The sequence below is a fragment of the Ipomoea nil genome, unplaced genomic scaffold (genome assembly GCF_001879475.1).
Source record: "Ipomoea nil cultivar Tokyo-kokei standard unplaced genomic scaffold, Asagao_1.1 scaffold0276, whole genome shotgun sequence".
NCBI lineage: Eukaryota > Viridiplantae > Streptophyta > Magnoliopsida > Solanales > Convolvulaceae > Ipomoea > Ipomoea nil.
Window position 1 is genome coordinate 2,493,171 of NW_017616704.1, and position 72,089 is coordinate 2,565,259.

Sequence of the window (72,089 nt, forward strand, 5' to 3'; positions counted from 1 at the left end):
CTACTTGGAAAATTCTATGGATTGGATGCACAGTCGCCAGAGATATTAGATTGGAAGACACAGTCGCCGGAGGCATTAGATTGGAATACACAGTCGCCGGAGGTATTATTGGATGGTTTGACGTTGAAAGAGGTTTTAGAATTACATTTATGTCCTCATTTTTTACGGTAAGCAAACTAGCAAACTAACGGAGGACTAAATTAGGTAAAAATTGCATAGTTAAGGACTTAATTAGGTAAGAATGATAGTTGAGGATCAAATTGGTAATTAAGACATAGTCAAGGGACCATTTTGGTTATTAACTCTTGATTTAATTAGTCCAATTAAATTTAGTTTGGGCTATTGAATTAATTAATTAATTGGTTCAAGCTCATTTCATATTTGAATTTAAATTATAATTATAATTATAATTTAAATATAATATAATTTTATTATATTTGAATTAGATAATTATAATTTAATTTGAATTTGAATTAGATGATAGAATAGTGAACCTAGACTTGATTTTGGCAAGATTCGTTGTATTAGATAATTAGTTAATTAAATTAAATTAATATTAGGGAGTTTGTTGAGGGATGTTGGTTAGACTTTCACCTATAAATAGAGCCCTCATTTCGCATCCCAAGGGACACACTTGAAGACTTAAAGAACACTTGAAGAATTGAAGAAAAGCTCTGAAGCTAGAGGATTGAATATCAAATCAAGCTAGGTGGATTGAAGATCAAATATTTCAACCATTCAATCAAAGCTAAAGTGGACTGAAGATCAAGCCAATTAAAGACCGGAGGCCCTTCAACGAAGATTAAGCAACAAAGCCCTTCATTGAAGAACAAGTGGCATTCCGGAGGCCCTTCAGCCAAATTTTCAAATCAAGTAAACCAAGTGAAGAATCAGAGGATTTTCTTGATAGAGATCTTGTACCCGCGCAATTTTGAAATTTGAATATATACCTGTACAACTTTTCTTGTTCACAGATTTTGGCACGCCCAGTGGGACATCTCTACCTCTCATCTCTTCACAAGAATCCAAATGGCATCAAGAATTCCCACGTCCAAGATGACTTACGCTCAAGCTACTCGCTCCAGGGCATCGTCCGTGGCCAGTTCTGATGATAGTCGCGAGATGCAAGGTGCATTGACTCGGAGTCGAGCAAGGAACTTGGGAGTGCAAGTGGCTGAAACTTAAAGCATGGTGCGCAATATCATCCGAAGGATCGAAAGCAAGTCTATCGCTTCAAGGAAAGCTACACACGATGATGGTTCATCTTCTACAATGGGGACTGCTGGTGGCAAGATTCCTACTCCCTCAAATAAAGCTACTGGAAGTGGAAATCCCTCGCTTACTTCTTCAAGAGGAACTACTAGCAGTGGAAGCTCATCCTCCATACCCCAGTCATCACCTTTGGGGGAAACAACACCAGAATGGACTCGCGTCTGCACAGTCATGCCTGCAATGACAACCAACGCAGCTTCAGTGGAGGAGCAACTAGCCAACATCACCAAATCTCTCGAGGGTGTGACGACGCTTCTTCATAACCAAGATAGGAGGATAAATGACCTAGCTGAAAAGGTGGAGAGCATGAGGAACGGCGAAACAAGTCGAGCTTCTGGGAAGCAGCCCCAAACTCAAATGGAAGAGATTGATGTGGAGTTACCACCCCATGGCGATAGGCTCGTTACAGGGATGGAAGAAGCAGCATTCCGCCCACCACCTGTTGAGAGGAGCGTTCCAATTTCCGGGGGCTCAATTCCTATGGAGCAACTAAATGACTACATCATGGGAGCTATCAAAGAGAAGCTCGAGGTGGGACAGCGCTCTTATACATATGCCAAGCCTTACACTCAAAGGATCGAGGAGCTAAGGATGCCGCCTGGGTATCAACCACCTAAATTCCAGCAGTTTGATGGGAAGGGGAATCCTCGACAACACGTAGCCCATTTCGTGGAAACTTGCAATGAAGCTGGGACATATGGGGACTACCTAGTGAAGCAATTTGTTCGCTCATTGAAAGGAACGGCTTTTGACTGGTACACTGATCTTGAGCCAAGCTGTATCGATAGTTAGCACGACATGGAGCGTGAATTTCTGGATCGTTTCTACAGCACAACAAGAACTGTCAGTTTTTTGGAGCTCACAACTACCCACCAATGGAAAGGAGAGCCTTCCGTTGAATACATCGAAAGGTGGAGAAATGCGTACTTAAATTGTCAAGAGAGGATATCGCAACGTGCTGCTATTGACATGTGTATTCAAGGAATGCGATTTGAGCTGTCTTACATCCTGCAAGGGATCAAGCCTAAAACGTTCGTGGAACTGTCTAGCCGAGCTCATGACATGGAACTAAATATTGCAGCTGGTGGTGGATTGAGCGCGTTCAACATGCCAAGCTCTTCTAAGGATAATGCAAAGCAAGATTTTAAGAAAGGGGGCAAACCCTTTCCAAAGCAAGAAAAAGAAACGATGAATGTCAAAGCCAGGGCTATTAAGGTTTTCACTAAGGCATCTGAAACCCCAAAGCCAAGACCATTTTATGGCCCACCTAGTGGAAACAGGATAATGACTATAGAGGAGAGGCAAGAAAAGCAATATTCGTTTCTAGAGTCGGATGTCTCCCCTATGTTTGATGAGTTGCTTAAGCTCAAGCTGATTGAGCTTCCAGAAATGAAGCGTCCCGAGGAAGCTTCTAAAGTTGAAGACCCAAATTATTGCAAGTACCATCGCCTCATTAGTCATCCTATTGAAAAGTGCTTTGTTTTCAAGGATAGAGTCATGGCGTTAGCACGCAGTGGAAAGATTGAACTGGCCGATGCTACTGTAAGTACAAATCAAATTACAATATCACTTGGAAGGTTTGCCCCACTTCTTGAGGAGGGCCCTGAGAAAAGGAGAGGAGTAGAACAAAAGCGTCCACTCCCATTCGTCGTTAAAACTGCTGCTCAAGCAAAGTCGCAACAAGTTGTTGATACCTCTAGGAGTGGTTGGGTAACTATTACCCGTAAGAAGCATAAGAATGTGGTGAGATCACCAAGACAAGTAACAAAGGAATGGGTTGAGAAGGGTACGTCCAAAGGTCATATCTACAAGATGGAGATGAAGGAGAAGGTAGACGTGTCTACCTCATGTATGAACACTAATGATACGGTAGTTGAAACGGGAGAATGCTCGTCCCATGTGGAAAATGGAAGCGAGGGAGTCCAAATGTATAAGGCCACCTCTTATTCGGCTGAGATCACATTTAGCGATGAAGATTTGATGCTTGGTGGTACACCTCATAATCGCCCGTTGTTTGTCGAGGGCTATGCATGCGAGAAGAAACTTAAAAGGATTCTAATTGATCAAGGGTCAGCCGTCAATATCTTGTCGTTGCGGGCTTTGAAAGACCTTGGTATTTCTATAGATGATCTTACCCAAAGCCGCCTAATGATCCAAGGATTTAATCAAGGGGGGCAAAAAGCATTGGGTATCATTCGACTTGATTTAACAGTCGGGAAATTAAGTTCAAGCACACTGTGTTATGTTATAGATGCAAGGACATCTTATAGCTTGCTACTAGGATAACCATGGATACATGAGAATGGGGTCGTTCCATCTTCATGGCACCAATGCTTTATGTATGAGAAGAATGGAGTAGTGGAAAAAGTGGTAGCCGATGAGAGCCCGTTCACCGAAGCCGAGTCCTATTTCGCTGATGCGAAATTTTATATGAGAAAGCAAATTGTAGTGGAAGAGATTGACGAAAGCGGAGCCAATGCATCTCTTGAGCCAAAGTGGAAAGGGAAACAAGTTGTTGAGGAACATCAACCAAGCAAGGAACTTGTCTTTCCTCTTACAAGGATTGACACGCTTAAGGCACATAGAGATGAAACAAATCAAGTATTGCCCACGCAACGCATGGAGGGATTTGACCCAAATGCTTATAAACTCCTAGCCAAGTCCGGTTATGATCCTAAGGAGCCGCAAAGGTTAGAAAAGCTCGTCCTGCAAGCAGGTGGCAAAGGGATTTCAAACCAACAAAGTGTTTATTCGCGCAAAGGGTTAGGGTATGTTCCACCAAAACCCGTGAAGATATTCATAAATCGAGCTGCAAGTAATCACATTACAATCGAGGAGCAAAGTCAAGACAAGAAACAATCTGTTTTTGATAGGATCGGACAAGTGAAGTCACGCCAATCAGTCTTTGACAGGCTAGGGTCAAGTCCTAAGGAAGCCAAGAGAAAGTCTGTGCATGAGAGACTCGGACCTGTCCCAATCATTAAGAAGCATACCAAATCCCCTCCAAGGGAAGAATTATCAAAGGAAATCAAGAGTCAATCCCTTCTCGTATGAGACGAGAAGTCGCTGTCAATATTTCACGCGGCGAAGTTTTAAAGGTTCAACCAAAGACTATCGTGCACACTTCTAATCAAGAAGAAGATGAAGAAAGTATGGGATCAAATTATGCAAGATATCAAGACGGTCAAGATGTGAAGGCACCACAACAGTCGGAGGGTGATCACATGGCCTTGGCACTTTGATAAAAGGAAAGTCCACCAAAATGTTGCACGTGGTTAAACTGCTAGACATCTCGCTTGTCTATGAGTGGGCCCAATAATTCATAGTCACTCCTGACCCGCATGAGTTTAAACTGCGCACGGTGAGCTCCTGGCCCGCAAGAGTTTAAACTGCGTACGGCACCAACAATTCAAAAAGTTATTTGAACTACGTTTGACTTGATCTCCTTCATGGGAGTACGTAGGCAGCTTAGAAATTTTATTGTCTGAGTTCAGTCATAACAAAAGAAAAATCTTATTCGTGTCTAAAATAGTGATTCTATCATCATTCAAGTTAAGCATACATTAAGTATTGGCATGGAAAGAAGAAGAAGAAGAAGCGTATCAAGTATTGCAAGTCGTGGAGTTGAAGAGAATTGTTGCGGCATGCATTCCCGCAACAGCTAGCCACTGTTTAGTAGTTTGGCCATATCTCGGCCTATATTGCTCCGATCGAGGCGATATACGCGTCGTTGGAAAGCTAACTTACAAAGCTACAAGTTTTATGAAGACATCAAAGCGTGAATATAAATTTTGAAGGGTTAAATTTTGAGGGGAAGTGAAGGCACGAATCTGTCCAGAATTTCCTGTGTTCAAATTACATTTATATCTTGTTAGGAGGATTCATGGGCGGTTGTTCCCTTTCATGTTCAATGACAATGGAAAATATTCTTGTATTAAATGCAAGAGTAGTATGCTTTGACAATTTAATAAGGGAACAAACTAAAGCGAATCAATAATACAAATTCGAATCTATAATGGAAAAAGCCAACTAAAGCGAAATAATGATAAAAGTTTGAAGCTAGAGAAAATTGAAATTCATGAGGTCTTCCTTGAGTGCTTCCATTTCCTTCCTAGCCGCGTCCAACCTCTTCTCAGCATCGTTTGTAAGTGTGGCGTCGTCTTGGATACGCGAAACTTCTTTTTCAGCATCTGAGACAGCAGCTTGTGCAGTATCAAGTTGTTCTTGGGCCTCAGTAATAAGAGCTTCAAATTGTTGTTGTTGGGCATGGACTTCTTTGAGCTTTTCCTTAGATATTTTTAGCAGTTTCCTAGCTTCCTTTATCGTGATCTCAAGTTCGTCTTGTTGCCCGTTGGAGTCAGCTAAATCCCTTTGATGGTCAAGTAGTAAGTCGTGAGATTTGGAGTATTCATCTTGAGCCTTCGTAAGCGCATCTTGTGCAGAGGATAACATAGTATCCTGGATTTTGTGTGAAGTTGCTTCCAAACGAAACTTGTCATAGTCTTGGGCCTTCTTAAAGAAGTCAGTCACTCTTTGCTCTAAAGCTGATAGATCTATTCCATCCTTCTTTATCAGTTGAATGTTCCTTTCAGTACTTTCTTTAAAGGAGGAAATTTCATCGATCGGGGTCGCGATCAATGTTTCGCGAATTGATCTCCAAAAGCTAGCAACAAATGTCTTATATGATGAAATGAAGTAATCTGTACATTCGAAAATAGAAGCTTGGGGTGTCGCTCTCGGAGGCGTGATAAGAGAACTATTTTCTTGAACTATCTCCAAAGGGTTTGGTGGTTTAGTAGAGTGTGATTCCTCATTGTTTTCTTCGTCGCATGTGAATGGAGGTTGGTTTGAGGAGTGTGCGTCATTGCTCGTATGCTGTTCGACAATAACCTGTTCAAAGGATAAGAAAACATTTAGAAAACGTTTGAAAGAAGGGTGATTTGTGAAAAAATGACTATGACCTCTTTTGACGAATCTTGTTTAGGTCGTTTCCAATGCCGACCCACGTGGCTGGGGGTATTCTCATCCGAATTCTTCTTAGAAAGGTCTCTTGTCGCCATTCTTCTCTTATGGTCCGAAGATAGCTCGCCCTCTTTGTCTTTCTTTGGGGCATTAGATTCTCTGTCTCCTCCTTTAGGTGTGAATGGGTCTCCAAAAGTGATTAACTTTTTAATGTTATCTTCAAGTAAGTTGGCATTCACTTGCCGAAGCCAAGTTTTGTATTTGCTAGAATGATGTTTCTTGGGAGCCACTGGGTTCGCTGGAAAGGTCGCCTTTGATTGGGACCCAGAATGAGCATACTGAAGCCACTGTCTTAATCCATCATCAAGCGAGATGCGACGTTTATTTGGTTCAAGGTAACCAGGGGCATGAGCTTAATAAAACCCAAATTGCCTACTAAATCGGTGGGGCGTGTAAGGTTCAGCTATGCATTGTTGCCCTTGGCGCAATATGAGCTTGCAAGGTCGGAGGCACAAAAAGTACTCTAAGTCTTCGTCATTCCCTTTGCCAGTATCATGAAATATGTAACCCCTGTCATTCTTGCGGGATGTGTAAAGCCAATTGATATAATCTCCTTTGAAAATCTTTTTACGAGCGTCAACTCCGTTATAAAACTTTGCACCACCCTCTCCCGAAAAAGAAACCATCTTTGGGTGTGAAGACATAAGACGGGGAGCCTCAAAGTGGGTGTTGAAATATGCTGAAAGCCACCCATACAAGTAGTGATAGGGGACAGTAGACTTAATAAAACCAGGGTAAATGACCCGTGAGATCAAGTTGAGGCCATGATAAATGCTAGCAAGGACAGGAACCGCAAGACAAATCCGATGTCCTCGAGCCATGACAGAAGCCGTCCTAAAGGTCTCCGGGCGAATCACATTTAATGGCGTGCTTGGGAGCACAAATACGCAAAGCCAACACGCCAGGAATGCTGCCAAGTAAACTTCCCCTTCTTGAATTCTTGGGATGCCGAGTGTCTCAAAGGGCACGTCACTTGCACTTGACCAACCTTTGGAAGTGTCAAGAATCCCATTTGGGTTATACGTAGCCTTTGGACGGGATCTTCTACCCTTCGCTTCTTTACGAGTGGGGGGAGCTTCGTATCTTTGTTGCTTTCGACACCAGAATGCGATCCATTGAGAGGCATAAACATGAGGGGAGTCAGCTTCTTGTTTGCTAAGGTGGTGGAAAGCAGCAAATAAGTATGAACAACACTTATTAGGTAAGGAGTTAGCATTGATGTGAATCTTGTTTAGATCCGAAGCAGGGGGAATGCATTCATCGTATGCCTCTCCAAGTAAGGGTAGTCCTCCAAGCATGTGCAAGTCCCGGAGTGTGATGGTCAGCTCGCCTTGTGATGTAACCAATGTATTGGTTAGTGGGCACCAGGCTTCGCAAAAGGCCTGGATGATGTTGATGTTGCAATCGTATGTGAATAGTGATGCATACACGGCGTCATATATGGACCCCTTCCTAAGCAGCTTGCCAAAGTGGCTGAGTATGTCTTCAGCCCATTCCCAGTAGCCCTTCGTGAAGTAAAATTCACCATCGAAATTCAAGTGGCTACTCCAAAAAACCACTCCGTCAAGTATGCGTTTTCCTAATGTCGGGAATGTGCATGTGAAGGGTTCATGACGTAGACCAGGTTGCAGGGTCCAAACTTTAGATGGAGAGAGGTCATATTCAGGGGTCCAATCGCTTTCGCGGTACGATGTCGTCAATGCTGGCAAGTGTTGTGACACTACAGGTGGATCCACAATCAGTGTAACTTTATGAGTATCCCTGCTATTCGTTAGTATGAGACTTTTCTGACCATTAGGGTGCATATGATCCTGGAAATTCATGGTTTGCTGCAATACAGGAGGACCATGCTTGTTAGTGGAAATGAAATCTACTCGCCATGCACATGGTGCGAAAGGTGACATGCGCGCGACATATATATTAATTATGTACGCTATGAAAACTCATGCGCATGCGTATATATTAAAAGGAAAGAAATAAAAATTACAAGATGATGAACCATACTCATGCATTGGTCATTAGCATACATATATGTCATGCGTATACATATATATTATCCCTAAGTTTTGGAGGAAGCTTGTTTTGAATTAAAGCACTACATTCTTCACTTACTGCTACTGTCTCACGATTCTCAGCTCTCCTCTTGTTGGATAAAATCTCTTTCAAAAACTTAGCATACGAGGGAATCTCGGTCACTGCATCAATAAAAGGAATGGTGATATCCAATTGCTTGATCAAACTGTAGAAGTTTGCTCTTCTTTCATCTTCCCTAGATTTCTGGAATTTTTGTGGGAAGGGTAGAGGTGGTGTATGCTTCTTTACGGGTTCAATTTCTTGTATCTCATCTTCCTTATCTTGAGCAATAACACCCTCATTCACTTTCTCATTTTCACCTTCTAGATTCTTCCTGACAACTTGTTCCCCATTAGGATACGGTGGGTCCAATAATTGCTTCCCACTCCTAGTGGTGACGGCGTTCATGTGTTCTCTTGGTTGTTCGGGCATAGCTGGCAACTTACCTGTGACTTTAGTACTTGATATAGATGGTTGATTTGCTAGCTGATTTTCAACCATATTTTGGCGAGTATCCATCCGATCCAACCTTTCTGTAATCTCTAACTGACCTTTAACCAATTTTTCCAACAATAATTCCATATTCGACGGGACCGGTGTTTCCACATTAGGCTTGGACTGATTTACTGGAATTTGATATCCTTGGTTCTGCCTGAATTGTGGTGGATGATTTCCTCTAAAATTTTGCTGCCCCTGAAATCCTGGTGGTTGACTTCTACTATTTAAGTACTGGGGATTAGCCGCCCCAGCTGGATTACCCCAAGAGAAACCAGGATGATTCCTTGATGTATTCGGATTGTAGGTTCCTCGTTGTTGGAATGCCGGTTGTATACTACCATACCCTACCACATCAACTTGTTCCATTGTAGCTTGAGAATCAACACTGAGACACTCCTCTGAATTGTGCTCTCCTCCACACAACTCACACATCATTACAGGTCTTGGAGGAGTAGAAGCTTTAGAAACATTACCCGAAGCTTGATTCTTGATAGTAATCTGAGCCAACTGTTGAACTAAAGTGGCTACATTGTCAAACTTAGCCGATAGAGCGGATATCTGATCAACTTCAGTCACGCCTCCTATCAACTTCTGGGGAGATCTCTCTGAATACCAAGTCGTCCCATTCATCGCAACCTTTTCCAACAATTCCTCAGCTTGATCTGGCTCTAGGATTGTAAATGATCCTCCCGATGAAGCATCGACTAGGATTTTTGAATTGTCCAGTAGTCCCTCATAGAAAGCCATCATTAAATCCCAATTCTGAATACCGTGATGAGGACATTGTATCCTCATCTCTTTGAATCTCTCCCATGACTCTGCCAAAGACTCACCAGTTAACTGTCTGAAATTCTGAATAGATCTCCTCATTTTCTGAGTCTTAGATATGGGAAAAAATCTCTTAAGGAACTCTCTGTGCAACTGGTCCCAAGTTTCAAAATAGTTCGCCGGATAAGAGGCAAGCCAACTGTTAGCTTTATCCCTTACAGTGAATGGAAAGAGGCGAAGCTTGATAGCATCTCCCGGGACTCCATTAATTTTGAAAGTGCTGCAAATCTTCAGAAATTTTGCAATGTGAGCATTAGGGTCTTCTGTTGGTGACCCACCAAAAGGATCCGAAGCAGCCATCTGAATTATAGCCAGTTTTATTTCAAAATTATTGGCATCAACCCCTGGCACATTGATACTTGCATGTCCTGCTGCATCTGGAGCAACGTAATCTGAAATGGGCCTCCCAATGCGTAGTGGTTGATTGACTCCCTCTCCACCAAGAGCCGGATTGTTCTGATTTCCATTGTTCGCCATCCTAACCTGTTTTCTTAAGAACTTGGCTCGCTTTTCGATCTCTGGGTTAAAAGGTTCTAATCCTTCGTTCCCTGAAGAGCGAGTTCGCATATAACACCAAGTCCGCTGATAACAGAAACACAGCTCAACACAAGAAACTCGTTATCGATTAGCGAAAATAAAAATGAATTAAAATAAAAGAAAAGAAAATTAAAAAAAAAAAAAAAAAAAAAAAACTAGACTCCGAAAATAAAACTTTCACTAATATTAGTACGTAGCGCCACCTCCCCGGCAACGGCGCCAATTTGATGCGTAGTATATTTGCAAACAAATAATACCCGGAGTATTCGGGTTGTCGAACCACAGGGAGATGGGGTACTAATCACTAATTACTCGCTTACTTATAAGAGCTAGTTTGATCGAAACTTGATGGTTGATTGGTTGCATAAAATAACGAGCAAGAAATAAAACAAATATTAAGGTTTCGTAAGCAATAGAGCAAAATGGGATTCTTGGGATCACAATGTTTAATCACCTAGTGCCAATTAACGTTTGTAATATTTGGTTTGGAATTAAGATCTGTGTGGGAATGCAAAGTGGAATCGAATTACTCCCGTAATCTCTATTCCTAGTGAATTTCCACTCCCGTGGCTTAAACACCCGATAAGATCGAAGATCAGCATTCAATTATTCCTAATTACTACCATCTCCCGATGAGCAACAATCTAGAATTAACTTCCCCTAATAAATTCCCCTTTCCCAAGGTCTAACTATTAGGTGCAATCGTGTGTGCCCTAATTTATGCCCCAATTCCCATTGGTGACACAAATATGACTATGAAGCTAGTAATTTAGGCCTTTAATTACCAACAACAACAGGTTAAGACAAGATTGCAACACAAATCATAAAAACCAAACATAAATATATTAAGAAATTAACGAACAAGGCACATAGGTTCATAAACAAATTCACCCAAAAATCCCTAAGGAATTTAGCCGCTCATGGCCATAATAACAGTAAATTCAATGCTTAAAGATAAACAAATAACATGAGAATAAGAGTAAGAGTGAAAGAGTTCTCCCGAATCTTTCTAGCTAGTTCTCTATTCCAAAGCTAGTTGTAAATCTTCAAGTTGGTCCTCTTTGTGCTTTGCTCTTGATTGCCTTCAAAACACTGAAATCGCAGAAGAAGAAGACCCTAGGGTTGATAGAAGATGATCTTTTTATAGTAGAAACCTGATGGCATCAATTTAGGAGTCTTTCAAATTAACGTCTCTCCGTGATCTCGACGCGTCGAGATCATGCTCGACGCGTCGAGCCTCCAAAATGTGCGATGTTTGAAGCTACTGGAATTTTTCGACGCGTCGAGGCATGGGCTCGACGCGTCGAATTGCTGATGCTTCGACTTCTTCCTCTTTTGATCATTTCGTGCTTGAAATTCTTCCCTTGCTCTCACGCTCACCCTGTAATGGTGAAGAAAAACACTACCGAACACCGTAAGGCATTCAAAACAAGTGTAAAAACATAATCTAACGAGAAAGCAAGGAAAACAAGTAATAAATGGACATGATTCAATAACTTTGTTTCTAAAATGAATCAGAAAAGCTATAAAAACATGCACAGATGTGATAACATCATCGACCCGTTAACAGACCCGTATACACGAATTGCCAGGTCTAGCTATTGCGCCCTCTCGAGGGAGGCGGGCGCGCAGTCGGCATCATTTGGGTGGCCTCCGGGCCGACCTGCGTACCTCCTTGGAGCCCCTCCACGAGGCGAGCCAGTGTCACTGAGGCCTGCTAAAGGGCGACCGCCCCCTCCTAGAAAAGAGTGAGATTTGGAGGAGGACGGGGGGCCAACGCACCATTGCGGTGGTTGGTGAGGTGATCTCTAAGGTCACCCGCCGACCTCAAAGAAAGGGTTCGTCGCTGACTGGTGGTCCCGTTGAGGCCACCCTAGGGGACGCACGGGTGTTACGGAAGTCGCGAGAGTTGGACCTCGACCATGTCATAACTAGTAGAAAATGGAGCACGCTCGAGCTTGTACGTCAACTCTCAATAAGAGCACCAATGATGGATTTAATTACCCGGGGTGGACCAGAATTGCTAAACCCGATGAATAATAAATAGGAAAATGCAATGAATATGTGTCGCGGGGACAACTTTCGTATTGATAGTATTTATAAGAGAATTACAAGGAATGTGTAGTATTAAGACCAGATAATAGATGTCCTAAACAAGACAAGGATCCCCCTTTTTATATAGTGGCTAAGTAGGGTAAGGGCGTACTTAATAGATGAGAAGAAGGTGATTTTTGAAAATCAAATCTTGAAATTTGATTCGGAGCTGTGAGATTCAAAACTCTTCTTCTGACGCACCCTTCTGCCTTAACAATCTATCCAACAGATCTCCAGCGCTGACCTGAGAAACTCAAATCGATTTGCATTTAAAGGCTTTGTCAGTATGTCAGCCAGTTGCTTGTCTGTCTCAATATATTCCAACTCTATTTCTTTTGCTTCAACCAAGGATGCTTGTCTGTCTGAATATCTCACTTAATGCTTGCTGATGATTGCCTCCTATTTTTTAAAGCTAGTCCCCACGAATCACAGATAATCAAGGATGCTTTGGACTTATATTGCGCTGCTTCGGGACAAAGAATCAATTTTGATAAGTCCAATTCAATGTGCAGTGTGAGCACATCAAATGAAATGCGTGAGTATATTGCTGGGTTCCTAGGTGTGCGCTTGACAGAAGATTTGGGCAAATATCTAGGCCTTCCATCCTTCCTGGGGAGAAACAAGGTAGCCACCTTCCGGTTTATTGAGCAGAAATTAAAAGATCGCGTGAGTTCTTGGCGAACAAAATTCATTTCGAGAGCGGGGAAGGAAATCCTTTTAAAAAGTGTTGCTCAAGCCCTCCCTATTTTCGCTATGTCTGTGTATCTCCTACCTACTACAATCTGTGACAGTTTGGAGAGATTCATGAATCGGTTTTGGTGGGAGAATGGTTCGGCAAATAGAGGGATCTCTTGGACTAGTTGGTCGAGGCTATGTCGGCCGAAGAACTCTGGCGGGATGGGCTTTAAAAAACTCCATGAGTTTAATCTATCACTCCTTGCTAAACAGGGATGGCGCCTAATATCTTGTCTGAATACCTTGGTGAGTAAAGTGATGAAGGCCAAATATTATCCTACAACTGATTTCCTTGGAGCAAATCTTGGCAGCAACCCAAGTTACATTTGGAAATCCATTTTAGCAAGCAAGCCTATTTTGCAGGGTGGTTTAGCGAAGAGGATTGGCGATGGGAAAAACACAAAAATCTGGGAGGTATCGTGGTTATCTGACAGAGTTAACCCATCCCTAACAACTCCTGTGATAGATGCTTTGAGGGATGCTCCGGTGGCAGGACTTATGAACGAATCAGGGACATGGGATACAGAGATTATTGATGATCTTTTTGCAGCTGCAGATATACCCAAGATCCTGGCAACTCCCATTTCACCGGACTACAGCGATGAATGGTACTAGAGAGGCGACTTGCATGGTAAATACGCTGTACGTCATGGTTATCGTTATCTGATGAGAGGACACCATGATGCTGAACCGACACTTGAGTTTGTGGAATGGAGTAAGTTGTGGAAGCTTCCTACCCCTCCCAGGGTTCGAAATTTCTTATGGAGGTGTGTGAGGGGCGTTTTACCAGTTCGAGAAGCGCTTAGGAGTAAGCATGTATGGGTGGGAGGTGGATGCCTGCTTTGTGAATGTGATTATGAGACCATCAACCACCTTTTTTGCAAATGCGTTTTCTCTAGAGAGTTGTGGGGAGCTCATGCAAATCAAAGTAATGTGAATCTGCTAGGCTTATTAAACATCCTTCTGTGCACTCTCCGACCTGCTGAGATGGTCAAAATTGCGGCAGCTATGTGGTTCGTATGAAATGTAATGGACTCCTCCAACAACTGGACTCCCCCGCAGCCGGGTTTCATTAAATGTAATGTGGATGCAACTTTGTTTGGTTCCGGTGCTGGTTATGGTGTTGTTGTACGCAATTCCGATAGCAAGTTCGTGGCAGCATGCATTGGAAGACTGCACTGCGCTGATGATCCGTATATGGCGGAAACTATGGCGGTTAAGGAGGCGCTCACTTGGATGAAGATACATAGTTTCAATAACATTATTCTTGAATCAGACTGTTTGAATTTTTGTTCAGCTTTTAACTCTTGTCGTTTGGATCTTTCATATGTTGGTTTGGTAGTAAAGCAATGTCATAAGATTGCTAGTGACATTGGGAACGTTTCAGTTCGCCATGTCAACAGGTCAGCGAATCATTTAGCTCATGTTCTAGCGCGGACTTCTGATTCTATGTCTGCCATTGGTTCGTGGTTTTCTACGCCACCCACCTGTATCTCGTCTTTGGTTGTTAATATATCATCTCCCTTCTCTCTCAAAAAAAAAAAAAAAAAAAATAATATGAGACAATCGATCATATATTATTTAATTAATTGAGTTATACTTTTATACTAATCTTATCTATACTGTACTAATAAGAGCCAAAAAGAGTTAGGCCTATAATGGGTAGAAAATGACGGTCAAATTTTTTAATAAAATGAATGGCTCATATTGATCCGATTTTATTTTTTTCTTGAGATTTTCTAATTTATCCTTAATTATACAATTATTCGTTAACTTTCCCGTTAAATATTATCTTCTCCGTTAATTTCTGTTAGTTCACTGTTAACTTACTCATTGATTTCAATAAGAATGATCTTAGGTTCGAACCTCATCTCAATCAAAGTGGCATAATTAGTACTCTATTTTACTCTTATTAAATTAAATAATAATTTAGTAGCTAAAACAAAAAATAATAAATATGCATTTCTTTAATTTAGAATTATGTGTCTACAATACCTTTATTCAAAAAAAAAAATTATTCATTATCAATAAATTAAATAAGATAAATAATTTCATTAGTTATATTGTCTTTATTTTTCTCCAATATAAAAATTCTTTACATTCAAATTCATCAATTGATTATATTCCCTACATTGTCCCTACAATGTCTTTATTCAAAAAAAATTATTCATTATTCATAAATTAATTAAGAGAAATAATTTAATTAGTTATATTGTCTTTATTTTTCTCCAATGTAAAAGTTCTTTACATTCAAATTCATCAATTGATTATATTCAATACATTGTCTATTATCTTTTTTGTGCACTATTTTTTAGTTAAATATCAAAGTTATAATACAAAATAATGCTATATATTTATTTACCAAGTATTTTATTAATATCATGAAAAAAAATTTAAAAATATAATTAAGTCAATCATATTAACTACTTGAGGGATGTGTTAACAAAGAGAGTATTCAAATCACACAACAAATTGAAATGGGAAACTATCTCGCAATGTCCTTGTTTGGTAATCAGCAGTTAGCGGTTAGCGTTAGCGGATTATATTAGCGAATTTGACCAGCAAATTATATCAACGGTTGATAAAAAAAGATATTTAAAAAGATTAGGTGTTTAGATTAACATGTAAAATGACCCAAGGGTATAATAATAATAATAATAATAATAATAATAATAATAATAATAATAATAATAATAATAATAATAATAATAATAATAATAATAATAGTAATTATTATTATTATTATAATTGTTTTTAAAAAAATAAAAAAATAATTTAATAAAAGAAATAAAATTTAAAAAAAAAAATAGAACATATAGGGAGCCGAACGTTCGGCTCTCTTTTGTTTTGGAACAAATTGTTGCTTCAAACTGTTGAATAACCAAACACTTTCTTTAGCATTTTGATTTTTGGGTTACATCATATTTACCAATCGTCCAATATCTTTGGGTTACATTATAATTAAAAAATTTAAATTTTTACTACATCTAAATTCCTTAAATTAGGAATTTCTTTATCCATAATAATTTATTCAACAATAATGGTTGAACTAAATGAACACTGAGCAAATCACTTAAAGTACTGGTACCATTGATTCATTCATTGATCTTGTGTATTCATTAAATTTATTAGAACCCTTTACAACAAAAATACTTGGTTACTATTTAAAAAACTATACTAATTGTATTTATATCTATGAGTTACATATTTAAATAAACAAATTCGGCATAAATTACTTATGTATGAACTTCTCATATATAATCTTACATTCATATACTTTCAAATATTTATTTAATTAAACATTGGACATTAACACATTTGCACAATCGTGTAAAACTTGTAATCAAATATATTATAAATGTACATATAATCTTGCATTTATATATTTTTAAATATTTATTTAATTATAAATATTGTGTATTAACTCATTCGCACAATTGTGTAAAACTAGTAATCAAATAAACGTATACTTTTAACACGGATAATTTACTACTTTTATCAATGCAAATAACATGGCAATAGTATTTCAGTTTCACGAATGCCCTATGCCCCTATAATTTCCTATAAACAAATAGAGACGCGCCACGTCATATGTTTGTGTCAAATCTTTGAGCGGCTACATATAACATATACACTCCGAGTCTTTGCCCCGAACAGTCATCGTCGTCTCTTTCACTGCGTTTCTCTTTTTCCCAATCAACAATTCAGGCGACGAGAAATGGGGTGGATCGGAGACCAAATCGATTCCATCAAGTCTATACAGTTCAGACAAGTCATCACTCAAGCTGTTACTCTCGGTCCATCTCCTCTCTCTCTCTCTCTCTCTCTCTCTCTCTCTCTCTCTCTCTCTCTCTCTCTCTCTCTCTCTACATTTGTGTGTAAATAGATTCATATATATCTGCGCAGGTTTCTTGATATTTAGTACCGGAACTGTGGATTGATTCAATTGTAAAATTCATTTTGTCTCAACTCGACTCTGTTTGTTCAATTGGGCACTGTTTTTCGGATGCGTCATTCTTAATTTCTTAGGCGTTATTTTTAATTGCATATTTTTGTCAAATAAATTTGATCGAATCTCGAAATGTTTTATAGCACTGTTGATTTTCCATTTCTCTATCTGATATTCTGATGCCTCTCATGAAGCCAATTTAAGCGCGCTATGAGTACTAGAGAGCGGATAAACTTACAGTTCACAGTTGTAACTCCTAATAAACCTGATTCCTTGAGTTACTGAAAAGATGGGGTGGATTCGTAAGAAAATGTGACACTAATGTCTCTCATTTGGGTGTAGCTGAAACTAGTTTTGTAACACTGTTTTCAGCCTTTGGCATCAAGTATCAGATGTCTTTATTCAACTTTATATGTTTTTGTATGCATTTATATCTGTTGCATTTGTGTTGTGTATCTGCATTTCTACTCATGGAATCATATAGAGATACTGAAATGTTGATACTTTCTGTGTCTGAGTTAAGTGGAAAGCTTTTTTTTTTTTTTTTTTTCCTTTTATTTGGTCCACCAATGGTGGCTTCATTAGTTTGTTATGCGAGTGTTTAAGATTTTCCAGTATAAGGGGACACTTTTATGTTTAAATGTTTAAGAAGACTCGGAATGAATTACTAGAAATTTGAAATTCTGTGAAGGGAATTAGTTTGAGGAAATGCTTAACTAAGAACCATACAGAAATAGTGTCATTGATGCAAGTATCATAGTAGGCATATATGTGCAGAGATCTGTCAAATTAGGTTATATGTGATGGTACTGACAGATGAATAATCTCTATCTGTTTCTTCCGGAGATATCTGAGGCTATTCTGAGTAAAATTCAAGATTTTGTCTTGTCTGGATTTCAGATTGTTTAACATTATATTCTCATGGTCTCTCTGTACAATCACTTTCAGGTATGATTGTTACATCGGCACTGATTATATGGAAAGGGTTAATGTGTATAACTGGAAGTGAATCGCCTGTGGTGGTTGTTCTTTCTGGAAGTATGGAACCTGGCTTCAAAAGGGTGAGCTAGAAAATCACTAGGGTAGCCTTTTTGCATTGAAAGTTTATAAATGTCTTCGGCCCTAGTTTCCACATATGTATTGGTTATGGTACATTTATATTTGAAAAGTTACATATGTGGACCTCCCAGTTGTTCTTGTCATGAGTTGTTACAGAAGTAATTCATTTCTATCTTACAGGGTGACATATTGTTCTTGCGTATGACTGAAGATCCTATTCGCACAGGAGAAATAGTTGTGTTTAATATTGATGTGAGTACTTCTTATTAAGAGTACTTTGTTTATATTTCATAACCTAACTTTTTTATTTTGGCATTTCCTAGATTGCGTGCACATTCGACTTTAACAACAGAAACTCCTTCCAGGAGTTTGTTTATTGGTTGATTTGTATAACATTTTGCTTGGAGTCCCTTCACATCATCTTGCATCTCCAGAGATATTTTGTTTTCTTTGTTTCTTTTTTCCTGTACTCTCCACTCTGATGCACTTTTGAATATGGAACTTTGAAAAAGAAACTTCCCATCATCTCACTGTTATTTTGTAGAATATGAGTGAGTGTGCCAGTTCATCTAAATGCAAAATGATGTACATAAGCTTTGAGGAAAGTGTGAAATCCCTTAGAAGTAAAAAGTCTAATTTTTTCCTATTGTTGCTAAAAAGTTAAGATTTAAGAACTTTGTGTTTGGGTATTAGCTGATGCTATTGGTTTGGATGTAGAATATTATTCACAAGTTACATCCATCTGATACTGTTCAGGAGTTGAACTTTATATTTGCATATCAATTATGGTTGTAATATGAATTCACTTCAAATGTTTGCATTCTCAAAACCTGGATGGCTTCTGAATTGAACATGGCCAGTACTTCTTAAATCAGCTCCCCACTACTACTGTATCCTAAGCCATCACCTCCATGTTGATACTTTTTTCTTGCATTTTAATCTTTGGTATTGTTCTTGTTTTGTTTAGTGTTTCTACATGATATTTTTTCAGATATAAATTTGTGTTCTTTCTATCAAGTCAATGAATTTTATTCTTTATAGTTATACCTTGTGATGTTGAAAATTTTCATCAGTTTTCTTGCTATCCACATTTTTAAATGACTGCCATTACTTTTTTGTGTGCATAGGGCCGCGAAATTCCAATAGTCCACAGAGTGATAAAGGCAAGCGTTTCGCCAATATTCCCTTCTCAAGAATTTCTTTTTAGTTCCTTATACTGTTTATTTGTAATATGATAACTTCTATATATCAGACTTTTCATTGCAGAAATAATTAGGAGGGAAGGGGTTGACTTTATCTATTAGGCCATTAATGCAAGAAAAACTTGAAGGAATATTGTCTGTGAATGGACAAATGGGAAATATTTTTGGAGAAAAAAAGTTCTAATTTATGAATCTCTCCATCTTTGTGTTGATAAACCTTTAATGGTTTCTTTCTGAATAGCTTGCAATGATGCACTAGTTGGGCTTATTTGATTAACGGCTCATCCTTTTTATACTATTTTCTGCTCTAGTGTCTTATAAAAGAGAGGTGAAAATGCTGTGTGGTAATAATTGAAAGGACAATATCATGTAGTTATGCATATTCAAAGAGTGGCTGTCCCTGAGTTGAACACAAAGCACGCAAAAATTTTATTCTTTCATAACATGGTAGCTAGTTTAAAATTTAGTTATATATGATAAATACTTTGGTTTCTTTTCCAAGCATTCTGTCTTTCCAAATAAACTACCAAAGGACTGTTTTATTTGGAATATAGTTCTGCCTCTAACACCAAAACAAAGTGTACAACAAATTAACTATTATTATACACGAAAAAAACAACTTTTAAATGAAATATACACTACAAAATACTACTTCTGCATACTGATTATGTATATTATATAGAATTTGCAACTGGTTTTTACCAATTCTGTGTTTAGAAATGAAGCAAGTGGATGACTCGGTAGAACATCTGTTCTTGTAGCATACTTTTTAAAAATATATTTTCTTCATTTCAGGGGATGGGAATGGGGCATATGCTTTTTTTTGCCATAACTATCTGATAGTAGGCCACAACAAGCCTCTTAAACATACACTTTCTTCCTTCTTGGCTTATCTGATTACTATAATTTTCTTTATTTTTCTAGGTCCATGAGCGCCAAGATACTGGTGAAGTTGAAATACTAACAAAAGGTACATTTTTTGTGTGTGCTACTTAGATAGCCCAGGAAATATCCAAGATAGATTTCATTCCTGGATTTCCATACCTTTTAGCTACCAACACATTTGAAATCTTAACTTCCAAGTAAACCTGGTATATCACATAATTTTCATTGTGTGATTTCTGGGATGTTTCTCATCAATTGTCTTTTCACTGTTTTGGGAGTTGGTGAACTTTATTTCAGTGTTACTTGGTTCTCAAATAGTGACATTTGCACTTTCTTAAAATGATATTATAATTCTTCAGGAGACAATAATTTTGGGGATGATAGAGCTCTATATGCCCACGGTCAGCTCTGGTTACAGCGTCAGCACATCATGGGGAGAGCTGTAGGGTGAGTGCACACTAGAAGTGCAGTTTCAATTCTTCAATCTTCATATCTGATTAACAGTGTAGTTTCTATATTCTAACAATGCACATCTGAGGAGGACCTTGAGTAATAAAAAATTACTTCAACTTCAGTTTTGTTTGCCATTATCTGCAAATTAGCAATCAGGAACATATATGTTTTTCTTCTTTCCATTTTGGTGGTTGAGCTGTGCTAGTTGATAGTCCATCTGACACCCATTTTTCTGGTTGTTTTTCTCCAGATTTTTGCCGTATGTGGGTTGGGTGACAATAATTATGACTGAGAAGCCTATTATCAAGGTCTGATTATGAATGCACTACTGGGATGTTTTCTTTCCTTCCTCCCCCCACTCCACCCTTCTCTTAATCATTTATGACTAGTGCCCCTTCACTCCCATTATCCCAAATTTGTGTGGAGCAACAAAATATGTTAATTGGATATTGTTTTGGTTGCAGTATATTTTGATAGGCGCTCTGGGGTTATTGGTCATCACATCAAAAGACTAGGGCAAATATGGAGGATCAGAACTACAAAAAGGAACCACATAGGACCTAACTCAGCTGTTTCTAGCTTCCGTTCACTTCTCACTTGTATGAACATGTGTACCTTGCTGCCCAATGCTTGCCCCAGGAAATTATAGTTAAATTTTAAAAATGTACTACTTATTCTATAATTTCCCTTTATTAAGACATAATTCTAAGTTCAGATGAAGAAAGTCCACTTTGCTAATAGCAAATGAGTTTAATCAATTGAAGGATTCATTCATGATTTCTTCTTTTAAATGCATTTGAGCATTTGCATGTACCCCGCCTGCAGCTGTTACTGTACATGATTCTCACATGAATATCAAAGAACAAATTGTCATGGATCGTTGCCATCCACCAAAATGGAAATAGGTTATGAATGTTGCCAACGAGTTTAGCTCATTAGTTCAGTTAGACAATATATGAGAAGAATATCAAAGAATAAATTGTTATGGATTCTTGTCATCCACCCAAAAATGGAAATAGGTTATGAATGCATTTTGTTGTATAAAACTCATTGGTTATTTGAGAGAAGATACCAAATTTGACAGCGACATTGTGAGAATTATGCTCAAAATAGATAGATTCATTGTAAATAGGGCATTTAGCTTTGTCTGTTGAGCCATTGAATTACATATTCTGTTAGGTCGGGATGGCTAGAGTGTGAAGGGACTTTGGAGTTGGAGATTCAACCTTATGGGAGAAGGTTATGAATGCACACATGATTTCCCCCAAGTAGAATTTCAGGGTGTAGCATTGTAGCAACCAGTCAGTCCCCTTTTAGGTATTTCTATAAACCACCATGCATTTGAACCAAATTATAAGTGTAAATCAAACATGTAAGCATGAACAATGCAAGAAAAATATGATCCTACACGATAACAAAATGACCTATACCACATATCAATGATTTATTCTTTAAAAAAGGCATAACCATTTTCAGGGACAAGTGTTGTTCATCTATTTCTGGTCAGAAGCTCTTGTACCAGGACAGAAAAAATAAAACAGCATCATGTGGGGCTAGAAATTTCATAAAGCAAACATAATAAGGTGGGTCTGCACACGTGTGCCGAAGTAATATAATTCTAGAGAAAAAGAAATAGCAATGGTAAAACTGGAATGTTGAGCAAGGCCTCTCTTATCAAGCCGCGACATCCTGGAACTTCCTCAACGTATCACAATACGGTGTTGCTTGTCTGTAGCCCCAACGAACTTGTTGCTGTTCAAGCCGGCAGTTGTAAGCAAGGCTGTTGAAATATTCATGTTCGATCCCTTCTTCAAGTTTCGCCCGTCTGGGACTACTTAGAGGATAATCCTGCTCAAATTTCCCAGGCTTGACATAATAGTTGACACCCCTTTGTGTTGTAAACAGTTGGTCGTATGGGTATGACCTCGAGAATGAATAAACTGGATCTGATGAAGGCAAAAAGTTGAGTAACAGAATCAATATCACTGGCAACAATTGAATTAAAGTTCTGGCAAAGCCATTAGACCCATTATGCCCACCGACTCGCACTCCAACTCCAGGACCAAAGCTGAAATGGGTAGTTGCTACAGGATTCATCCCGCCAAAAAAGAAATTCCTGAAGATTTCCTCAGCATCAACATCCTCGTAATAAAATCCATTAAACCCTTGCATTCCACCACCAGCATGACGTCTAGTTGCACGCCTCTCATAAACAGGCGCTTCATCACCAACAAGATCATATCTTTTCCGGTTCTCCTCATCACTCAAACACTGAAACGCCTTAGACACCATCTTAAAGGCCTCTTCTGACCCCGGAGCCTTGTTCTTGTCAGGGTGAACCTTCAAAGACAGCTTTCTATACGCTTTCCGAACATCCTCCACACTGCAACTCTTCTCCAATCCCAAAATCTCATAGTAATCCTTCTTCCTCTTAATCTCCCTCACGATTGTCACTTGCTCCTCTGTATAACCACCCACACCCTCTGAGGAAGAGGATGATCCTGCCTCCTTATTTACTGAACTCCTTCTGCGGGCCCCGGCCCCACTTTCCGGTGGTTTCCCAGAACTTGACGAGTCCTCCTTGTTAGGGATGTTAGGAGATTCATTCTCAGCTTGTGAATCATCAACTTTAGACAGCAGATCATCAATTTCAAGATTTGGGTCTAAACGCTTAGCTTTATTCAAGAATTTTAAACCCCTTTCTCTATTACCAGATTGGATTGAATCTTTAGCTATTTTATAGCACTTTAAGGCTTCATCTTTGTTCCCATCCATCTTCCAAAAACAAACAGATCAATTTCAACAAAACAATATATTGTTGAAGAATAAAATAAATCCCCCTAAATCTATTAAAAAAAATAGATGAATCATGAAACTAGAGCAATATATGCATTTGTATATACCTGTATAACACAAAGAAAATCAAAGGAAAATTGAGCTTACAGATCTAAATTGAGGACCCTTTTCTCGGATCGATCAGTTGGGGTTTCTGAGAATCTGGGACGATCAATCGGAGGGTTTGCTCCTGAGTTGAGGGAGGAGCTTTTTATGTAGAAAACCCCAAATTGAGGAAACGGGTCGGTTGATTGACCGATGAGTGAGAGTATCTTGGTTTGGACGATGACTTAGATATTGTTTGGATCACAAACTTCATCCTTCCTTTCCTTGGGTTATAAACACGATTTAACATATTAGTAGTCCCTATTCTAGTAGCATTAAAATTCATTCTCTTTTTTTTCTTAGTATTATTGTAAATTTATCTTTTATCATTTCTAATTTTAATTGTATTCTAATTGTATTGTATTATATTTTTATAGTGAAACACCTTATACTTAGATGACATGTAGTGACCTCTTTTATGTGGGAGGTCATGATCGAGCATCATACAATGTAATAAAGTTAGTAGCATTCAAAAAAAAAATACATATATATATATATATATATATATATATATATATATATATATATATATATATATATATATATATATATATTACCTAATAATTATTATGGTAATGATAATTAAACTAATACTTATAATTATTATAATTATCATCTCTATATGTAATATAGCAGAATCAAGGTGAAAAAATTTTCCCTCCCTTTGGTGCATTTGAGAGTTGTGGAATATCAAGGGTTTATGAACTTCATAATCATCATAAATAATTAAATAAAGATGAAAGAAAATCAAAGTGAATAATAATAAAAAAGAGTTTAGTGGGGTGGAGAGTAATTCACAAAATTAATTTGAGTAATAATTGTTGATCGATAATTGAAAATTAACATTGCAATAGGTATGTTATGTTTTTAAGAGTATCCCCATTAAGGCATTGTTCACAGTTTTTTAGGAAAAAATGGCAACTTAAAAGAGAGAGATGGAGAGAGGAGTAGGGTGCTCCTGCAAAGACCCAAGTTTTTTCAGAGTTTGTGGGTCTCACCAAGAGAGAAAAAGAAGTTTGCGAGTCAGAAATTTTTTTTTCAGCTTTGTTTTTTTTATTTTCCCTTTTTTTTTGTCACATATTTTTCTCTCTCCTCTATCTTATTTGGCATCTACAAACTTGTGTTAAAAAACTTATCTATTGAGGATGCCCATATAAACATTTGCTATCTCCACACCAATTGCAAATGACATTAGCAAAGTACGAATGCATTAATTGTGATCACATTTACTGCAATAAATAAAACATTCTTACAAATTTCAATAACCACATGTTTCAATATTTACATGAACATCTACACCTACTTCAACATTATAAATAAGTCATCATCCACAACCAATATAATACTACAATTATGTTTTTGTCGTGGTTGGAATTAGGAGGATGATCGTGACTAGAATAGTGAGAAGAATATTTTTGGGAGCTTAGATCTCTTATAGAGCTTTACACCGTGCGATCTAGGGAAGATGAATATTTCTGGGAGCGGAAGAACTCAGGTAAGTTTTTATGTTTCCACGGCCATTAATTTCTTTGCTAATTTAGAGTATGTCAAAAATTTAATTGATAAATTTATTAAATTAATAATAGTCTGTGCATCGCACTGGACAATTACTAGTAATAATAATATAATCTATACTCCATACAATATCTACTATACTAATAAGAGCCCAAGAGAGTTAGGCCTATAATGGGTAGAAAAAATGACAGTCAAATTTTTTAATCAAATGAATGACTCAGATTGATCAGATTTTAATTTTTTCTTAAGATTTACTAATTTATCCTTAATGAATATGAGTATCCGTTAACTTTTCCGTTAAATATTATCTTTTCCGTTAATTTCTGTTAGTTCACTGTTAACTTATTCATTGATTTCAATAAGAAAGGTCTTAAGTTCGAAGTTCGAACCCCATCCCAATCAAAGTTGGCATATTTAGTACTCTATGCATTTCGATCTTTAATTTAGAATTATGTATCTACAATGTTTTTATTCAAAAAAAATTATTCATTATCAATAAATTAAATAAGAGAAAGAGAAAATTTCAATTTTGGTCCTACGACTATAGGTGTCTTGTTAATTTCAGTCCAGGACTTTCAAAAGTGTCAATTTAGTACCTTAACTATACAATTTTTATCAATATTGGTCACTCCGGCCAAATTGCCGGTCAAATTTCGTCAAAAAATTTTAATTGGTCAAATAGTAAAGGTATTTTAGTCATTTCACTCATTTTTTCATCTCCGATCCAATTCAAGCATTCTCTCCATTTTCCGGCCATCCTTCCGGCAAGCTTCACCAAGAGCAGATCGGAAACACTGAAAGAATATAGCTACAACTCTTGCCAATACGACATTGCCGCTCAGAGGAGAACCTATTATTGTTCACAAATATGGCATCCAATTCCCTGTCGAACAGTTCGTCAGGATACCGCCTTCAATCTCATTGAATCGGAGGTCCAGATACTTAAGACTGGGAAACTGGAAAGCCAGGGAGGGGAACTTGCCGGCGAACCGGTTGTTGCTGAGATCTAGCTCAAACAGGAGTTTCAGATTCATGAAACTCTGGGGAAGGGTACCACAGAACCTGTTGGAGTTGATGTGAAACAGGAAAATGTCGTAGAGAAGCCCCAACTCATGAGGGAGAGTTCCGGCGACATCAGCGTGGTTGATATCAATCCCAGCGACCGTGGCCTCCGACGGCTCGTCCGGCGCCCACCAACAGAACATGCCGGTGTAATTACACACGTCGGATCCAACCCATTTCACTATTTTGCTTCATTTAATTTCACAGTAATATAATAATGAGCATTGGATTGGTCTTTGTAAATGCAAACTTTTCTTGGTTTTGTTTTAGTCGCAAAAAATTGTCACTACTCTCTATTCTATTCAGGAACAGTATGTGATGTGGTATTGGGGACACTTCAAGCGTTGGTTAGTTGAAGATGATAGAGTTTTCACAAGTGTTTCACAAGCTTGCCGGAAGGATGGCCGGAAATGGAGAGAAAGCTTGAATGGGATCGGAGAAGAAAAAAAGAGGAGTAAAATTACTATAATACCCTCATTATTTGACCAATTAAAATATTTCGGCGAAATTGGACCGGAAATTTGGTCGTAGTGACCAAAATTGACAAAAATTGTATAGTTAAGGTACTAAATTGACATTTTTAAAAGTCAGGGATTGAAATTAACAAGACCCCTATAGTCGTATGACCAAAATTGAAATTTTCTCATAAGAGAAATAATTTCATTAGTTATATTGTCTTTATTTTTCTCCAAATTCATCAATTGATTATATTCGCTACATTGTCCCTACAATGTCTTTATTAAAAAAAAAATTATTCATTATCAATAAATTAATTAAGAGAAATAATTTTATTATATTATATTGTCTTTATTTTTCTCCAATGTAAAAATTCTCTACATTCAAATTCATCAATTGATTATATTCACTACATTGTCTATTACTCCGTATCTTTTTTGTGCACTATTTTTTTAATTAAATATCAAAGTTATAATACAAAATAATGTTATATATTTATTTACCAAGTATTTTATTAATACCATGAAAAAATTAAGAAAAATATAATTAATAAAGTCAATCATATTAACTACTTGAGGAATTTGTTGACAAAGAGAGTATTTAAATCACACAACAAATTGAAGTGAGAACTATCTCGTAATGTCCTTGTTTGACAATCAGTAATTAGCGGTTAGCGTTAGCGGATTATATTAGCTGATTTGACTAACGAATTATATCAACGGTTGGTAAAAAGATATTTGAAAAACTTAACTTTTTAGATTAACATGTAAAATGACCTAAGGGTACACATAATAATAATAATAATAATAATAATAATAATAATAATAATAATAATAATAATAATAATAATAATAATAATAATAATAATAATAATAATAATAATAATAATAATAATAATTGTTTTAAAAAATAAATAAAAAAATATAATTAAGACAATCATATTAACTACTTGGGAGATTTATTTACAAAAAGAGTATTCAAATTACACAACAAATTGAAGTGGAAAACTACCTCGCAATGTCCTTGTTTGACAATCAACAATTAGCTCTTCAATATTAGTATATATTTAAAATTTTATGCCCTAATTTTTATTTGCTCTCCCTTATGTCTCGTATTTGGTTTCAACTATACCTATACAATTATTTTATCGACAATTATAATCAATCTTGACTATATTGTCTTGAATTTGTAAACTTAGAATTACCTATTTAAATACGCAAACTCAACATTCAATTATTTATGCATGAACAATTCTAATATAATTCTGCCTTGATATACTTTAAAGTACTTATTAAAAAAAAAAAAATCATTGGGCATTATCTCAATCGTGCAATGCGCGTAAAAAACTAGTATAAAAATAAAATCCTGAACTTTTTCCGCCCAATTCCTAAAAAATCTCGCTTTCTAATAAAATATATTGTTTTCTACTTTTCTATTCGTATTATAATTTCAGGTTAAAATTCGTATTATAATATTATAAAATAGTGTAATACAATTCCTAATATAATATATTGTTTCTTAGTTCTTCCTTTTTTTTTAGGGAAATTTCTTTTTTTTTTTTTTTTTTTTTTTTTTTTTTTTTTTTTTTTTTTTTATCAAAGAAATGCTAGAGTAGCTCATTTTTTTTTTTTTTTCACAGGAATATTTTTTTTTTTTTCAAAGAGGTTTATTAAAAAAGGAAGGCCAAGGCCAGTACAAGGTCCGGATGGACTTAGGCCCCACATGGCCTAAATCCTACTAATAAGCTAAGTAAGGAAAAGTAAGATAAGACAAGATAACATAAAGTGGCCCCCGGGGCTCTAACATGCATGCCCCAAGCCCTATGCTAGCTATCACTAACTAATCGTAGGCAGGAGTATGTCAAAAGCAGTAAGTAGACTGAGATGCTGCACCAAACTGCATCTCCCCACCATGTAATCTGAAGCACAAGTAGCGAGGATAGATGCCTCGCGTGTCACAAACGTGGCCCCCCAGCCAGTTGCACTACAGCGACTACACACCATAATGCCGCCTAGCCGAGATGCACCACAACTGCAACACCTCCCGGAACGCTATCGACTGCCCTGTAGACGACAAAGCAGAGATGTACAGCTAACAATGGCACGCAGGCTTAAGTCCAGTAATGGCACGCAGCCCTGAGACACGGCACAAGGCAGCCAATAGCAGAACTCCCGATCAGCACCAGCACAAACCAGAACCAACCCTAACGGGATTAGCTACTATGGGCCAGCAGCAAGCCTGGACTACCGCCAACGGATTTGAAAAACACCTACCCGGCCACCGTTCAGCCTGGGCTACGATGCAATTTTTACCGCTTGCATCGGCGTTGAGACCTAGTCTTTTCCAAAGATGCCTGCAAAGGCGAAACCAAAAAGAGCCCAAGACCAGTTCATGCCTCCGAGGTCAAAGAAGCAGCACCTGCAAAAATAGAAACAAGATAGAACAAGCTAGCATCGTGTTCCCATGACCCAACTATCACATCTATCTCGGGTGAGTGTTTAAGTTTATACCAGGCTGACGCGAACAAAAGCAACCCCCCAAATAATAGGCCGTCCCCCCGGAGTCCAGAAGGAACTCAGCTACTATTGGCCAGCAGCAAGCCTGACCAGGTCAACGGATTTGATAATCCTGCTCGGCACACCGTTTAGCCCGGACTAGGGTGCCCTGTTGTACCGCCAGCACCTTACGTTGAGACTCAGCACTGCGAAGCAGGGCTTCCCGGTCCCCAGAGAACCTCACACCCTCACTGTTTTTTAACTCCCATCCACTCTTTCTTTTCCTCCCAACTCTCCTTTTTCTCACTCCAATTCTTTTCACTCTATTCTTTTCTCTTTTCTATCCCTCATCCTTTTCTTTTCTTTTTTCCTTCTCTTTTCCTTTTCTTTTTTCCTTTTTCTTTTCTTTTTTCTTTTTTCTGTTTTTTCATATTTCCAAACTTCCAAAACAAAGTACAAGTACAATCACGGGGGATCATTAATATCAAAAAACACATAGGGCACATCATCATGTATCAGTAAAGCACGGACCCTACGTGGCAGATCATTGAGGCTCCGAAAGATGGCCTGGCCCGGCTTATCCACCGCCCAGTTAGCTAGCGCTTGTGCAGGCATATTGGCCTTGGACGGGCACACAGAAGCAGTAACCACCCCACAGGAACACAGAAACCGGAGTCTGGTCACAACATCATCTAGAATCCACGGCGGACGAACAGAGATATCAACGTAGCTAGCCAACTCCGCCCAAGTGGACTCTATATCAATCAAAGTAGTTCCCTCGGCCAGGCACCATTCCAGGCAGGAGAAAAGGACCCGGAACATTCCCCGGGCGTGCTCCCCGTGGCCAGACCACGCAACCCCGTAGCAGAAGCCACCCTCCTGGTTGCGCACCACGGCCGCAGCCCCCCCAGCCGCCGAAGACCGAGAAAGATTGATCTTTAACGCCCCGGCAACCGGGGGAGACCACCTGACCGTCCTAATAACACGCCTCGGCACATGTGCCTCCAAGTATGCCACAATAGTCCTCTAGTTAGAGGGCAGGATATGCTGCATGGGCCAACGCCTAAACAGGCATTCCGCCACCCCCTTTGCCACCCCATACATCACCCGTGCAACGCTGGGTGTGTCTCGGCCGTACATGCACCCATTACGGTGCTTCCACAGCTCCCACAACACCAGATACGGCAACCTGCAAACAACAAAAGACAAAAGAGGGTTACGCGCCCCCGCCCGACTCCATCCTGCAATCAAAGTCCTAAGACTCCGGTGTCGCAAGTAGAGGCCGAGGGACGCCAAAACATATCTCCAAGCAGCTTTTGCTGTTTCCCCAGAATAAAAGATGTGATCAATAGACTCGGGGACCGGGGCTGGACAACACCGACACCTCGAGACGATCGCATGACCGAAACGGGCCAAGATGTCATCCGTGGGAAGCCGCCCTCGGAACACCCTCCAAGCCAGGAAGGACACCTTAAAAGGAAGGTGCTTGCGCCAACACTTAGCTAAGAGCGGATCCGGTGCAGTGGGCAAAGCAGGCCTAAGAAAGGCCTTAGCCGAGGAATAAGAAAACATACCGTCGGACGCCACGGTCCAGAGTGGGATATCACGCGGGCCCTGCCCCAAGCGGGACAGGTCCGCCCCAATCCCAGCAAATGCCAAGTCATCGTGGTCTGTCAAATCAAGCTGGCCATCCCGCACATAGTCTAGAAGTAACTCCCGGGAGTAGGAAACCCCCCGGTGTGGATAAAGCCTGCCAAGTGGGCCCAGACCCGACCAGTTGTCCCACCAGAAACTAACCCGGCCTTGGAACAACCGCCAAGTGAGAACCCCCTCGACCTCATCACGTACCGCCAGCATCCTCTTCCAGGTGTGCGAATCTCTATTCTGAACCAACTTAGCAACCGGGTGAACCCGACTGCAATATTTCGCCCTCATAAAGTCCGACCATAAAGTATGATCTGTCCGGAAATTCCACCACAATTTAGCACTGGCCGCCCTTACCATCAAGTCTAAATCCATGAACCCCACCCCCCCTTCCTTCTTAGGACGAGAGAGGGTTTTCCACGAACTCCAGTGGTACCGGGCGCCCCCTGACTGTTTCCAGAAAAAACTCGCATAACATCTCTCCAAATCCTGTATGACCTGCTTAGGCGGAGCGCAGGCCGCAAATATGTGCAACGGTATGGCCTGCAAGACTGAAGAGATCAAGATTGCCTTCCCGCCCTTCGAGAGCAGCCGGCGTTGCCAACTCAAGCATCTAGCCTTAACTTTATCAATCACCGAGGCAAAGTAGATACACTTTTTACGGCCTATATACACCGGGCAGCCCAAGTATGTAAAAGGAAACTGTTTATGCACACAGCCCGTTGCCTGGCAAATCTGGTCAATCTCGTGGGGCGGAGTGCGAGGGTGCATGTAAAACGCACTTTTCTGAAAGCTCACCAACTGTCCCGAGATCTCCTCGTACTCCTTTAACGCCCCAATCACGACCTCAATAGCTCCCAGCCTGGCCGTACTAAAAATAATAACATCGTCCGCATAGGCCAGGTGGTGAATATGTGGTGTCCGTGGCGGCTGTGTAAACTGGGGCACCGTAGTGCCATCATAGACCCGCGCAATGTACACCGACAAGACCTCAGCTGCAATCACAAACAGAGTCGGGGACAGCGGGTCCCCTTGCCTGAGACCTCGCGTAGACGTGAAGAAGCCCTCTTTGACTCCATTCACAATCACTGAATACCACACGTTAGACACGGCCCGGAACACCATATCTATCTAGACCTCACTGAAACCCAGGCGGCGCATCACCGAAGTCAGGAAAAACCATGATACCCGGTCATAAGCCTTAGCCATGTCTAACTTAAGGACTATGTCCCGGTTCTGCAAGCTCAACCCGTGGCACATCTCAGACGCTAGAAGCACATTATCTGTAATAGACCGGCCCGCCACAAACCCACTCTGCTGCGGTGACAGCACCCGAGGTAAGACTGTAGCCATCCGAACCACCATGAGCTTCGTGATAAACTTACTACTGAAGTTGCATAGGCTGATGGGTCTGTAGTCCGCAAAAGTCTCCGGACTCGGCTTCTTCGGCAACAGGACGATAGATGTGTGCGTGATAGCCCTGGTAAATTCCCGCCCCGCAAAGTAGCTCCGAACCATGCTGACAACATCATCCTGAATAATATCCCAGCAAGCCTTATAAAAGGCCCCCGAGAAACCATCCGGCCCTGCCGCACTCGTAGAGTTCATCTGCATTACCACTGCCTTCACCTCCTCCACCTCAGGAATCGCCGTCAAGACCTCATTATCCTCCTCTGTAACCAACCGTGGGACACAGTCCAGCCTAGACAAATCAAAACCCCCAACCTCCGCGGTGAACATATGCTCAAAGAAAGAGACCGCCTGATTAGCAATCCCTTGCCTATCCTCTAGCCACACACCGTCACCACCCTTCACTCTGTGTATATATAGCTTTCGCCTACGTTCCTTAACAACTGAGTGAAAGAACCGGGAGTTTCTATCCACATCCTGAACGTCGGTGATACGCGCCTTCTGCTGCCAAAATTCTTCTTCTATAGCAATCTGTTTCTGTAACAAAGCAACACCCTTTTTATATTCAATTAAAGCATTCTCATCATCCGGGTGTTGCTGTAAGGCAGCCTCTAGGGCCTGAACACTATCCTCATACTCCCGGAGCTTCACAAAGATATCCCCAAATACAGTCTTGCTCCAGGTGCTCAGAACTTTCCCCAACCTATTCAACTTGGTGGCTATTACAAACATAGGGGCCCCCTCTACAGGAACCTGCCAGCTATCACGCACCACCCTCAGAAAATCCTCGTGCTTAATCCACACGTTCAGGAACACAAAGTGCTTCGGAATTACCTGCATACTTATCAACTCAAAGGATATTAGAAGTGGACTATGGTCAGACGTAGATTTTGACAAATGCCGTACGGATGACGTAAAAACCGACTCCCACACCGAGGTGTAGAGGAGCCGATCCAAACGCATCCATATAGCCGCCTCTCTACGGCGCCCATTCCACCAAGTAAAACAGGAACCGTAATAGGCCGCGTCGATCAAGTCACACGCACTGACACACTGTTGAAAATCAGTAGTCTTCCGGTGTGAATACGGTAGACCACCTTTTTTCTCGTCCACACTTAACAGACAGTTAAAATCACCCGCGACCGCCCAAGGCACGCCCCCGGGGACCATAGAAAAAATAGCTTTCAGCTCAACCCACAGGGGGTCCCGGAGGCGTACCTTGGTCTTGGCATAAACAAAAGAGAGCCAGAAAGGCGTGAGAACCGTAGAGTGTACACAGGATATCGTAACACACTGCTCAGTCTGACTCTCAAATGTTACTGCCAAGTCATTATTCCAAAATAGCCAAATTTTATTATTATTAGAAGTAAAACCATTATCAAAATTAAAACGAATTCTAAAAAACTCAAGCCAATCAGACGAGCTGAAAGGCTCGAGCAGACAAAGTACAACAGGAGAATGCATTCTTAACAAAACACGGATCCTGCGTGCCGAACCCCGGGAGGATACCCCCCGCACATTCCACACGAGCATCTTCATATACACAATAGACCACCCGGCTCCGAGTGAGGGGAGCCCCCCCCTTTTCTGGTATGTATAAGCCGACGTCCTACCGGGCCTACACCATCAAGCACCCGATCCTCAGAGTCTGACCCCGACTCCGGGGCCCACTCCTCACGCTCATGACCAGACACCGGCACGTCAGAATCTGACCAAGCCCTTTCCCTCCCCCTTCTCGGCCCCCAGGGAGCCTTAGGAGAAAGAGAAAAAGGAGTGAAAGAGAAAGATACCTGAAGCGGGCTCTGCTCAGCCCGCCCTCCCGAGGGACTAAAACCTCCCGTAACTTCCGGGATAGTGGACAACTGGCCAGGCGACTGGCCAATCCCTACCCCGGGCGTTGTCGTGCCTACAGATATCCTGCTGTCAGCCGGGGTAGATGGCAATTCGCCACCCCCCGGCCCCACAATAGCCTCCTCAGGGGCTAAGTCCTCATCCTGGAGCACAGCAAACCCATTACTAACCGGCACCGGGGTAGGCCGGCTAGGTGACAGGGCCCGCCATACCTTATTACTTGTACCAACACCCGGCCCCTGACTATTGTCCATCGGAGCCTTACCTTTTACTTGCTTTTCTTTATTACTTTGTTTTTTCCTCTGACTAGCCGTCATGTCCCGATGATCCAACACAATAGCTGACCCCCGGTCCTGGCCGACCCCCCCGGAAGGGAGCGGGCCAGCATCAGCCATTGATGTCGACACATGTGGTGCCGAGGAGCGTGGCGCGCTTGCCCCTCCACCGGGGACACGGCAACTGTTGGCCAGATGGCCTTGTTTCCTGCAGTTCAAGCAATACGGGGGGATACGCTCATACTCTATCACCTGCCAAAACCCCACGGCCTCCCGATCCGGGCGCGCAGTCCCTAACCGGATGAACATCTTGCGGCACCGTGGTTTCAGCAAGTCAATCTCAACCTTCACCCTAGCCACACTAGGCCTGGTGAACTTAGCCGTAGGCGTATCCACCTGTAAAAATCTTCCAATAGGTTTGACAATTTGTTTGAGACAAGGCTCCGAGAAACAGTTGGCCTTAAGGTTGGGCAATAACACCCAAACCGGGGCCAGCGATGTCTCGAACCTCGTGTCAAAGTCCATTGTCCACCTAAAGAGCCTCATCGGGCACTTCCCGTCAAGGAGAATCTGACCCTTGACTAACGTGTTAATGCAATCTTCCGGGTTGGAAAATGCAAGAGACACGTGTCGCAGGTCCACTAAGCCAACACTCACCGTTCCTTTCAACTTCAAGCGTTTGGCAAAATGTTCTCTTATAACGGAAAGTACGGGCCTGCCATAGGAGAACTTTCCAATAAGTAGGGTTTCCCCTATCTTGTTCATCTGTTGCACCTCTGTATCCTCAAAGGTAATGCAGGCCTCCCCCTCATATGATTCAACCATTTTATCCGGGATATTAAGCCCCAAGGAATGGCCCGCATTACCACCTTGAGCTGGCAGACCCGTGGAAGCAAAAAGACTAGCAAAGGAAGGAAGCGTACCTGAGCTCACGGCTGAGCTACCTACCTGAGCCGTATTATCCAAGCTTGGTGCCCCCATTGGGGCCGCATTATGCGCATGAAGCGTAGCAAGCCGTGCCCAAGCGTTGGGTACTGTGGAACCCGAGACATGCACACCTCCTGCATGAGTGCCATGTCTCGGGTTAGGGGTGCTATTGGGGGTTGGCATTGCATTTTGCTTGCTCCCAATAGCACTCCCATGTGGGACATTCGAAGGCGTGGACAACAAAGTTTGCGTAGCTTTCAAACCATCCACACCCACATTGTCCCCAAGTTTGCTAGATGCAGACAACATATAACCAAATTGACCAAATAGTATGGGAGAATTTCCTCCACCCCCATGGTTATTAGCTATAATGTTGCCTGCATTTAGATTAACTGTGTCCGAAAGCTGCCCCGTCCCAACCACTCTAGAAGTGCCCGAAAGGGGCTTAGGGTGATTTGCAAACGCAGCAGTTCCCGGGCTAGGCAAGACTGGATCCGAAATCAAAGAGGACTTGGCTACAGAATCCCCACCATTATTTTGCCTATCTTGCCTTCTAAGCGTGGTTAATGTATCCGATATAGCATCATTATGGGGCCTATGACCAGCGTTGTCTAAAGTGACTAGCCGATTAGGATCACCCCCATGAGCCCTATGACCAGCTTGCCCACTTTGGGCTTGCCGATTAGGGTGCGTAAGTGATGCCTCTTGAACATTTCCCACACTTAGATTAAAACCAAGAGAACGGGGAGCAGAAACCTTACCTGTTGCCGTGTGGTTAACCTCCGGCAAAGAGGCCTTTGTAGAAACATAGCACATTGCTCCATCCCCTTGAACCCCTCGGCCAGCCTCCCCATTTCCACCCTTTCGGCCACCAATTGGCTCGGAGTGCACAATTGTGCTGTAAGCCATGGTGGGTGTGGTTTGGCCGGATTGTGTAGTGGCCATAGTTCCATAAGCTGCTTGATTAACCAACAAATCGTGGAGAGATAATGGTTGGCTTAATATTGGCATGGTATTTGGATCATGTACCATACTAGCATTAACAACCATCCCTCTCTCATCATCTATCAAAAATGGGCATTTCCACCCAAACATCAAGCATAGATTATGTGCCAAACATTTGGGATGGGATTGGCTCTTGGCTAAGCCAGTCGAAGCCATATCTCCCACCCCATTTCGGATTAAAGAAACCGGGCTAGAGTCGACCAAAAGAGGGAAGGCCACACCACAAGATGGAGAATACAAAACCTCACCTTGTGTGTTGGCCGGTTCCAATTTTGGCGTTTCGACATTCAAAACACCAGGCTGGGAACCATGGGCATTACTCATCCTATTTCCAGCTTTGTCCAATTGATTAGGCCGATTAGGAGCCCCATCAACGTCCCTATGACCAGCTTGCTCCACATGAGCTTGCCGATTAGAAACCATTGACGAGGGATGCCCATTCCCAGATTCAAGCTTAACAAGAGAAGCCGAAAACTTACCTGGCGAGTTGCGCTGCCTTGCCCTCTGTTCCTTGCCATGGGAGGCAACATATGGTCTCACCCGAGACTTCTTCTTTTTGCTTCGACGGGCACGGGGATTATGCGAATATTCCAGGCCACCTTGTTGGTTTCCAGAAGTTGAGGGACCACCTTGGTCCTTGGCCACCATGGGGCCACCAAGCTTCGTGAGCCCCCCCTTCTTGTCTCCCTTAGGCGACACGGCCAAAGACCGAGACACCACAGGCGCATTCGAGACTGCCCGGCGATTCTTCGCGGCCTTCTTGGTGCGGATGAGCTTGGACTTTGTTTGTAGGGGAAAACCAGATGGCCAACGACCCTCATCTTCCAAGTCCATGCCTGCACGAAGAAGCTCCCATAGATCATCGAGCTTGACCATCTTCTTCGCCTTCTCCCAATCGCCTTTCACGGAGACCAACGCCAAAGCCGCCTGCCTCCAGTCGCCCTTCTCTTTTCTATGGCTAGCCTCTGCACATGAGGCAGCCATCATTGATGCCTGACCTAGTTCCGCCTTGCGATGACCAAGATTGCCCGCCGGCAACCTACCTACGGCCTTAGCGCCTAGTTCGACATCACGGGCAAATGCGCCCATCTCCGGCGTCCGGCCTTCACTGTGCTTTCCCCTCCCCCCCTCTGAGATGACAACCCCATCAGAGCGAAGGTCTGCAACCCTAAGCAAATTCGCGCAATCGCGCTTTTCTCCGCCAACACCATCGCGCAAAGCACACTGCTCCACTGTCGAACGACCTGCCTGAACGCGATGACCCCTCTCCGACCCATCTTCTCCCATCCCATCAGAACTGAGACCACCTCTAGAAACCGGCAAGCTAGCCGGACTCGTCGCGCACGAAGTCGGAGAGCCTAGGCTCGCCGGAGACGCTCTAAACAGCCCGGCTGCCTTCCGATCATGGATAGCAACTCCCGGCGACGTCCCCATGTCTTCTAAGTGCCCAGCACCACCAACGGAGGCCGGAATATTCACCGGAGCCGGCTGGTTAGAAGTCGAGGTACCAAGAAACGCCGGCGATTCTGCCGGCGTCCGAATTCCCATCTGCTCACCAGGATCGGTTCCACAGGCCTCCTGGCCACCCCCGATGGAGACAGAAAGGTCATCGAGGCCCTGGGTCGCCGGCGATTGCGAGACGGTCGAAACCCTAGCTTCGCGACCGGACTTCTCCGCGAATCTCCGATCATCCACCTGTGCATCCCAATCAGTCCCAAGAGGTCCCTGGACCTCTCCGCATCCATTAGAAGGGCCTTCAGAGCCATGGATGGCCGGCGACGAGACCTCGGCCGAAACCCTAGGTACGTGATCGGGAATCTCCGCCTTCGTCCGATCCTTGCGATTTCGGTGGCGATCAACAGCCCTTGGGTTGACGACGGCTTTGGAGGGCATTGGGAGAGGACCGCCGTTGCGCATGGCCATGATCGCCTCCTCGGACAGCACGTAACCCGCGCTGCGTAGAAGCTGTGCATGCTCCCGGAGCTCTTTGATGGTCTGATCGACGGAGAAGGGCCGTCGATCACCCATGAGACGCACGCTCTCACCTGATTCAATTTGCTCTCGCCTTTCCTTGCGTGTTAAGTTTCCTTAGTACTCAGAGAAAAAACCTAGTATTTAGGGAAATTTCTTACTTTCCTATTCGTACTATAATTCTACTTTAAAATTCCTATTCGTAATACAATAGGACAATCTATCTATCTATCTATCTATCTATATATATATATATATATATATATATATATATATATATATATATATATATTATCTTATCTTACTATATATCTACTATCTACTATACTAATAAGAGCCCAAGAAAGTTAGGCCTATAATGTGTAGAAAAAATGGCGGTCAAATTTTTTAATCAAAATGAATGGCTCAGATTGATCAGATTTTAATTTTTCCTTGAGATTTCCGAATTTATCCTTAATGAATATGATTATCCGTTAACTTTTCTGTTAAATATTATCTTTTCCGTTAGTTTCTGTTAGTTCACTGTTAACTTACTCATTGATTTTATTAAGAAAGGTCTCAGGTTGGAACCCCATCCCAATCAAATTAAAGTTGGCATAATTAGTACTCTGTTTTACTCTTATTAAATTAATTAATTAATAATTAATAATTTAGTAGCTACAAAAAAATAATAATAATACATATGCATTTCTTTAATTTAGAATTATGTGTGTACAATGTCATTAATCAAAAAAAATTATTCATTATCAATAAATTAATCTACTATATATATATATATATATATATATATATACTAATAAGAGCACAAGAGAGTTAGGCCTATAAGGGTAGAAAAAATGGCGGTCAAATTTTTTAATCAAAATGAATGGCTCAGATTGATCAGATTTTAATTTTTCCTTGAGATTTCCGAATTTATCCTTAATGAATATGATTATCTGTTAACTTTTCCGTTAAATATTATCTTTTCTATTAAGTTTGTGTTAGTTCACTGTTAACTTACTCATTGATTTTATTAAGAAAGGTCTCAGGTTCGAACCCCATCCCAATCAAATTAAAGTTGGCATAATTAGTACTCTATTTTACTCTTATTAAATTAATTAATTAATAATTAATAATTTAGTAGCTACAAAAAAATAATAATAATACATATGCATTTCTTTAATTTAGAATTATGTGTGTACAATGTCATTAATCAAAAAAAATTATTCATTATCAATAAATTAAATAAGAGAAATAATTTCATTAGTTATATTGTCTTTATTTTTCTTCGATGTAAAAATTCTTTACATTCAAATTAATCAATTAATTATATTCACTACATTGTCTATTATCTTTTTTGTGCACTATTTTTTAATTCAAAGTTATAATACAAAATAATGCTATATATTTATTTACCAAGTACTTTAGTAATACCATGAAAATATTAAAAATTAAAAAAACATAATTAATAAAGCCAATCATATTAACTACTTGAGGGATTTGTTGACAAAGAGAGATTTCAAATCACACAACAAATTGAAGTGAGAACTACGTAATGAATAATTTTATACTTTAGATTCCAATTGTTGAACTATGTTTTCACAAATCAGAGAACTATATGTTCATAATTGATAACTATACAGTTTAGAAATTATGAATTTACAGTACAGAAATTATGAATCTACAGTACAGATATTATGAATCTGCAGTATAGAAAATATGAATCTACTGTATAGAAATTATGAATCTATAGTTTAAAAATTATGAATCTAAAGTATATAAATTATAAGTCTACAATATAGAAATTATGAATTTACAGTACATAAATTATGGATATGGAACCGTGCCCACCTTGCAAGGTGGGCACGTGCTCACAGCATAACGCTCCTACTGTCGGAATCTCCTCAAACAATATTAATATATATTTAATATTTTATGCTTTAATTTTATTTGCTCTCCCTTATATCCCGTATTTGATTTCAACCATACCTATACAATTATTTTATTGACAATTATAATCAATCTTGACTATATTATCTTGCATTTGTAAACTTAGAATTACCAATTTAAATACGCAAATTCAACATTCAATTATCTATGCATGAAATATTTCAATATAATATTGTCTTGATATACTTTAAAATACTTATTTAAGAAAAACATTGGGCATTATCCCAATCGCGCAATGCGCGTAAAAAAACTAGTCTACTATACTAATAAGAGCCCAAGAGAGTTAGACCTATAATGGGTAGAAAAAATGACGGTCAAATTTTTAAATCAAATGAATGGCTCAGATTGATCAGATTTAAAATTTCCGTTGAGATTTCCTAATTTATCCTTAATGAATATGATTATCCGTTAACTTTTCCGTTAAATATTATCTTTTCCGTTAATTTATGTTAGTTCACCGTTAACTTACTAATTGATTTCAATAAGAAAGATCTTATGTTTGAATCACATCCCATTCAAAGTTGGCATAATTAGTACTCTATTTTATTTTTACTAAATTAAATAATAATTTAGTAGATACAACAAAAAATAATACATATGTATTTTTTTAATTTAGAATTATGTGTCTACAATGCCTTTATTCTACTATACTAATAAGAGCCCAAGAGAGTTAGGCCTATACTGGGTAGAAAAAATGGCGGTCAAGGTTTTTAATCAAATGAATGACTCAGATTGATCAGATTTAAATTTTTCCTTGAGATTTCCTAATTTATCTTTAATGAATATCATTATCCATTAACTTTTCCATTAAATATTATCTTTTCCGTTAATTTCTGTTAGTTCACCATTAACTTACTAATTGATTTCAATAAGAAAGATCTCAGGTTCGAACCACATCCCAATCAAAGTTGGCATAATTAGTACTCTATTTTACTTTTATTAAATTAAATAATAATTTAGTAGATACAACAAAAAATAATACATATGCATTTTTTTAATATATATATATATATATATATATATATATATATATATATATATATATATATATTGTTCAAGTATAATAATAATCATATGTAATAATGTAATAATAAAATAAAATTACAATAATAATAATAATAATAATAATAATAATAATAATAATAATAATAATAATAATAATAATAATAATAATAATAATAATAATCCAAACAAAACTACATACAAAATATTTTTAAAAAAAAAAAATTCCTCTATGTAAATGATATGGATCATTTTGATCGTACATCGAAAATGTTTGGAAAGAGGAGTTCTTGAGGTTCTCTATATAAGAGGAGTAATACTCATCTTACAAAGATTATTGCTTGCCCATCAATGTGGTAAGTATTGAGAAACCAAAAGGTTATTATTTAAGAATCCTTAGCTTAATGACTTTTTATTTTAGTTTTTTTTTTTTTTAAATTATTATATTAGGGAGTTTGGGAAAGATTAACTAAAAATGTATATGTGTTGTTTTAGTTTTTAGCAGTTTGGAGTAAATTGCTGAGTTATTAAATACTATTTTTGGTATTTTGATTAAAGATAAAATGTTAAAATGACGAGTTTGTTAAAATTTTGGTGAATTTGTCAATAATCATACAAGTCCATTAATTGTATAGATATTAAAATTTGATTGGAAAGTAGGAAAATGATTTCTGAAAAATAAGTTATTTTTCATTTTAATATTTGGCTGCACAACATCAAATTGTCTAAAAGAAAATTTATATTATTATTATTATTATTATTATTATTATTATTATTATTATTATTATGTAATAATAATGTAATAATAAAATAGAATTACAATAATAATCAAAACAAAACTATATACAAAATAAAACTAATTTAAAAATAAATAAATAAATAAATAAAGACAAAGGACTCCCCTTTGTAAATGACGTGAGATCATTTTAATCCCATATCGAAAATGTTTGGAAAGAGGAGCTCTTGAGCTCCTCTATTTAAGAGGAACAAGCTCATCTTCCAAACATAATTGCTTGCCCATCAACGTGATTGAGAAGTCAAAATGTTCTTATTTAAGAAATCTTAACTTAATGACTTCTTATTTTAGTTTTCTTTTTTTTTTTTTTTAAATATTTTTCTTTTTAATGTTTGGCTGCACAGAGAAAATTGTCTAAAAGAAAATTTATATTATTATTATTATGTAATGTAATAATAAAATAAAATTACAATAATAATAATGTAATAACAAAATAAAATTTAAAAAAAAAAAACAGACAAAAGGGAGTCACGTAAATGGTGTGGGATCATTTTGACCCCACATCGAAAATGTAGGAGGGGTGCTTGCCCATCAATGTGTGCAAGTATTGAGAAGTGTTAGTTTAATTGCTTTTTTTTTTTTTTTTAAAAAATCTTTTTATTAGGGGTGTTTGGGAAATATTAACCCTAAATGTATATTTGTTGTTTTAGTTTTTAGCAGTTTGGAGCAAATTGCTGAGTTATTAAATATTAATTTTGGTGGTTTGATTAAAGATAAAATGTTAAATTGGCGAATTTGATAAAATTTGAGGAATTTGTCAATAATCAAACAAGATCATTATCTAATAACTTGTATTTTCGCCCGTGCGATGCACGAAATAGATTTGTTAAAATATTTTAAGAATATTTGGATCGATATATAATTATATAAATTATTACATCGAATATTATATAATGGAATTGAAGAATTGAGTTGGATCGATTGTATTTTCTGATGTTATCATTGCTTGAATTTGATCAAATAATTGTCCAATTAATAGTGAGTGTGTAGATGTACGCATCCGTAGTCAATGTGTAGATGTACGCATCCGGTGCTGAAACTTTATAGATTTTAAATATCAATGTTCAGTGAATTATATATGGGGATCATATTTAATTTTGAGTAAATTATTAATATTCATTACCTTTTTCAATTGGTCTAATTTGTTTTCCATCTTTAAGCAAAATCTTCCTTACACATTCTATACATAATTACACATCTTTATATATACCCATTGTAATGAGGTCCCATAATTTTGAATAAAGAAGTGCTACAAAATCAGTCATAATTAATTTCTTTGGAATCATTCATACGTATTGCAACGGCATTTCCATCTTTAATTACACAAATTTCCTTATAAATTGTGGATACTAAACGATTCTATTCAATTTTCCATTTATAAATAAATAAATAAATAAATAAATAAATAAATAATATATATATATATATATATATAGGCTCCGGATCCCATGAGGTCACTTAGATGGATGAGATCATGAGATCTCATCTTATCTACTATACTAATAAGAGCCCAAGAGAGTTAGGCCTATAATGGGTAGAAAAAATGGCGGTCACAGATTTTAATCAAATGAATGGCTCAGATTGATTAAAAGATTGATCAGATTTAAATTTTACACTAAAATTTCCTAAAATACCCACACACCGTTACTAATTCCGTTAAAATTTTAAGAATTGCCGTTAGTTCACCGTTAACTTACTCATTAAAAAAAAAGGTCTTAGGTTCGAACATCATCTCAATCAAAGTTGGCATAATTAGTACTCTATTTTACTCTTATTAAATTATATAAATAATAATTTAGTAGTTACAACAAAAAATAATACATATGCATTTATTTAATTTAGAATTATGTGTTCACAATGTCTTTATTCAAAAAAAAAAATTTATTCATGATCAATAAATTAAATAAGATAAATAATTTTATTAGTTATATTGTCTTTATTTTTCTTCAATATAAAAATTCTTTATATTCAAATTTATTAATTGATTATATTCGCTACATTGTCCTTACAATGTCTTTATTCAGTGAAAAACAAATTATTAATTATCAATAAATTAATTAAAAGAAATATTTTCATTAGTTATATTATCTTTATTTTTTTCAAATGTAAAAATTTTTACATTCAAATTCATCAATTGATTATATTCACTACATTATCTATTATCTTTTTTTGTGCACTATTTTTCTAATTAAATATCAAAGTTATAACATAAAATAATGCTATATATTTATTTACCAAGTATTTTATTAATACCATGAAAAAATTAAAAAAATATAATTAATAAAGCCAACCATATTAACTACTTGAGAGATTTTGTGACAAAGAGAGTATTCAAATCACACAACAAATTGAAGTGAGAACTACCTCGCAATGTCCTTGTTTGACAATCAGCAGTTAGCGGTTAACATTAGCGGATTATACAAGCGGATTTGACCAGCGAATTTATTTAATCATTAACATTGGGTAGAAAAAATGACCGCCAAATTATTAAATCAAATGAATGGTTCATATTGTTCAGGTTTTAATTTTTTTCTTTTATGATTTTCTAATTTATCCTTAATTATATGATTATCCATTTAACTTTTCCGTTAATTCACCGTTAGTCTAATTCTTATATTAAAGTCTAATATAGAATTATAACTACACCATTAATCTAATTCTAATATTAAAGTCTTAATAGAACTTAACCACAAATTCTAATGTCGGAATCTCCTCAAACAATATTAGTATATATTTCATATTTTATGCCCTAATTTTTTGTTCTCCCTTATGTCCCGTATTTGGTTTCAACCATACCTATACAATTATTTTATTGACAATTATAATCAATATTGACTATATTATCTTGCATTTGTAAACTTAGAATTACCTATTTAACCCGCACGGGCTTAGCTCAATGGTTTAGTGGGTAGTATTTGGGAGAAGAGACCAAGGTTTGAATCTCGGCGGCGGCAATGCGGGAATTATGTCCAAAGTGGGCAGATTCCTTGTGCGTATCAGCATTTGGCCCTGTCTACTGAACCATTGAGTCACTGTGATTTACAACTTCCCACAATGCTCTGTCGGGTCGGAGTGTGGGGGAGCCCTTGGGGTTGGGGACTCAACCTTTGGGAGAAGAATTACCTATTTAAATACGCAAATTCAACCTCCAATTATCTATGCATGAACAATTTCAATATAATCTTGCCTTAATATACTTTAAAGTACTTATTTAAAAAAAAAAAAAAAGCATTGGGCATTATCCCAATCGCGCAATGCGCGTAAAAAACTAGTCCATTAATAAATTTTCAATGGATGTATAGGATTGAAAGTCAACAATCAATTAATTAAGGATAAATTTAAAAAAGAAGGGTAAAAGAGTAATTCTATTATGATGTTTAATTTTGGTTATAATTAAAATAGAATATTTACCATAATATAAGGGATTGTAATAATTAAGTCTATTGAAGCAGTAACGTGCCAACACAGGAATGTAAAGCTATAATTTTTTTTTTTGAAATAATAAATCTGTAATTTTAATTTAGGTTAATGTTACGATGGTTTTTATTTGTCGCTGTGTGCGTTACTTCATTCGATCGTGTGCATAACACTGTGTTTTTGGTAACTACTATAACATTGAGTGTGCATTTTTATGTTTTTTTTTTTTTTTTTTTTTTTGTCTTGTGCAAGTTTATTGGAATTACGTAACCAACAAAAAAAAAAATTATTTGTTCAGGCGTTTGCATTTTGAGTAGATAGTAAGTGCATAGTAGCTCTAGTATTGTGCTTGTCAATTATTTTTTTTTTCTTTCAAATTCCTACGTAGGTGTGTGAACGTTATAGAGATGCGTGTGCGTTTGTGTGGTATGACGTGTGCAAAATTCTGAGAATTTTTTTTTTTGTTTTTTGACGGTGGTGTGTGCGGTTATGTGGAAAGGCGTTTGCAAATTTTTTATAATGGTACTTTGTAACATGTAGGCCACGATTTTTTTTACAAATGGGTTGTTCTATGTGAATGACCTGTCTTTTTTTTTTTTTTTTTCAATGGAACATTGTAACATATCGGCTGGCAGGAATATAAAATGGTGGTGTGAGCATGTAAGGTATATTGCGTGTGCATTATTACGTTGGTGTGTGTGTGTGTGAGTGTTTTTTTTTTTTTTTTTTTTTTTTTTTTTTTTTTTTTTTTTTTAATTTCATACGTAGTGGGTTTGCAATTGGTAGGTCTTTGTGTGTGCTATTTGGAGGTATGACGTGTGTAAGTGATTTTGTTTTTATTTTGGAGGTGGTAGGTGTGTGCAGTTATGTGGTATGGTGTGTTCATTTATTTTAGGCGTGTGCGTTAGAATAATATTATGCGTGTGCGTTAGAATAATACTATGCGTGTGCGTTAGAACAGTTGGCCTTGTGCATTACACTGTAGCGTCATTTTTAAACAGAAAACGAAAGGAAAAATATTACATTTACTATCAATTAGCTGTATGACTTTCTCAATTAAATTCAAGTATGCATTAATCAGAGATTTAAGTGGAATTAAATTCATTAATTCCCACTGAAGATGTGAGGATGGGGACATTATTTCTTATTTCTTATTAAAGTTAAATGATTGTACAACTAAGCTAGGCTATTTTTGGGTGCTTAAGATGGGGGTGGAGGGGTGTGAGTTGTTGTGAGCTATATTTAGAAACAATAAAGGATAGAAGGTGAATAGACCTAGCATAGATGTGCTTTTCAGCATTCTAACTAAGCTGAGCTCTCCAAAGCAACAAGACTAAGAAGGTTATGCACTGTAAAGCACAATGTTACCACAACCCCTGGAAAGTATCAATAGTTAAACAGATCATCAGCATTTTTTCACAAAAGTTACTTCTCAAAAAGACCCTACTTCCTGAGAATGTGAAGAGTCGCTATACTCAGTTGTGCAACAAAGAACTGTTAAAGTTTGAATCTGTAAATTATAATTATGATACCCTAGCTGTTCTATTACAAAACTGATAGATTAAAGAACAAAGTTACATAAATTATATGGGAACACTGTTACAGAACTGCAATACTACAAGAAATTTTCATACAACTGCCATGTAGGTTTGCGTTAGAAGCTGAAAAAACAAGGGACCAGTTTAGCAAACTGCAATTGACAATAGAGTTTTAAAAAATAAAATAAAATGAGACAAGAGCAGGAATGAAAAGTTCACTTCCCTCCATTGACTCTATAACAGAATGAAGATGAGGTCAGATAATCAAATCTCAGACTCATCTGTCCCTACGTTGTCCTTTTCTCTATGAATCAAGTATTTAATCAGCAATGTATAATGACAATGAATATTTCACCTTCATTTCACAATCTTGGTGAAGAATGAGGTAGCAAAAGTTCGTGGAGATGTTCCATGGAAGGCAGCACTACTGGTTCTTTAAGGGATACACTATAGTGGGTTTTATGGCTTTGCATTGGAGTAGAGGCTGTTGCAGTTTTGTAGATTTTTTTTTGCAGATGCATGCTTTTGTTATTCTGCCTAAACTAACTTTTTTTCCAATTAACATAAAAATTTAAAGTTGTCTGACCTTCATCATGTGAACTTGGTTCATTAAGATTGACTTTCATCTCAAATTTCATCCAAACTTTGACATATTTGTTGAAAATTATATGTAGTAAATAGAATCCTATTCAACTTCTATGTTCAGATGAAGTGAAAATATTAACATACATAAATTTTTAAATATTGAAACACATAGCACACAAGCAAGTAAAATAAAAAGAAAACTGAATGTGAGATGTTTACACAAAAGATCCAAAAATAAAATTACATACAGTAGCTGGTTATAGAAGGCAGCCAAAGATGTTGCATAGATCCCTACAAAGATGAGCAGAACATCATGTGTAAACATTGCAAATGGTCAAAACAGTAGCAATTACTACAAATCAGCTTTACCTCATTTATATGTTTAACTTTTTTTAAATGCATAAAAATTTTAAAAGGAATCTGATCAACAAGAGCAAAAACCAACTGCACATTAGCACATAAATGAAATAGAGATCCAGAGAGAAGTTCCCCCAGTATGAATTTATTGAGAATTAGGTCAGAACTTTAATGTAACAATAGAACTGAATCAAACCAATGCATATTTTGATAAAAGCGCCGGATCAAGCACGTTACAGCAGATGGGATACCTGGAATGCGAGCAGACGATCCACACCTCGGTCAATTGGGTTGGCGTGATGAAGACCCTGCCATGCTCGTCGCCGGAGATTGTGTTGGAGGAGTGAGTGAGTCGTTCGAAAGCAGCAAGAGAGGACCGGACGGACGGACAACGGCAATTGGGAGAGGAACGGTCGGACACTGCAATTGAAGAGACGCGAAGTAATATATATTTAATCAACACATAAAATACCATAATTAGTGGTGCACAAGCCCATAAAATCTGCTATCAATTATTACACCCTAATAAAGACACCATAAAAAAGACAACAACACCCCCATATGCACAAACATCAACTGCACGTGGCCTCCAAATCAGACAAATCTCATCCATCCAAAAAAACAAATAAATGTACCAGATCAAGCCTCACCACCTTGCCTGACAAAGGTAACCTCACCAGATTCAATATATATATATATATATATATATATATATATATATATATATATATATATATATATATATATATATATATATATATATAGTGAATGGTTCCAGTGCGGTTGTGCGGTTGATTAATGTGCGTGAGTTTTATACTTAATGTGCGTGAGTCTTGTGCTTAATGTGTCTGAGATATGTACTTAATGTGCATGAGTTTTGTACTTAAGGTGTGTGAGTCTTGCGCCTAAGGTGCGTGAGTTTTGTGCTTAATGTGCATGAGTGTGTACTTAATGTGAGTTGTTGTTGAAACTTTAAAGTGCATGAGTTTTGTGCTTAATGTGCGTGAATTTTTGTGCTAAGTGTTTGTGAGTCTTGTGCTTAAGGTGCGTGAGGTTTGTACTTAAGGTGCGTGAGGTTTGTGCTTAATGTGCGTGAGGTATAAGAAAATAGTAATTTACTGAAAGAAGTACGTGGTGAAAGAAATAGTAGCAAAGATATTCAAGGTATGTAGTGCTTGTGGAACCAAGCAATTCCATAATTGAACAAACAAATCTATATCCATTGTTAAACTGCAACTATCCACATATACCTCTGCACACTGAAGACAAATTAAAAGAATAGATACTAAGTCATTGGAATGCATACTTTCCATTGTATTAAAATGCAAGAAACGTTATTAGCTAAAAATGCTGAATTTTCAGCGTAGTTAAAACTCACGCACCTTAAGCACAATACTCACGCACGCTAAGTACAAAACTCACGCACATTAATAACCCGCACAACTGCACAGGAAGCATTACCCGCACCTGAACCCTTCCCTATATATATATGTGTGTGTGTGTGTGTGTGTGTGTGTGTGGATTTTTAAAAATATTTCTAGTAACTTAACCTTTTATAAGCCAAAATTCAGACCTCAGGTAGAGATTGGAGAGGAATCTTCAGTCATTTGATCGAGGACTCCGCCAGACTACCTCGCTGCAACGCCAAAGCTTGCCGCCGTCGACCCAAAACCAGCAATGAGGAGATGAAGCAACGGCAGCCGGGAGCCAGCGACGCCTGAAGGAGGAGAGATGCAGCGACATCACCGAAGAATCCAGCTCGCCTCTGCCAGCTCTCAGCGCCGACGACATCCTGCAGCAAGAGGAAGTTGCAGCAGCAGGGGAAGAGCGTCGAAAGGCCATCAACTGGTGTTGGAGTCGTCATCGTCGAACTGAGAAGCCAAGTTCGTCGTAGTTCTGGTACGCGTTCTCGCTGAATTGCCGAAAGGGCATCAACTGCCCAGTCCTCGTCATTGCATCAACTGGTACACGAAGAAGGAAGCAAATAACTGTTCGCTTTTGTTTTAGATGTAAAATGATTGTTTTTCCCCCAAGAATAAAAAATAATTAAAAAGGTTTAAGTTTTTTCGGCAACATTTGGCTGGTGATTTGGCCATAAGGACCAAATGTGTTAAAAATTGCATAGTTACGGGACTAAATTGATAATTTTTAAAGTCAAGTACTCAAATTAATAAGACCACAATACTCACAGGACAAAATTGTAATTTTCTCTAAAATTTAGGACCACAATGTTTATATACATGTTCGTAATATGTATGTGAAGGTGTATGTGCATAATCTGCTTATTTATAGAATTGGCGATTGGAAGTTGGTTTTGTGTCATGTGTTATATATTAGTATATGATGATTAGTGTGTTACATATGTATACTTAGTATGTTATGGACAATCCCGTATAACACCTCGTGTATTTATAGTATAAGAATTAGGTATAAAATATTTGTTTATGGAATTTAGTGAAATATTTCGTATGTGCTAAATTTTAGTATTTAATATTTATGTAAATACTTGCTATGTGATTATCCATTATTGTAAAATTTGTGGTGTGCAATATGAAGATTTTGATTCTATTGTCTTTCCAAAATTTATTTACCCCATAAGAAGCAAAAACCATTTTCTTAATTGCATACGTGAAAATCTTTTCCTAAAAAAAATCGATTTTTGTTATTTTGAGTAATTGTTATATGTTTTATGATCTTCGTGAATATATATGACAATTGTTGGTTATGCCGCGATGTAGAGTACATGAATTTATTTGTTGAATATGCACTAGTTTAACATGTTGAACAGTACGCATAGGTGTTGTGTGATTTCATATTACTAGTTATTATTTAAGACTTGAAATATGTTCATGTGCCTTCATGCTCTATGCCTATAGACTTAAGTAGTTGTATATTTAGCATAATTGCAGCAGTATATATGTAGGTGTGCCAATTTGCAAGTTTCGCATATAACATGATAGTTAATTATGAAAGATTATCATATGTGATAGGCTTGTTATTATGTAATTGTGAGTGTCGGGTGTATTATGTTTGAGTACAATGATTAGGTTCAAATCCTGTGTATGTGGTATTTGGCTCATGACATGTTAAATTGTACATTAAATGTTTATATCCATTCGTGAATATGGTTCGCCTGTGTTGATACATGTGTATATATGTTTTATAATGATTGTAAGGCTATTCGAATTTGCACATGTATGGTATTAGTCCCTTATTAAGTATATAAATAATTATATTTAATTGCATGTTCGGTACATCTTATGATCCTGATATTTTCCATATGGGCATGATAATTAGTACAAAGGTTATAGATATAGGGGTAAAGTCAAATGTGTTATTTGGGTGTAAGGATTTTTAAGTTTGAACGTGCAACAAGCCGAATTCCCTTCCTTTCTGTGACAAATCGAATACCGTTTCGTTGAGAAATTCATTCTACCACTTCAAACTTCGCTCTTGATCCCTTATTCCAAACAATTCCGTGCCAGGTGACAACCTTACTTCCTAAGTTGCAACTTTGATGACAATGATCATATCCCTATTTAATGTTATCCTCAAGTTTGAAACCCAAAACTTCCATTCTCTTTTCCCTTTTGGAACCGAATCTTTCTCAAAACATAGTGTGTGTGTGTGTGTATATATATATATATATATATATATATATATATATATATATATATATATATATATATATATATATATATGCCCAATAAGTATAACTTAGCCCAAACCATTTGACCCAAATTCCTTAATCTATTGATATGGTCCATAATAGACCGTGGATCTTTGTCTAGAATAAAGCCCGTTAGGCTTTTAGATAAAATAAGGAGGGCCCTCTTACCTTTTCAGATTCGTATTAGGAATCCTAAACCTATTTAAAAGAAATTGGAAGGCATTAGGACCCTATCACCCATCCCTATTCCCCCTACTCGAATTTCTCTCCCAAAACCTAGCCAAGGAATTCTCTATCTTTTCCACTATTGAATGTATCAAGTTTAGACCTTTCCCCATCACCAAGTTTAGGAAAGATCAATTAGAAGGGGACCTTGAAGAAGGATCTTAGGAGTTGTGAGAAGTTTAATTAGGCTAAAAGGTAATCCTTGTCTTACAAAACTTATTTTCTTTGATATATTATGATTTCTTAGCATTCTTGATATTCTTGATGTGATTATATGCATATTATTGTGTTTATGCATGTTTAGAGCTTGTGTTTAGGGTTCAATAATGTTGTTCTTTGGGTTATTCTATGTATTCAAGTCCCTATTATTGTTGATGTAAGTTTTGATGTGTTTGGACTTGAAATTGCGCAAGATTGGTTAATTCCCAAAGTGGTTAAACTCCCCTGGAGTGTTGTTCCAGCGGGTAGTCAATGGGGGGTTGAACCCCCACCTGACCACCTGCTGGTACGGGAATACTGTTCCGGCGGGTGGTCGTCCACCCGCCACACCACCCGCTGGAACAACGTTGGTCCACCGGCGGGTAGTCGGCGGGTGGTCGTCCACCCGCCGTACCACCCGCTGGAACGTTGGTTGCGGCGGTTCGTTGGCCTCCGTTTGGTCTATCCCCGTGCCCCGAAGTGTCTTCTTTGATGTTCGTAAGTCTAGAACGATGTCCTAAGTACCGTAATACGATTTGTGAGTCTTGAATTATGCATGTGGTTTGAACTTGTATCCCGTTGGTTCAATGTATGGTCTATGATGTTCCTTATGAGTCTTATGGTTGTCTTGATGTCACTTGTCGTTGTGAGTTTGTACATATGTTGTTCCCGTCCCTGTTTATCTCATTGAGTATGTTATTGTGAGTCTTAAATGTCATGTGGATGTCCATGTATGATAAAAGATATGAGATTGGCGGTTTAAAGCATTGTGGTGCTTAAGGGGATGCACTGCGTGTGTTTATGTTATGGTGCTGCGATACCTATGTTATGGCATTGCGTGTGCTTATATTATTGTGCTGCGGTACAATTATGTTATGGCACTGCGTGTGCTTTGCGCTGCGGTGCAATTATGATTATGGCACTGCGTGTGCTAAGATCGGAGGTCAAGTTGGCGGAAAAGCAGGCGGGGAGCATTGCTCCGGAGGTATAAGGTTGGACTGGTGTACAGGTTGGTATCGGAGGTACAAGTTGGAACTGTTATAAGGATGGAGTGGTGTAAAGGTTGGAACTTGGCATAAGGTTGGAACATGGACGTGTCATGTGGTCATGGTTTGTTATTGTTGTCTCTTCTCGTTGACCTGTCATGTGGTCATGGTATGTTGTTGTTGTCTCTTATCGTTGTCTTGTCATGTGGTCATGGTTTGTACCCTTGTATCCTAACATTGTCTTATCGCGTCAATGCTAATGGTATGCCATGAGTCTGATTATGTTGATGAGTGCATCCTCAAATGAGTCATTATCCTAATTTTAAAGCTAGAATCGTTTAGGACTATATTTATATATTCCCAAGTCTCAAAATGATTTTCTTATATCTATATATATTGTACTCAACGCGTGGGAGTGGGTTACTTAGCATTATTCGCTAACGGTTGCTACACCATATGTTTTTCAGGTACAGACCAGTAGCTACGAGAGTGCGCTAGATGGAGCCGTGGTTCCTAGTCTTAGATAGTGATAGCTTTGGTTTAACGGCATGTGAGCCATTATGTTATTCAGTTGGTGTTTATGAATTATGGATAGTCGAGTAGTAGCATGTGCATCTAGGTTCTTAGCTTAAATATGGCATAACATCCCCAAACTATTACGTTTAGCTTCCGCTTTATTTTGATATTAATGATAGATCTTATCGTATTTCGTAAGCTTTAATTGTTTTAAAATAAGCCGAAAGTCGAGGTGTTACACCCACTCATTGGAAGCGCCTCCCACCACCCACAACACCAAAAAGACGATGACAAATTGCAATTATTCTAGTAAAATTATATATGGTTATTTAAGTAAAAATAATTGATTACTCTAATAAATTTAATCAAAATATATATGGTTAGTTAATAAAATCAATGATTTTGACTAAAATAATTATAAGTTTAGTTTTATATATATATATATATATATATATATATATATATATATATATATATATATATATATATATATATATATATATCTTACTATATAAAATAGTCACACCCCTAGGGAACCACAATAGAACCAAATTCCTGCTAGCAAAAAACGTTGTCGTTTTAGAGTTGAAAAAAAATCAAAAAATTATTCACGGCATTGGTATACGGAAGGTTGGACACGTCTTTCAGAGTATACTTTATCTGTTTTAAATCCTTCTAGCCGTCTTTGGTATCTTAAACTCTAGAGTATTTATGGTCTTTATTTATTTACATATCTAAAATCATCAGAAATTGTATTTCCAAAACATAATAATGACAAAGATATCAAAACGAATTGATACGACTCTTCGTATCAGTTTCCCTTGCGCACCAATGAATTATGTTTCATGGTTATCTGGACTCCCTATATATAGTTGCCCTATGTATCTGTACTTCTTACAGTAGAACAATCCTTCAGTCTTAAGTATCTTTCTTTATCCTTTCACAGTTCCATGGCTCCATTATACATTCTTGCTCGCAATATAGCTCCAATGAACACCACATGAAGTTCCTGAGAGAAGAGGCGCATCAAACATCAAGTGTCAAAAATGTGTATTTCATGATAAGGAGGTATGTGTAATGTGTGTGCTATGTGACGGATATATTAGGAACCGACCCGCACCGACCCGAGGGGCGCGGGCAAGAACGGGTCCCGGGGCGGCGCCACGTACCCGCCCCGGGAGGGCCTCGCCACGTGGCCCCGCGCGGGCCACGGCAGAGGCCGGGCCGACCTCTCCAGGAGGCCGGGCCGACCTCCTAGTGGGCTCGGCCCGAGCCCACGACGGGCTCGGCCTGGCCCCATAACGCGGCCCGGTCGCAAGACCGGGCGCGGTCAACTCAGATCTAACCACCCCCCCCGCTTTGGGGGGTGGCGGTTAGGGGCGGGGGTTGTATAAAAACCCCTCATCTTGTCCAGTTAGGACACTCACCACTTTTCGGACATACTTTGTACTGAAGAATCTCTGTAATAGCCAAATACTACGGCAATTAATACAATATATGGTCTCACGGCCTTTTATAACATTGTTCATCGTTTATTCGCTATTATCCGGGTTTGTTGGTTCGGGCATACCCCCGTATCAATTAAATCCATCATTGGTGCTTTTGTTGAGTCCAAGGCCGGCCAATGGGCCACCGGCGGCGGAGTCATGCTCCCGCCGGCCGCTACGACAGGGATCGGTCACTCGGGGGTCGCCGAGCCGTGGGCCCCGCGCCCCGCCGCGACACGAGGCAGCCTCGCGCGGGTCAGCAGGTCGGGTCCCCCGACTCCACCCGCGACGCGAGCAGGCCTCCCGGGTCGAACGATCGGGGGAAACGAAAGATAGAGCTCCGAGCTCCCATCGGGGGGAGGTCGAGAAGCTGCAGAGGAGGATGGACGAGCTCCAGCGGAAGATTGATGAGAGGGACGGGTCTCCGGAGCCCCAGGATGTGTTGGCCTCCCCATTCGCAGACACCATCATGGCAGAGCCCCTACCTCGGGACTTTCGCTTTCCCACCATTAAGGCGTATTCGGGGACCACGGACCCGCGGGCACACCTGACCAGGTATAGAGCCGCCATGATGATCACCGAGGCAACGGATGCCATCCTATGCAGGGGGTTCTTCGCCACCCTGGACGGGCAGGCACACGATTGGTTCGGGTCCCTCCCGGCGGGGTCCATCTCCACCTTCGCGGACCTCACCCGGCAGTTCCTATCCCATTTCGCCACCAGCATACAGCGGAAGAAGTAAATTGCCGACCTGTGTGATTTAAAACAGGGGAGCTCGGAATCACTAGCTGAGTACCTCAGCAAGTGGAAGAAAGAGGCCATGGGGGTCGCCGACTTTGATGGGAAGTCGGCCATAGTGATTTTCCGGAACAACCTGAGGTCGGGCGCCTTTCACCAAGACCTCATCAGGTACCCCCCTAGGACCTACAACGACCTGATGGACAAGGCAGCACGGTATGCTGACGCCGAGGCTGCCGAGAAGAGGAAGAAGGAGCAGGAGGAAGGGCGTGGCCGGAAAGACAGGGCACCCCAGGAGGAGCGCAAGGCGCCGCGGCCGCACCGACGTGAGTACGCTGAGGGGCCCAGACTGAACCCCACACGCTATCTCACCCCGCTGACGCAATCAGTGGGTACCATCTTGGCGCACGCGGAGGACCAGGGAATCGTGGTGTTCCCGAAGGAGGAGTGCATGAAAATATCCGCAAGGGGGGACCCCAACAAATACTGCAGGTTCCACCGCCAGAAGGGACACGATACGGACGAGTGTATCCTCTTGAAGCGACAAATCGAGGAACTCATCCAAATGGGATACCTCGGCCAATTCATTAAGAGGCCTGGCCAGGCGCAGGGGCAGGCACAGGGACAGGCGCAGGGCCAGAAGCCAGGCAACGTATGGAGGAAGGGGGTGGCCAGGCGCCATCCACCTCGGCTCCCCGTAAGAGGGACCACCACGACAACAGCTCGGAGGAGGAGGAGAAGACGACAGAGGACTCCCAGCCCCCGAAGAAACGGACCATCTACGTCATCTTTGGAGGGCCCGAGGGAGGAGATTCACCCGCCGAGCGGAAGAAGTGGGCAAGGAGTTTGTACGTGGGGGAGGTCACACGTACCTCCCACGAGAAGAGAGCGAAGAGGGAGCCCATCACGTTCACCGACGCCGACCTACCGGATGGGCCCCTCCCCCACCGAGACGCCTTGGTGGTCAAGCTAGGCATCGCGCCTGACCGCCTCATCAGCCCGCCTACCCGCCTCATCAGCTCGCCTAGTCTCGGCCTCCAAGGCTCGCACCAGCTCGGCTGCGCGACCCTGCTCATCCTCGACAAGGGCCACAGAGGACGCAGCCCAACCCTGAAACAAGGGCACAATCATAACAAGGCAATAACAAGGACTAAGCATAACAAAGGAAATCACGAGCATACCTCGATGGTCCGAAGGGCCTCCCGGAGGACAGCGGGCAAGCTCCGCGACACGTGCGGGGCAGGTGGCAGCGGGGGTGGGGCACCCGGTGGTACAGGGGGGCGGCTCGCCTGCGGCCGTGTCCCTCCCGGGGGGGGGGGGGGGGGGGCACACCAGACTCAGAAGTGGGAACATCAGACTGTGCAGTAACCTTCTGCCTCTTCGCAACAGGGCCGCGCGCCACGACGCGCTCAAGACGCTGGCGGAACGTAGACATGACGGGAGGTCTCGCTGCAAAAGGAAACAAGCAAAGGTCAAACGAGAGGACATGAGTACAGCCGAAGGTTCAACAAAATGAAGAGGGACAAACCACGAGTAGAAGCACGCGAAGGGCCGACAGCGGATCCGGAGGACCCAGGCTCGGCAAAAACCTCGCCCGAAGACCCGGAGGATCCCGGAGACTGCTCTGGCGGCTCGTCGTCCGTCAAATCGATCAACGGACGCGCATCCGGCTGGGGCGCACGCAGAAGGCGCGGACGGATACGAGGCGGCAACGGCCCATCCAACGTGAAGCCCAGGCCGCGCATGTTCTCGGGCGTAATCATCTCGCCTATGCTGATCTCCCCCCGATCGCCCCGGAAGGCATGGATGTCCCGGGCTACGGCAGCCGTCTGGAGGGGAGCCCTGTGGCGCACAAATCTGTTGTTCCAAGACAGGAACGGGCGAGGATCACCAACCGATATGTAAACGAAGTGCGGTTTCCAGTCCCGGTTGGTCTGGTTGAAGTCGCGGAACGTCTTCATACGCGCCCGGGCCGCTATGCCCACGAACCCTCTGCTGGCCTGGCTGGATGACGAGGTGACTTGAAACAAACTCTGGAAGAGATCCATATAGGGCTTGACACGAATGGTGTGGCAGCGAAGCAAGAAGGCAAGAAGTAAGTAATGGGCATTCGGCACCAACTGCCCGGGTGCGATGCCGTAGTGGTTGAGGAAGGATTCGACGAAGGGATGAATAGGGAAGCGAAAACCAAGGTACATGGATTGCACGTGCACCCCGAAGAAGAGGGGTGTCGGCGGCTCGGTGACATTCCCCGATGAGGAGGGCAGGCGCACCTCGCCCGCAGGCCCAACATAGCTCTTGGCCTCCTCAAACTCCTGTACGGAGGTCTGAGCCAAAGTCGAGGCCGCGATGAGTGTCTCCAGAGGAGTGTACTGGGCGGGATCCTCGTATGGGACCGCGAGGGGATCCTCCATGACGGGAGGATGGGCGTCCAACGGACCCTCATACGGCATGGTGACCTCCCCAGAAGGGGAATGAGCAGGAAAAGGAGTGGGGGGGGTCGCTAGTTTCGTCCATGGGAAGGACGTGAGTGTCTACGGAGTCCAAAAAATCGTCCAAGGAACCGGAAGAAGTGTGCATGCACCGACTAAACCTACGAGATAAAAGAGAAGGGGTATAAGAACGGGGCGTGCTTGAAAAAAAAAAAAAGATTTTGTCGTTAAAGACCCGGGCCCGGCCATGCCGAGGTCGGGCCGACCCCGGGGTCGGCACGGCCTCGGCGGGCGGGGTCGGCGGAGCCCAGGCCGGCGCCGGCGCATCCACGGTGTAGCAGGTGTCGCAAAAAAAAAAAAAAAAAAAAAAAAAAAAAAAAAGGGGGAAGGCAGTTTGAGGGACCTCGGCCCTAGGCCGAGGCCGGGGACGGCAGAAGAGGCCGGCCGGCACGGCCTCGGCGAGCAAGGTCGGCCCGACCTGTCGCCGAGCGGAGGCACGCCCCCGGCAGTGGGGGGCGGTCGTTGCCGCCCTCGCCGTGGCCCAAGCCCGGGGGGCCGGCCGGAGACCACGGGGCGCGGCCTGCGAGCCGCCCCGTGGCAGTGGCGGAACAGCGCCGCCGCGACGGAGCAGCGGCGTCGCGGCGGCGGCAGGGCGGTTCACCAAAAAAAAAAAAAAAAAAAAAAAAAAAAGAGGCAGTAAAAAGAAAGGGAAGAAAGGGGTGTACCACGCTCGGGCCTACGGCTCGGCGACGGGGGAAGTTGGAGGTCGGTCGGAGCTTGTTGCCGCGAACTCGTCGGAATCCGGTGGTGGCTCGCCGGAGGTGTCGCCGGAATCCGGTGGGGGGGGGCTCGCCGGAGTTTGGGGAGTGAAGAGTGCGAAGTTGAAGTGGTGAAAGTGTAGAATGAGAGGGGAGAAGGGGTTTATATAGGAGAAGGGGAGAGAAGAAGAGGGGGAGTTTTGAAATTCAAAATAAAAAAAGGGGGGGAAAAGGGGAAAAGATGGGTGTGGTTGGTTGACTTGGGGAGGATGATCAAAACCTAAAAGGACTCTACTATGTATGTGTTCTAACAGATAAAGGAGTCATACCTCGGAGGGAGTGTTTCATCATTATCGCGAGAAATATGCCCGGACGGCACCTATGGCGCGGGGACGCGCGCGCCTCGGGGTCGACATTTTTTGGTCGGCCGGAGCGCTTACTCTCCTTCGCTGACGATTACTCGCACCTCGGAGAGTGGGGGACTGATGACGGATATATTAGGAACCGACCCGAGGGGCGCGGGCAAGAACAGGTCCCGGGGCGGCGCCACGTACCCGCCCCGGGAGGGCCTCGCCACGTGGCCCCGCGCGGGCCACGGCAGAGGCCGGGCCGACCTCTCCAGGAGGCCGGGCCGACCTCCTAGTGGGCTCGGCCCGAGCCCACGACGGGCTCGGCCTGGCCCCATAACGCGGCCCGGTCGCAAGACCGGGCGCGGTCAACTCAGATCTAACCACCCCCCCCCCCCCCCGCTTTGGGGGGTGGCGGTTAGGGGCGGGGGTTGTATAAAAACCCCTCATCTTGTCCAGTTAGGACACTCACCACTTTTCGGACATACTTTGTACTGAAGAATCTCTGTAATAGCCAAATACTACGGCAATTAATACAATATATGGTCTCACGGCCTTTTATAACATTGTTCATCGTTTATTCGCTATTATCCGGGTTTGTTGGTTCGGGCATACCCCCGTATCAATTAAATCCATCACTATGCTATACTTTACAGAATGTATAATACGTTTGTATTAACGTAATGTATTACCATTCACATTGCATTGTCCTTCATGCAAACATTAGTAAAGATTTTGTGGAGAAATTTGCTGCAATGTTAAAGGTAGGTCACGTGTATTCAATAAGAAATTTCTTGCTTTGAGACTATTTCTTGCTTAACCTCTTTCTAGATTTGTTGTTTTTTCATGCAGCTATCAACATACAGATTTAATGGTATGTACATTGTACATGTCTTGAGGTCATATTGCAGGTATGAATAATGGAGATCAAGTGAATGACAGTCTGCACTTTGAACTTATTGTTTAGTAGTCTCCTTTTTTTTTTTTTTTTTTTTTTTTTTTTTTTATGTATACAGTTCAATAATTGTTGAACTGGTAGGAATTCAAGATTGTAAACTAAAGGGAATAGGCATCTGTCTGTCAGCATTTGCTTGAATCACAAATTGGTTAGTAACCTGCAATTTCACAAAAAAAATAAAAAAAAAAAAAATCCAAAGGTGTATTCATTTATATTAATAAAATAAAACAGAGACTATTTTATTTCACAGTTTTGATTTAGTAGTAAAGTAAAGATCATAATCATTCTTCCTTAATCATCTGAAAAGAAATTGAGGTATTCCAATGCCTAAAAACTCGAAATAAGTAAGATAAAACTGTTAGTATTCCAATGTGATGTCATATTGACGATTTATATTTATTAATCACAACTTCACAAGTATGATTATTGAGCACCTATCAAATATGGCATCTAAATTGATGATCTATACTTTTTTTTTTTTTGAAAATGATGATCTATACTTATTTACATGCAAAAATAAAAAAACTACCACTTAAAATAGGTTAGAAAGTACCTGTTAAACACTTATTAAAAAGTTATTATATTGAGTCTCAATGTAATAATATTATGATACAAAGCAAGATACTTGCCATTTTCATAGGAGTTCATACGCAAATCAACCTACAACTTTGCAACGTGAAACAAATTAAAATAGTATTAGGCATACTTAAATTGAATTTAAGTTATCGAAAAACGATAAAGCTTTTCCACATCTTTACAGATGCAATTCAACTTGAGTAATACCATATCATTTGCATTTTATATTCCAAACAGTTGGATACTATGTCTACAAGGCACTATTGGGACTGCCAATATCACCCAAGCTGCCAATGTTAATATTTCAACTTTAAGCCACACTGAAAGCTGTTGGGTAATAAGGTTGAAAAATCCCAAAAATAATAATTTTACGAAAAGATTAATATTTTATGGGAAAACAGAAAATCTGGGAAGGAAAAGGTGGAGTGTTTGGATATAGGTTAAGCACGAGTTCGAACACAAAGTTTTTTTCCTTAAAACCTTATTTGCTACCTCCTACAAGTGCTATAAGCGTTGTAGCCTAGGTTTCCCAGGATAAAACGTGCTACGGTTCCCTAAACAAGGAACCCGGCAAACAAAGCAAAGCAGTGAACACAAGTTGGTAAAGAGGAGAGTAGAAGCAGAGTTTTGAGAAGCTGAAAGCTACTGGAATTCCTTTCGTTTTCTGTACGTACTGTATAAAATGCTTCTGCCCTACCTCTCTTTATATAGGCTGTTGGAAAGGATAGCATTCAACATGGCATTTAATTGGTATTAAACCAATTGTGTAACACCTGTAACGGTCACCCACTAAGTAGGATTAAACTCAGAATTTAAAATTGGAATTAAAACAGTATTAATTCCGTAACAAATGAGTTTAATCTGTAATATAGGCTGAACTTTCGGGTTTCAGACCGTTGGGGTGCAGGTGCACACGGACCAGGCAACACGAGAGTACATCTCTCGTGCGCACTGTGGTGCAACCCGAGAGTGCACCACTCTCGTGGTCACAGATGCACGAGAGTTGTGCTCTCGGTGCACCACAACCTGAGAGTGCACCACTCTCGTGGTCACAGATGCACGAGAGTTGTGCTCTCGGTGCACCACAACCTCTCCTCTCGTGCTACAAGTAGCACGAGAGTAGGTCCTCTCGGTTCGGTTTCGACCGAACCAAGTGACTATATCAGATGGAAAATGATACTGAAGTTTGGCATAACTTAGCCCGTAAGGCCAGCCAATTTCCGGACGACATTCGTGCCCGCAGGTGCCGGCGCACGCGAGCTTGAATCAAGCCTTTTCGATCTCCTCTAGTTGTGCTGATAATTGTACCACAAAATAGCCACTTAATATGCCATTTTATGCCATTTTAATCTAATTTTTCCAACAATCCCCCACATGAATGAAAATTGATTTTTCGGGGTAGTTTTAAAATCGGAAATAACTGTGTTCAACGGTCGATCCCTGCATAGGATAGGTAGGGTCACACCCTTTGAACCTTCCCTCATGAAGATACATTTACTCTACTGACTGTACGGTAGAACGCGATGTCTTTGAACCGACTGCCGTTTGTGTAGACGATGACATATCTCACACAGGAACCTCTCAACCGTGCTTTGTTCTCATGATTGTGCCCATTTTGGTCGTGGGTCACCATTCCTGGTTCTGCAAGAGTTTGTGAAGAATTGTGCCCGTCAATTCTCCTTTGAAGCGACCCTCACTTCTCTCTCACATAGGTGATTCTTTCCCGAGTATCCCGCATACTCACATATGTCAACCGACATTCGAATCACTAAAGCATTTAACGTGCTAACCTTGTGCGGGAGCCACTGTTTCTAACGAGGAGTGGTAGGGAATCCGAGACCCCGACAGTGACACGCTCCGTTCCATAATTTAGTTGTCCCATTGAACCTAGGTGCCAGCTAGGTTGGGTGTCCACTATAAAATTTTATACCAAGGGCTTTAGACCCATTCCTCGTCTCAACCTCTCCACAGCTACTCTACATAACCCTTTGGTTAGCGGATTCGCTATATTGTCTATTGACTTTATGTAGTCAATCGAGACAACACCAGTTGTGAGAAGTTGTCAAATGGTATTATGTCTACGACGCACATGTCTAGACTTACCATTATACATATGATTCTGTACTCTTCCAATTGCGGCTTGACTATCGCAATGCACACACATTGGAGGTACAGGTCTTTCCCAATTAGGAATATCCTCTAAAAAATGGCGTAGCCATTCAGCCTCTTCACAACATTTGTCCAAGGCTATCAGCTCAGATTCCATCGTGGATCTAGCTATCACGGTCTGTTTAGAGGATTTCCATGCAACAGCTGCACCGGCTAGTGTAAACACGTAGCCACTCGTGGACTTGGAGTCCTTAATATCGGATATCCAGCTAGCGTCGCTATACCCTTCAAGTACAGCAGGATATCTCCCATAGTGCAGTCCAAGGTCTCGAGTATACCTTAAGTATCTCAGAACCTTCACTATTGCTGTCCAGTGCATGGCACCAGGGTTACTCGTATATCTACTGAGTTTACTAACCGCAAAGGCAATATCCGGCCTAGTACAACTCATTAGATACATCAAACTACCAATAACCCGAGCATATTCTACTTGAGAAATACACTCCCCGTGGTTCTTGGTTAGATGAACGCTTCGATCTAATGGCGTCCTAGTCCCTTGATGATTATCCTTGTTGAATTTTTCAAGGATTTTATCAATATAATGTGATTGGCTTAACACCAGACCATCAGGTCTTCTAATGATTCTAATCCCGAGGATTAAATCAGCCAAACCCATATCCTTCATGTCAAATCACGCATTTAACATGTTTTTGTAGACTTGATCATCCGATCGTTACTACCAACGATGAGCATGTCATCTACGTATAAACAAAGAATGACATAACCGTCTATCGTTTCTTTAACGTAGACACATTTGTCACTTTCGTTTATTTTAAATCCATTAGTCAACATCGCATGGTCAAACTTCTCGTGCCATTGCTTAGGCGCTTGTTTTAAACCATATAGTGATTTAACCAACTTACACACTTTCCTTTCTTGGCCCGGAACCACGAATCCTTCGGGTTGTTCCATATAGATTTCATCATCTAGTTCGCCATTTAGGAAAGCGGTTTTAACGTCCATTTGATGAATTTCCAAATTCCGCAGCGCGGCTATAGCAAGTATCATTCTAATAGAGTTTATTCTCGTCACGGAAGAATACGTGTCGAAGTAATCAAGGCCCTCGCGTTACCTGTAACCCTTGATTACAAGCCTAGCCTTATACTTCTCGATGGAACCATCGGGTTTCATCTTCCTTTTAAAGACCCACTTGGATCCTAAGGGTTTACTACCCGGAGGAAGATCAACAAGTTCCCAAGTGTGATTCTGTAAAATAGAATCCACTTGACTTTTAATAGCCTCTTTCCACATTGGTCCTTCTGTAGAAGTCACGGCTTCACCGTACGTTCGAGGCTCGTTTTCTATCAAACAAGATAGAAAATCGGGTTCATTTTCTAATAAACAAGTTAGAGTACTCGAATCGTACTCCAACAAGTAAGTTAGAAAATCAGGAACAAATGATTTTCCAACTCTCGCCCGCTTACTGCGTCTCGGCTCGAGCTCGGGTTCTCTCTCGGATTCCCCACTATCATTATCCATAGCTTCATCAAACGTTCGTTTTGACGAACTCGGTCCCTCGTTGGACCTACAAGGAAATACATTTTCAAAGAAAGATGCATTCCTTGATTCTATTATCGTGTTCTCGTGTACGTCCGGATTATGGGACTCGTGTACTAAGAACCGATAAGCACTACTGTTATGTGCATAGCCAATAAAGATACAGTCCACCGTCTTAGGACCTATCTTTACTTTCTTAGGTGTTGGCACCAAAACTTTGGCAAGACACCCCCACACTTTCAGGTACTGGTAGGAAGGTTTCCTACCGTTCCACAGCTCATAAGGAGTCTTATCAAGCTTCTTGTGGGGTACCTTATTTAAAAGGTAATTACTTGTCAAAATAGCCTCACCCCACGCGCCTTGAGGTAGGCCCGAACTTATAAGCATCGCATTCATCATATCTTTCAATGTACAATTCTTTCGTTTGGCAACACCGTTCGATTGAGGTGAGTAAGGTGCAGTACGCTCGTGTATTATACCTACACTCGCACAGAAGTCACCAATAGGTGCTTTGTACTCACCACCTCGATTGCTTCTAACTTTCTTAATCTTACAATTAAGTTGGTTTTCAACTTCATTCTTATAAAGAATGAATTTTTCCAAGGCTTCGTCTTTGCTTTTAAGCAAATACACATAGCAATAACGTGTGCTATCGTCGATAAACGTGATAAAATATTTATTACCACCTCTCGTTTGTATCGATCTAAAATCGCACAAATCACTATGGATTAATTCTAGTGGTTCAGTTTCCCTTTCAACCGATTTGAAAGGTACTTTCGTTAATTTTGCCTCAACACAAATTTCACATTTGTTATTTGTGTTAATTTGAAAATTAGGAATATGGTCCATGTTAATTAATCTACGTATAGAATTATAATTAACGTGACCTAGTCTACCATGCCACAGATTGGAAGACTCAAACAAGTAAACGGAAGTAACTTTGCTCTTATTCATGATAATAGGCATTACATTGAGCTTAAAAAGCCCATCAGTTACATAACCTTTGCCTACAAACATTCCTAACTTAGACAAAACAACCTTGTCTGACTCGAACACCATGCGAAAGCCATGCTTGTTCAACAGAGAGCCAGACACCAGATTCTTCCTCAGCTCTGGAACATACAGCACGTTGTTCAACGTCAGTTCCTTCCCGGAAGTCATCTTCAGAACCACCTTGCCCACGCCTTCCATAGCAGACTGAGCAGAGTTTCCCATCCAAACCTTCTCGCCCTCAACGGTCTCAAAGGTATTGAACATCTCTCGGTTGCAACACAAATACCTTGTTGCACCAGTATCGATGAACCACTCTCGTGGGTTAGAGTCCACGAGGTTCACCTCGGTCACCATAGCCGAAAGGCTAATCTCGACCTCCTTCTGATTGCTTTCCTCAACCATGTTGGCTTCAGAACTCTTGTTCTTCTTCTTTGGAACTTTGCACTCAGAGGACTTGTGGCCAGTCTTGCCACAATTGCAGCATTTTCCATGAAATTTCTTCTTGGTAATGCCTCCTTTCGGACCTAGCTTTTGCTTGTCCTTCTTGTTCTTCTTGGAGCCTTTAGCATACTCTACAACATTGGCTTTAGCGCCAATTGTGACAGAATTTCTGCCATCATTCGTCCTGTTCCCCTCCTCAATTCGGAGTCGCTGGATCAGGTCCTCCAGGTTCATTTCCTTTCGCTTATGCTTAAGGTAATTCTTGAAGTCCTTCCACCCTGGAGGCAGCAAGTGGATAACAGATCCCACTAGGAAGGCTTCACTCAACGTCATGCCTTCGTCACGGATTTCATCAAAGATTAGTTGTAAATCTTCAACCTGACTTAACACGGTTTTAGAATCAACCATTTGAAGTCAAGGAATCGGCCAACCACAAATTTCTTTGCGCCGGAATCCTCACTTCGGTATTTATGATCGAAGGCTTCCCACAGCGCTTTCGCTGTGCCAATCTTGCGATATACATCGTATAACGCATCACATAGTCCATTCAGGATGTAGTTTCGGCATAGGAAGTACGAATCTTTCCAATAGCCAACTGCCATCACAGATTGGGCATCCTGTTCCCTTAGTTCGGGAACCTTCTCGGTCAAAAATCTCGCCAAGCCGAGAGTTGCTAGGTAGAACAACATCTTTTGTTGCCACCTTTTGAAATTCGATCCAATACCGGTGAATTTCTCCGGTCTTTCGGCCGAACCACTCGGTACCGTAGGTACCCGAGTCATGGGAATATATCCCTCGGTGCTCCCACCATCTTGTGAACCAACGTTCACTGGTGTAGCTTGGGAATTAGCAACATTATTGCCATTCCCACCATTGTTGTTCTCAACAACATTCTCCTCCCCGAGAGCTGGCAAAGCTGGATTCTCCATTTCTTCTAGGAAATTAGAGATAAACAACCAACGGGAAATGAAAATAAGGTTTTAAGATTGTTGGGTAATAAGGTTGAAAAATCCCAAAAATAATAATCCTACGAAAAGATTAATATTTTATGGGAAAATAGAAAATCTGGGAAGGAAAAGGTGGAGTGTTTGGATATAGGTTTAGCACGAGTTCGAACACGAAGTTCTTTTCCTTAAAACCTTATTTGCTACCTCCCACAAGTGCTAGGAGCATTGTAGCCTAGGTTTCCTAGGATAAAACATGCTACGATTCCTTGTTTAAGCACCTAAACAAGGAACCCGGAAAACAAAGCAAAGCAGTGAACACAAGTTGGTAAAGAAGAGAGTAGAAGCAGAGTTTTGAGAAGTTGAAAGCTACTGGAATTCCTTTCGTTTTCTGTACTGTATAAAATGTTTTTGCCCTACCTCTCTTTATATAGGGCTGTTGGAAAGGATAGCATTCAACATGGCCTTTAATTGGTATTAAACCAATTGTGTAACACCTGTAACGGTCACCCACTAAGTAGGATTAAACTCATAATTTAAAATTGGAATTAAAACACTATTAATCACGTAACAGATGAGTTTAATCTTTACAATAGGCTGAACTTTCGGGTTTCAGACTGTTGGGGTGCAGGTGCACACGGACCAGGCAACACGAGAGTACATCTCTCGTGAGCACTGTGGTGCAACCCGAGAGTGCACCACTCTCGTGGTCACAGATGCACGAGAGTTGTGCTCTCGGTGCACCACAACCTCTCCTCTCGTGCTCTTTGTAGCACGAGAGTAGGTCCTCTCGGTTCGGTTACGGCCGAACCAAGTGACTATATCAGATGGAAAATGATACCGAAGTTTGGCATAACTTGTAAGAAAATTATAAATGATAAGAATCAAAATCATTGAAAGTTTGTAAGGATGTATTCAATTTAGAATTTCAATGACTTTTGTAGACTTTTTAAAATAAAAAGTTGATGAAAGTCTATGAATGTTTTTTATATAGACTTTTATAGAGTCTTATGAAGTTTTAAAAAGTTTTGAACGACTCTGTGAATGTCCATCAAAGTTTATTAAAAGAGAAAATTACACTTTTGGTCCTATGACTATAGGGGGCGTGTTAATTTCGGTTCGTGACTTTTAAAACTAACAATTTAGTCCTTTAATTATGTTTTTTTTAACAGATTTAGTCATCCCGGCCAAATCACCGGTGGAAATTAGCCGAAAAAACCTAAACCTTTTTAAATTTTTAATTCATGAGGACAAAATGGTCTTTTTACGTTTAAAAAAATGAAAGTTTATCAGCTTTTCTTCTTCGCGTAGCTCACCGCCGGCGGGCCTCAATCCGGCGATCGGCTCTGGGCATCCTCTTCGGTGAACTGGACCGCCTCTTCTTCACCCACGTCTGGTCTGGAAGAAACTAAAATGGCAGAGCAGACTCACAAACTTCGAAGTTCCGAATTTCACCAATACAACACGACCTCGTGATCCTAAAAATCGAAATATAAAGCTCCTAACCCTAATTCGCAATGATATATATAGCGTAGAAGAGTTAATTGATCGGCCACCGGCTCCAGTGTCTAATTAGATGGAGGCTCAGACGTTTCACAACCTTTTCGACCGGCGTCCCATCGCAAAGTCCAGAGCTCCTGCCACCAAATGGTTCAAGGAATGGTAAGCCAAGGAAAATACAGAAAGAAAGAATGTCCATTTCTTATCTGATTTGATTGCGAAAGTCTTTGATTTTATATATTTTGCACCAATCTCTTGCATAGCTCCTATTTGCACCATCCTTGAATGGAAAGTTAACTTTACTTAGAACTTAGCTACTCACCGAAGAGGATGGCCGGAGCGCCGGCGGTGAGCTATGCGAAGAAGAAAAGCAGATAAACTTTCAATTTTTTTAAAAGGTAAAAGACCATTTTGCCCTCATGAAAAAAAATAAAAAGGTTTAAGTTTTTCCGGTCAATTTCCACCGGTGATTTGGCCGGAAGGACCAAATCTGCTAAAAAAACATAATTAAAGGACTAAATTGTTAGTTTTAAAAGTCACGGACTGAAATTAACACGCCCTCTATAGTCATAGGACCAAAAGTGTAATTTTCTCCTTATTAAAATCTATCATTTTAAATGTCTTTAAAACTCTACAAAAGTCATGATTGAATACACCCCTATAAGTTTACAAATGCAAGATAATTTAGTCAAGATTGATTATAATTGTCAATAAAATAATTGTATAGGTATGGTTGAAACTAAATACGGGACATAAGGGAGAACAAATAAAAATTAGGGCATAAAATATTAAATATATACTAATATTGAAGAGCTAATTGCTGATTGCCAAACAAGGACATTGCAAGATAGTTTCCCACTTCAATTTATTGTGTGATTTGAATACTCTTTTTGTCAATAAATCCACCAAGTAGTTAATATGATTGTCTTAATTATATTTTTAATTTTTTTATTTTTTAAACAATTATTATTTTTATTATTATCATTATTATTATTATTATTATTATTATTATTATTATTATTATTATTATTATTATTATTATTATTATTATTATTATTATTAAATATATGTATACCCTAAGTCATTTTACATGTTAATCTGAACAGCTAATTTTTTCAAATATCTTGTTACCAACCGTTGATATAATTCGCTGGTCAAATTCGCTAATATAATCCGCAAACGCTAACCGCTAACTTATGATTGTCAAACAAGGACATTGCGAGGTAGTTCTCACTTCAATTTGTTGTGTGATTTGAATACTTTCTTTGTCAACAAATCCCTCAAGTAGTTAATATGATTGGCTTTATTAATTATATATTTTTTTAAAATTTTTCATGGTATTAATAAAATACTTAGTAAATAAAATATATAGCATTATTTTGTATTATAACTTTGATATTTAATTAAAAAATAGTACACAAAAAAGTTAATAGACAATGTAGTGAATAAAATCAATTGATGAATTTGAATGTAAAGAATTTTTATATTGGAGAAAAATAAATACAATATAACTAATGAAATTATTTTCTCTTATTTAATTTATTGATAATGAATATTTTTTTTTTTGAATAAAGACATTGTATACACATAATTCTAAATTAAAAAAATGCACATGTATTATTTTTTGTTGTAGCTACTAAATTATTATTAAATTGAATAAGAGTAAAATAGAGTACTAATTATGCCAACTTTGATTGAGATGGGGTTCGAACCTAAGACCATTCTTATTGAAATCAATGAGTAAGTTAACGGTGAACTATCAGAAATTAATGGAAAATATAATATTTAACGGAAAAGTTAACGGATAATCATATTCATTAAGGATAAATTAGGAAATTTTAAGAAAAAAATAAAATCTGATCAATCTGAGCCATTCATTTGATTAAAAAGTTTGTCCGCCATTTTTTCTACCCATTATAGGCCTAACTCTCTTGGGCTCTTATTAGTATTGATTAGAAAATTTGTCCTCCATTTTTTCTACCCATTATAGGCCTAACTCTCTTGGGCTCTTATTAGTATAGTAGATAAAAATTTTGTTATTTAATAATTATGTGTGAATTGCTATGATAAAATTATGAACATAAATATATTTACAATTAAAATAAGAATTGGTATTTAAGGTGGGTGATTACTACAAATCTTAAATTATACTAAAAATTTAGTACATAGTATTTAATATTACAAAATTTAAAGAATTCAACTTAGTAAACTACAATAGTAATTGAATTACAATTTCCAGAGTCACCACGGATCAAAATATTTAATTATGGTAAAAACTTATTAGATTGGTTAAATCATTTAATTATGGTAAAAACTTATTGTATTGGTCAAATTATTTATTTATGCTTAAAAAATGATTTAATATTTGATGCACCGCCGGTGTATAGATGCTATACACTGGCGGTGAATGAGGAGATGCCACATCATTAAAGAATAAAATCAATGTTAATTGGATCCTTTTTTGCAAAATATCTAAGGCTTGTATTCTTTTAGAAAATTCTTTTATTTCTAATTAAAAAATATATATCTACTACACTGGCGGTGAATGAGGAGATGACACATCATTAAAGAATAAAATCAATGTTAATTGGGTCCTTTTTTGCAAAATATCTAAGGCTTGTATTCTTTTAGAAAATTCTTTTATTTCTAATTAAAAAAATATATCTACTTTTCAAAACATATTTATTACTTAATTATTATATATTTAATTATCTAATTAGAAATAATGAAAACCATTATAAAACCTGTAAAACAATTCTAAAACCTGTAATACAATTCGCATACGTATCACTTCTTATAATAATAATAATTGATGGATTTAATTCATCCGGGGTAGCCCGAATTATTAAACCCGGATAAGAATACGTAAGAAATAAATAATATAACACAGAGATATCGTAAGGCCGCAGGGACCGTAGGTCACAGGGACCGTATATTGTATTAATTGTCACTAATAAGCTATTACAAGACTTGATTAGGACAATAATGCTAGAAGATAGTAATTCAGGAATATGTTGTTTCAGATAATGATCAGGGTCCTTTGTTAGGACAAGGAGGGAGCTTTTTATACGAGCTCAACCCCCAACCGCACCCCTAGAACCGGGGGTGGTTAGATCGACCCGCTTTGACCCCGCGTCCCCTCCGGGACCGGGTCCAAAGCGGGGCGACTCGGCATGGCCGAGCCGGGCATGTGCCGAGCTCGGGCTAGTCGAGTCCACCATGGACCGGCTCGGCTCGGCAGTAGCCGGGTCCATGGTGACGAGCTCGGGTGTACCGAGCTCGTCCGTGACCCGGCTCGGCCCATGGCCGAGTTGCTTTGGGCCGAACCGGCCACGGCCCAAGGGGTTGGGCCGAGGCACCTCGGGTCCGTCTCTCCGGGTCGGTTCGTTCCAGGTCCAATATATCCATCACGAGTCCCCCACTCTCTTCGTTGTGATAAGTCGACAACGATAGAGAATAGACACATTGCGAGCCGACTCCCACGCGATTGCCCCGAGTTGATAATTAGCCGACCTCCTGTGACCGAGCTCACCATGACCGAGGCACCTTGGGCCGAGCACGGGGCCCCACCACTATGCCCCGGGTCTATTCCATACTTCCTTGTTCCGCCTTCCCGGGTCGGTTTGCTCCAATCGTAATATATCCATCATGAGCGAGACTTCTTCTCTTCTGCATTCCTCCTTGGCCGACTTTGGTGTGATTCCATCGCAATCGGGACTTCTTCTCTTCCGCAAGAACACTAACAAGTCTTGGACTCCCTGGCATCGTGTATGAGACTTTGATTTCTGAGTTCACTTTTGGGCGAGCTCATGAGGTAGTCGTCTTCCTCTTGGGTGAGCTCATGACTCCTCTTGGGTGAGCTCATGAGGTAG

At 40.0% G+C, this 72,089-nt stretch overlaps 3 protein-coding genes and 1 long non-coding RNA gene across 5 annotated transcripts; 1 reads left to right on the forward strand and 3 right to left on the reverse strand.

Annotated features, from left to right (window-relative positions):
• Positions 1–16,692: 16,692 nt before the first annotated feature.
• On the forward strand, positions 16,693–21,398 carry LOC109156462 (signal peptidase complex catalytic subunit SEC11A-like). Its single transcript, XM_019304325.1, has 8 exons — positions 16,693–16,856; positions 17,957–18,069; positions 18,248–18,319; positions 19,195–19,230; positions 20,194–20,239; positions 20,514–20,601; positions 20,858–20,915; positions 21,072–21,398. The coding sequence occupies exons 1-8, from the start codon at positions 16,778–16,780 to the stop codon at positions 21,120–21,122; spliced, it is 543 nt and encodes a 180-aa protein (XP_019159870.1). The 5' UTR covers positions 16,693–16,777; the 3' UTR covers positions 21,123–21,398.
• A 629-nt stretch (positions 21,399–22,027) lies between these two features.
• Positions 22,028–23,778, reverse strand: LOC109156474 (chaperone protein dnaJ 49-like). Of its 2 annotated transcripts, none has more exons than XM_019304334.1 (2): positions 23,551–23,778; positions 22,028–23,382 (listed from the first exon to the last, which is right to left on the reverse strand). In XM_019304334.1, exon 2 carries the CDS (start codon positions 23,380–23,382, stop codon positions 22,282–22,284), a length of 1,101 nt encoding a protein of 366 aa, XP_019159879.1. In that variant the 5' UTR covers positions 23,551–23,778; the 3' UTR covers positions 22,028–22,281. The 2 variants fall into 2 exon arrangements, with proteins under 2 accessions (XP_019159879.1, XP_019159886.1); XM_019304341.1 differs by having other exon boundaries at positions 23,511–23,767.
• A 6,323-nt stretch (positions 23,779–30,101) lies between these two features.
• LOC109155506 lies at positions 30,102–31,844 on the reverse strand. The gene has a single exon (XM_019303140.1). The coding sequence runs from the start codon at positions 31,842–31,844 to the stop codon at positions 30,102–30,104; it is 1,743 nt and encodes a 580-aa protein (XP_019158685.1).
• A 14,955-nt stretch (positions 31,845–46,799) lies between these two features.
• Positions 46,800–48,256, reverse strand: LOC109156270. Its single transcript, XR_002049984.1, has 2 exons — positions 48,034–48,256; positions 46,800–47,716 (listed from the first exon to the last, which is right to left on the reverse strand). It is a non-coding gene; the product is annotated as an uncharacterized LOC109156270 (long non-coding RNA).
• Between the last annotated feature and the right edge of the window lie 23,833 nt (positions 48,257–72,089).

Excerpts from the sequence above, each read along its gene's own strand:
- LOC109155506 (XM_019303140.1), bottom strand. The coding sequence starts at position 31,844 with ATGGTGTTCCGGGCCGTGTCTAACGTGTGGTATTCAGTGATTGTGAAT.
- LOC109156474 (XM_019304334.1), bottom strand. The coding sequence starts at position 23,382 with ATGGATGGGAACAAAGATGAAGCCTTAAAGTGCTATAAAATAGCTAAA.
- LOC109156462 (XM_019304325.1), top strand. The coding sequence starts at position 16,778 with ATGGGGTGGATCGGAGACCAAATCGATTCCATCAAGTCTATACAGTTC. Across the intron at positions 18,070-18,247 it reads TGGAACCTGGCTTCAAAAGG|GGTGACATATTGTTCTTGCG; the intron begins GTGAGCTAGAAA and ends TCTATCTTACAG. Across the intron at positions 20,916-21,071 it reads CTGAGAAGCCTATTATCAAG|TATATTTTGATAGGCGCTCT; the intron begins GTCTGATTATGA and ends TTTTGGTTGCAG.